This window comes from Papio anubis, chromosome 9 (genome assembly GCF_008728515.1).
Source record: "Papio anubis isolate 15944 chromosome 9, Panubis1.0, whole genome shotgun sequence".
Taxonomy (NCBI): Eukaryota; Metazoa; Chordata; class Mammalia; order Primates; family Cercopithecidae; genus Papio; species Papio anubis.
Window position 1 is genome coordinate 121710693 of NC_044984.1, and position 72089 is coordinate 121782781.

At 41.4% G+C, this 72089-nt stretch overlaps 1 long non-coding RNA gene across 2 annotated transcripts; it reads left to right on the forward strand.

Moving 5' to 3' along the window:
- The first annotated feature begins 5928 nt into the window (after positions 1-5928).
- Positions 5929-43878, forward strand: LOC103876160. Of its 2 annotated transcripts, none has more exons than XR_002515919.2 (5): positions 5929-7810; positions 8646-8726; positions 28616-28790; positions 43114-43173; positions 43523-43878. It is a non-coding gene; the product is annotated as an uncharacterized LOC103876160 (long non-coding RNA). The 2 variants fall into 2 exon arrangements; XR_002515920.2 differs by having other exon boundaries at positions 8649-8726.
- The last annotated feature ends 28211 nt before the right edge of the window (positions 43879-72089 follow it).

Here is a 72089-nt window from a genome sequence, read left to right on the forward strand (position 1 = left end):
AAGTTAGCATCACCTCACGAGAGAGAAGGAAGCAGTTCTGTAGAGTGGAAGCCCACTGTGGATCTCATGGAGCTGAAATCAAAGAGTCGTCAGGGTTTTGCTCTTTCCTGGAGGCTCCAGGGCAGACGCGTTTTCCTTTCCTTTCTCAGCTTCCAGAGGTACATGCATTCCCTGGCTGATTGCCCTCTTTTCTCTTCTAAGGGAACAGTGCTGCCTCTCCCTGTATCTTGCATCCATAGTCACAGCTTTGTCCACATTGTGATAAGTTTCTCCAGTTTTAGGGATTTATAGGATTAGATATGTCGCTCCCACAAAATCCGGGATAATCTCTCAATTTGAAGTGTTTTGTTTGTTTTTGTTTATTTGTTTGTTTGTTTTTGGAGACAGAGTCTTGCTGTCACCCAGGCTGATGTGCAGTGGCACAATCTCGGGTCACTGCAACCTCCACCTCCCAGGGTTCAAGTGATTCTCCGGCCTCAACCTCCAGAGTAGCTTGGATTACAGGTGCCCACCGCCATGCCTGGCTAATTTTTGGAACTTTTTTTTTTTTTTTTTAGTAGAGACAGGGTTTCACCGTGTTGGCCAGAGTGGTCTCAAACTCCTTACCTCAAATGGTCCACCCTCCTTGGTCTCTCAAAGTGCTGGGATTACAGATGTGAGCCACGTTCTTAACTTTAGTCACATAGACAGATTCCTTTTACTATGTAAGTTAATGTGCAACAGGTCCCAGAGATTAGGATGCGGACATCTTTGAGGAGGAGATGGGACCATTCTGCCTATGACAAGCAGTCAACACTTTTGAGGTAACTCTCAATGAAGAAGAAACACAATTCCATGGACCAATCTCCCAGACTTCTATCCTTAAGGGGAGAATGTCCAGGGAGTGCTCCACGCAGCTCCTCCGAAGCTCTGCGTCGTGACTGAGGCCAACAGTTGCTCACCATGGTGAACGGTGCACATCTCTCCTGGCTTCCCCCTTCCTGACCTCCCTCCTGATTCTATCCTCTGGGGTCAGCTCCCAATTAAACTGTATAACCCCGAGTAATTGTCTCAGGCTCTGCTTTTGAGGGAACTCAAACTAATTGTCTCAGGCTCTGCTTTTGAGGGAACTCAAACTAAGCTGGCTTGAAGCTTCCTCTTTGCTTGCTGACTAAGGAGCCCCAACATCTTCCTTACATGCAGCACTCCTGCCATTCGTCTGCTGCAATCTCCAGCTTAAAGCAGACCAAGAGCCTACAGATGCCTGGGAAGAAATCAGAATCAGAGTGAAGAATACTAACAAATTGTTATCATCTAAAAACATCTATGTGCTATTGTGATATCCCTCTAATTTGATAGGGTTTTAGAAGAAACTTTTTGAATAGCCTATCAAATTTGTTTTAGCATAAACAAAATCTCTCAAGCCTTGTTTTTCACTGGTCTACAAAATATTTTATTGTATTAAGCAATTCCAATAGCAAAAGAGTAGCTGAAACATGCTAAAGGTAAATATATCAATGAGCAGCCATTATTAAGTCCAATTTTCATGAAATGGTACTTGAATTATAAAAGAAAGGAGAAAAAAATAAAAAAAAATACACTGCAAACTAGAACAAAAAATCTGGAGATGTTTCATTTTTTTAAAAAAGTTTGCACTTGACACGTTAAACTTTGCCATGCAGGTAGAAAGTTGAATGACTGAACTCCAGGTAGAGCAAAGAGTCTAAGAAACACAGGATATACCCGAAAACGGGGGTTATTTCATAAAAAGCAAACATTCTTTGAGAATGAATTTAATGAAGATGCATAAAGGAGCTTCCCCAGAGAGATATAAACAGCTTAAAATAAATTACCAGTTGATCTTGATAGAAAACGAAGCTGTCTGGATAGTTTTTTAAAGTGAGTAATTGGGAACTTGGCTTATTATCCCGGAAAGACTGCTGAGTCAGTGTTAAATGACTCTAAACTAAAAGGACAAATAAGGAAAATTTCCCAGGGCTGTGTCTTTTATTACAAAACCCAAACCTATTGAATGGAATGAAATAACATCTCTTTTATTTCAGCTCAGACTTTCATCTAAATGTGTCCAAGTAACACTGACTGAATTTAATGCCAATTTTCAAGCCTGAAACTTTCCCATTGTCTCTAGGGCCTTACTCTTAACAAAAAATATTTGTGCTGAAAATGGACATTGTGAAAAAGTGAGCAATGAAGTCTCAACTCAGGTTCTTGTGTTTTTGTCAATTTCAACATTTTTCATTCAATTACAAGTAAGAAAAAAGTGGGTTCTACTATATGGGGAAATTTTAATAGATGTAACTAGTTTCCACTAACACAATACAATACTTTTTAAAATATGAGAATGGTTACTAACATCAAGTTCTGTAAAACAAACAAACAAACAAAAGACAAAAAATCATGAACCCGGTGATTATATTTCTTTAAGGGTTTCTCCAAAGCCTGACTACAAAATGAAACATTAAAAAAATCGCTGTTTGGGGATCTTCTGAATATTGACATAAAGTCCTATAGAGAATTGCATAGACGGAGGAAGAAAATGAGGAATTTCCCAAGAGAAGTAGGAAGACAGATCTGTGAGACAAAGTACTAGTGTTGATGAGGCACAGTAGTGCATCCCTCCAGATAATAGCAACATTGAAGAGGTAATTTTAAAGCTTCTTAAGTCCTATGTAGGTCCACTGAATTTATCCCTTCAACCCCTGCACTTTCAACAAAGGAAATCTCTTCGAATTCTTGAACCAACTGACACTTATTTTACAACGCAATTGCAATAAGTTTGGTTATTCATTCAACAACTAATGCCCTGATGCTGTACTAACAAGGTGCTAGGTCAGCAAGATGGACAAGGTCTCTTCCTTCAGGAAGCCTCCAGTCTAAAAGTTGTATGGTCTCCCAGGCAAAAGGTGTTTACAGGAAACAAGAGAGAATGTATGGCACCTGAGACGGGGAAAAAAAGAGTAGGAAGTAACATCACACGGTAGATGGGAGGAACACCATAAAATCAAAAGGGAAACTTTAAAGAGCTTGTACTTTGGGGCCATTTAACAAGGGGACACGCTGGCCAGAGTTACCAATAACTCTGGTAATGGTCACTGCAGTCCACGTTGGTCACAGAGAAATAGTCAGTGCACCTGAGGTGGGTCTCTGGCACACACCTGAAAGTTAGCCCGGAGTCTCTCTGGGTTAAGATTACAAGAAAGAGGGCTGCTTTTGGCAGACTTTCCATTAAAACATGGTGTGATCAAGTTTTTGCATTTAAAAGTATACATTTTTATCGTAGTATGGAATTATTCCATTTCAATATTGCTGGAACCCAGGTTTTCTTTTTAAATTTTAATGTATTTTTAATTGACAAATAATTATTCATATTTGTGGGTACATATGATCAGGGATGTTTTGATACATATAGTGATCAGATCAGGGTAATTAGCATATCCATCATTTATCATTTCTTTGTGTTGGGAACATTCAACATCCTCCTTCTACCTATTTGAAACTATATAAAATATCGTTAACTGTAGTCATCCTATAGTGAAATAGAACACTAGAACTTATTCTCCCTAAATCTCTGTCATTTTGTATCCTTTAACAAATCTCTTCCTATCTCCTTGTAATCATCATCTCACAAGCGTTTTCTCTTTTCCATAACAAAAAGAGCAAATTTAGAAAGAAATTTTAAAAAGAAAACCTGTGTTCCACCATCCTGTGTCGATGACTATTTTGTTAGAACTCTTTCGATTTCCTATACCACTAGGTCAGTGACTTTGGAGAAAAAAAAAAAACCAAATGGACTCACGAGGTTAAGATAATAGGATGGAGGAGACAAGGGCTGGAAAATCAGAGCCGTCCAGGAGTCCCACAATCTGAAAGCCGTTGACCTCGAGTTCTGGCGAAGGAGGCAAAAGTGGGAGTGTCCACATGGATGCCAGATGGACACGCATTGTTTCGCTCATGTTTGAGATGGCACTAAAGATCTAATGGCATTTCAGAGCAACTTTATAAATGGAAAACAAATTCTAGGAAGGGAGGGCTCTTTCCCAGGTATAGGTTTCTAACTGAAAAAGATTTGGAAATTTAAACAGGTGTGGCAGGCAGATTCCATCCAGATGTCAAATTCACTAGATTTATTTCTCACAGTAGAATAATCCATGAATTGCAACTTCAGAACAAACCTACAGCCTGAGGTGAGCTAAACACTAACTCAGTTATCCACAAAAAGTTCTGAAATTGTAAGATTGCTGTAGGCCAGACAGGGGCCTCACCATTGCAATATGTGGAACATCATTTCAACTTCTGAAACATTTACTGCTACTTCCCTAGAGCAGAAATGTGAGCAGGGCTAAAACCTATCTCTGAAATACTCTATGCTTTCATAGGAAATGTACAAATTTCAGCCCAATGTGCAGGATTGGTCTATGTTTTACCAACCCTGGGATGAGGGTGTATAAAAACCCTCATGTTTGCCATCCCAGACACACAGCTCATTGTGGTCCTCACCGCATTCTGGAGGATGGTTTGTCTCACATTTACCCACACCTCAGACTGGTGGCAAGTAGCCTTCTTTTTCTGAGATTTCATTAGCTTCTCTTTACAAACCAGCATTCCCCATTTTTTTTTTTCCTTTAGGGAAGTAGATAGCAATCACTGCAAGAATTAGTGAAAGTTTTGACTTTCCAGGGGAGGAGAAAGGTGACTCTTAGAAAAATAAATTTCAGATAATGGTTGTAGGCAAAGAATAAAGTTTCACTCCAATGTGAAACAATGTGTGACTTTGGGAAATTCAAATACTAAAACAGAAGTTAAAGATGGTGGCTGGTTTATAACACACACGGGTCAATTAACTATATAGAATAACGATTGTTCTTCCTTGGGTCTTTTCTATATCTATGCTTTTACTTGCTCCAGAAAAGAAACTAAATGCCAAAGTGTGTGTGAAGAGAGAAAAGCAGAGAAAGAGAGGGGAGGGAAGGGGAAGGAAGAAGTGGGAAATACCTCTTCTATAATGTTTTACTTTTAATCTTGTCAATGAAAAGCCTATAAACTTTACATTAAAATAATTTTGTGTCAAATTTGTAAATCTTACAAAATCAACTATTTTGCAGTAGTATTTTTTCACATTTGCAGGTATAATTTTTGATGAATTAAGTGACAACAAATACAGCAATAAAATAATAAAAGGAAAGATGCAAAGATAAATAATTATTTGAGTTGTCAAGGGAAGATGAAGTTTCTTCTCTGAACAAGTCATACAGTTATTTTTTCACTTACTTATTTATGATGTACAACAAGAGGTTTTCATGTGCATATATATAGTGATATTATTACTACAGGTAAATAATTAAACACATCTGTTACCTTTCATAGCTACCTGTTATGTGACTATATTATACTCTCTATAGACAATGCAAATATTTGTTACTTAACATGGAGTAATTAATCATTGTGTGCTGTTAGCAAGTTAATGTGTCCGGAATTTATTCCTTCCGGTGGGTTCTTGGTCTTGCTGACTTCAAGAATGAAGCTGCTGTGAGCGTTACAGCTCTTAAAGATGGTGTGTCCAGAATTTGTTCCTTCAGATATTCAGATGTGTTCAGAGTTTCTTCCTTCTGGTGGGTTCGTCATCTCGCTGAGTTCAGGAGTGAAGCCACAGACCTTTGGAGTGAGTATTACAGCTCTTAAAGGTAGTGTGGACCCAAAGAGTGAGCAGCAGCAAGATTTATTGTGAAGAGGGAAAGAACAAAGTTTTCACAGTGTCAGAAGGGACCTGGGTTGCCGCTGCTGGCACGGGTGGCCAGTTTTTATTCCCTTTTTTGGCCCTGCCCACATCCTGCTGATTGGTCCATTTTACAGAGTGCTGATTGGTGTGTTTACAATCCTTTAGCTAGACACAGAGTTCTGATTGGTGCGATTTTACAGAGTGCTGATTGGTGCTTTTAGAATCCTTTAGCTAGACACATAGTGCTGATTGGTGCATTTACAATCCTTTAGCTAGACACAAAAGTTCTCCAAGTCCCCATCTGAGCCAGAAGCTCAGCTGTCTTCACCTCTCATTACCTTGGGATTAATTATGATTATTTGTCACAGAAACTCACCCAGCAAACTTGACTTTAGATAGAAAAATACACAGCATGTTGACTCTTTGCTCTGTCGTTTAGCCTCCAGGGAGCAAAGGCTAGTGAGTGCCTTGTCTGAGGTGGATTTGCTTATTCCTTCAGCAGACCAAAGAGTACAGGGAACGCATGCCTAGAAAGTGTAGGCGGAAATTAATACGCACTTGGAGTTTATTTTGTTTGTTCTTTCTCCCACAGCCCCCCACCAACCCCCGGTTTTTTTCTGTCTCCGTATAAACCACAGCTTTCACTAAAATTGTGGTTTTGTAGATTAAAGAGAGAGAAAGAGCATGAAAATGTTTATTGTCACAGAGACCCACAACATTGACTTTTTCTGATTAGATAGCACCAAAATGTAGAGATGCTGACATGATGAAAAGAGAGTCTGATAATACCTGTGAACTGGATTAATTGTTATTTAGACATTTACATGGTGCACACTATTTTAATGTAACTTACATAATAAAATTATTCAGATGAAAATGTGAAGAATTAGTGACTCAGGATTTTTTCACTTCCTCCAAAAATGTCCCTAAAAGGAGGGAAAAGTGCATAAATTGTATTTTTCTTTTGGATCCAAATGTGTAAGAACAGAAGGATCAGAAGAAGATATGGAGAGAGATACATTTTGGAGGCTAAATCATATGTCAAAATTGAGGCAATCCAAGAAGAAAATTTAGCCCATGCCACCTCCTAAGGCTCAGGAAAAAATGGCATCAGGTACGTCTGGAAGTGAGGAAGCAGGGTGACTCCCAGAGGGGAGGTTTAGAAGGCATAACCCTTTCCTAGATGAGATGATCACTTATTCTCTGCTTAATAACCAAGTTTAACAGGGACCCTTTCAACCTCACACCACCTAACTCCTGGGCCCGCCCTGCCCTCTGCTTTCCAACAAGCCATTTGGTCCCAAAAATACATTTGGGTTTATTCACTGCCAGGCCTTATCCTAAAGAATGCACTCACAGTGAATGCCAGGTTTTATGCTCATTTTAATTGATAAACATAAGAGTCAAGTTATTATCTAAAACATTCCCAGTCCCGCGATCATCAAACACCACTCCCGTGAAGCCTGTGGAAGATTACAGCCTGGACCTCATAACATACCATTCAAATGAACAAGGACGGCACCCACATGTGGATCCCCATGTTGCTCACAGGAGGCTAGGACCGTGAGCCTGAAGACCAGCAGCACCAGACTCAAATCCTCCCACATCCAATTGCTTTAAATATAGTCCAAGTGGGCATCTGTTTGGCTGTTCGGAGATGTCCTGCCCTGCATGTCCCACAAAACTGCACTCAGTAACTGCCAACAGTAGATCAAAGAAACCCTGGCACTGTAAAAGACCCTAAGTCATTGCCGTCCTTCAGGCCTCTCTGACACAGAGGCTCCCTGTCCTGTGGCTGAGCAAGGTGTTTCAGACACATCAGCCCCCTCACTAGTCCCCTCTCCCCAGGGAGTTCCCTTGTTTTCTTCTCCTCCTGGGTGGTGGCATCCCAGGCAACCATTCCTGTAAGATGTCATGATGGAAGGCCTTGTCCCACATGCAATCTGTCACAGCACCATTCATGCAAAGCCCATTATGAGATACTGTGTCTTGTGGCCTTGTCTTTTCCATGTCAGCCTTTACATCTTCAAACACACTACACCTGTTTTCTTTCTCTGCTAAGGACAGTCCTCCAGACCCAGCTTGTTAAGCGAGGTAAGACAGTAAGCCAATGCTTACTTCATTGCTGTAGCAGTGAGATGGCTGCGTATCCCCTGGGCCAGGGAGCTCTTCAAAGCCAAATGTTTATTTACGGGACGCTTCTGTAGACTCTCAGGACTTTCTTTCTAGACCTCTCACTCAAATTCTTTTGAATCAGCCAAGGCCTTCCCTCTGCTGACTTCATCTAAACCTCCTTAGCTCTGTTTCCAGAAAAGTAGGGAGCCCCTCTTGCCCAGGCATTCTACCCCTTAGGCAGGATTTCATTCAAAAATGTCCCCAGGCCAGTATTCCCACCCCTAAGGTGGGATCTATGAAGGGTCCCAGGAGTAGCACAACTTTAGCTCACCACAGAGGGGCGCATTCTCTCCCCTCCTCTCCCAGATACAGCCCTCTGCTCAGCCACCACAGGCTGCACTGGCTTTCTCAGTGTGAGTCGGACCCTGTCCTCTGTGCCTGCCTCATTGCAAGAGACACGTGTACAGCCCTGCAATTCCTGGCACAGCTCCTCTCACCAGCTGGGGCTTTGGGGATGGATACCCTACACTTTCTGCTTAGGGTGGGGTGAAACTTGGAGGCCAACTCTATCTAAATAAACCCTCCTTCCCAGTCCTGCATTGTCCCATCATGACTTACTACTTACCTTCAGCGAGACTGAGTCCTCTCACTGGTTACCAGAAAATGCCTTTGAAATGTGCATGTGGCCTGTCTCCAGGCCAGTTGAGGAATCCGTTATCTATCACTTCTTGGTGCCGTAGTCTAAGCTCCGAATGTGTCACTCAGTTGCCCATATTTAATGGAAAATTTCTGTTGACGAATCTGCCTCTCCCAGAAGACTGGGAAACGTTGAAGCCAGAAGCAATGCTGCGTTAATGGCTGTGTTGCTAGATTCCAACACAGGGGCTATTACAAGGTAAGCTCTCAGTATTTGCTTGTTTATTTGATGCATAAGGGTTTTCCAATTGAGGAAACAATGAGGGCATGATGACAAAAGGCCTGAAATAGAAGTGTTGGAAAGGTTACCATATACAGTTGTACAGATTGTGCACTGCTCAGATAAGAAAGTGCCATTTACATACACGATAATATGAAGACGCTTCGCTTCTTAGTGTTGACCAAGGCACAACAGGAACAGCTATCCATGGCCGCCCTGCATGGGTCAGGTGATGCCATTAAAGTCTTCTTGCTCTCATAATCTCTGTCCCTTCTTGGTTCATGCAAGTGAAGCTTTACCACCACACAGATGCCTCAAAGATGAGAATGCGAATCACAAAATGGAATCCTAAAATTTGTTGATAGTTTTGTAGCCTGGACTCTAGACAACAAAATCAATTTCAAAACTATCTCAAGTAATAAGATATCAGTGTTTCATATCAAGATATAAAATTGAGAGCACGAACCTAAATTAATAATGCTGGATCTCAAAAGAATTGACGAAAAAGCCATGCACAAGCATTCCAGGATAGAGAAAATTATTCTAGGTAGGGTATTCGGATGTGGCAAAACACTTAAGAATCTTTTTGCTAAAAATTATGAGGTATAAAGATAAACAAAGTAGTGTAAACCTCCCCTGCCTTATGTCTAGAAATTGCAGAGAAGTTGTTAAAAGGGATATTTCCACAAACGGTCTGGTCTGATGTTTTCCACGACGGATTTAAAAGTAGTAAGTGGAATTGTTTGCCTCAAAGGAGGTGTCTATACTGAGGTGGGTTTTGTGGGGGTTCTTTTTGTTTTCTTTTTTTTATTACTTGTATAAATTTGTGGGGCCCAAGTATAATTTTGTTCCATGGATACATTGTATAGTGGTGAAATATGGGCTTTTAGTGTATCCATCACCAAATAAGGTCCATTGTTCCGTTAAGTAATTCCTTATCCAGTCCTTCCCACTCCTCATTCTTCAGGCTGTCTGTTGTCTACCATTCCACACTCCATATCCACATGAAAACATTATTTGCCCCCTAATTATAAGAGGAGCATACAGTATTTTTCTCATTGTTTCTGAGTTTTTTCACTTAAAATAATGGCCTCCAGTTCCATGTGTATTGCTGCAGAAGACATGATTTTACTCCTTTTTGTGGCTGCATAGTATTCCATTGTGTATATACATCACATTTTCTTTATCCAGTCCTCCACTGATAGTCACTTAGGCTGATTTCATATCTGTTGTTATGAGCAGGTATCTTTTTGATATAATAATTTCTTTTCCTTTGGGTGGACACCCAGTAGTGGGTTACAGGAACAAATGGTATGTTTATTTTTCATTCTTCAAAAAATCTCCACACTGTTTTCTAGAGTGGTTGTACTAATTTACATTCCAACCGGCAGTGTAGGAGCATTCCCTTTTCTCTATATCCTTGTCAACATCGGCTATTGTTTGTCTTTTAATAGTAGTTATTCTGACTGGGGTAAGACAACACCTCATTGTGGTGTTAATTTCATTTTTCTGATGGTTAGTGAGACCCTGGCCAGGGCTTGGAGATCCAGAATTGTGTTTGCATGTGTGTTGTTTTTTAAGTGCATCCATCAGTCCGTGGTGGTGTTGCTGAAAGTATATTGGGATCCTGCTCTGGGTTGGGCACAGCTGGCATGATCAAGAAGCAGCATGGACATAAGTGCACTTAAAAACCTTCAAAAGTTTCTCAGAAACAATGAGGGGCAAGCCCTTAGCAAAGCAGAAGCAACACATGCACACACACACATAAACATACATGAACATGCAGACACAGACACACAAACTTCAACATACATGAACATGCAGACACAGACACGCAAACTTCAACATACATGGACATGCAGACACAGACACGCAAACTTCAATGAGATTGTAATGGCTCTTACCAGAGAGATGCCAACTCATCAGTTGCATTCATGAGCCATTAGACCTAAAGTAAAATCATTGCTATTTTGTAGACTACTGAAATTCCCACAAATGACTGGGGAATACAAGGAAGAATTAAAGAAACACAACTCCAAAGAAAGAAGAAGGGAGGAAGAGAAGAGAAGAAAAATAAGCAGTGCGACAAAACTAACCCCAAACCCAGAAAATTCTATTATCTGAAACAGAAATTTCTATCATGCTCCTCTAAGGTAGAAAACTTTCCTTTCAGCAAAAAAAACCTGAACAGGAAATTTGGAGACAGCCTGAGAGTGCTGATGTTAGCAGCGGGACAAACAGCCAAACACACTGCTCAGCTGCGCTTCTTGAGTAAATGAAGCCAATGGTTTTCACATGCTCCTGAGAAAAACTGGTAGATGAGAAGGCTGAGCAGATCAGGGCAGTGGAGGAGCAGGCTGCAGCCAACACACATGGCCCCTTTCAGTGCATCTGGGAGACACCCTATTGTCCTGAATGACAGCATCAGGCCAAGACACCCAGCTCGGTCTGCCCAGCACGGCCAAGATGCCAGTCCCACTGTCCCAATCCACCCACCTTGGTGCAGTGTACAGCTGCTGCTAGAGGGCCGCAGCTTGCTATAGAGAGAGGAATCTTAACAGACAGTGGAGGTCAGGGGCCTGAGGAAGCGCCCTTAAATGGCAGAAAGACTATTTAAATAGCGTCAAGGACAGGCCTACCTCAGGCACCTGTTGAGCTGGCCCAGGGTACAATCCTCCTTTCTCTTCCAAACACCTCCCATCTCCAGTGGGAGCTGCTGTACTCACATATTCTTTCTGTGATCATTCATTTGGGAAAATTAAGGGAAAGGCTGAGCTTCATGCCTTGATTTATGTGGCCCAAACCAGAGACAGGAAACTTCAGAGCAAGAACCCAGGAGCAGCAGCAACCACTAGAACATGAGCCTCAGGAATTTGCAGACAATTTAGGAGGGCTTTCTACCAAGAGAATGTTTCAAATCAGCTTTTTTCAGATTTCAGGTTGCAGGAGACCCGGCCTGACACCTGGTTTCATGTGTAAGAAACAGGCACAAAAACGCTAGAATGAATGAGCTGACCACACCAAAACGTGAGACAAGAAAGATAGTATTTTCTTCAATATAAATTTACACACCTAAAGATACTGAGAATGATAAAATATAAAATTATATTTAGACTTGTGTTTAATTTAAAACCTTTATAAAATAATAAAACTCTATAAAATGAGGACACTTCTGAAAAATACAAATGTATCTAGACTCACGTATGATTTCATGAAGTGGGGACATGTGGATTACTTTCATTCCTCCCTTGCATTTATTTGGTTGTGATATTTTATAATCCAGGATTCTGTAAAATAATATAGACAGGAAAATAAGAAAGATTACTGGTTTTCAGTAAAAGGCTAATTGAGACTGTTAAACTGAGATTAGTTTGGGAACATTGAAAAAACATGATAAGCTTTAAATATTAATAAGGTCTAATTTTCCTACATTGTGGGCACACACACACACACAGAGAGAGAGAGAGAGAAGCATTTGAAAAACATGAGCATTAGGATTTGAACAGAGCCTTAGCACCTAAACATGTAAATATATGTTCAGACAAAAAGCAATTAATGGGCAACTCAGCTGGCTAACAGGAGACTACATGAATCATGATAGGATATTAGACTCAGACATGTTCATGATTAATCTGAATTTAAAGGCCACTGTTCCCTGACTCAGAAACACACACATACAACACATATATGCACACATAGACACACATATGCATTATTCAGAGACAGGCACACGCATACACATGCACATTCAAGGAAAGCTGTGTCTCCTAGACAACCACCATAAGCAAATTCAGCACACAGGACCAGGGGACATGTCTCAGTCATGTCATGTCGTCTCTCCCTGTGCAACAAAAAATTAAATATGAGCCCCACAGCCTGGAAACCAGAAGGACCCTTCATAATATGTCCCCAACATGCCTTCCCAGCCGTATCTCTTGATTCTCCCAGACCAGTATCAAATGCTCCATCCAAACCAGACTCCTCAACATTCAACAAACGAGCTGGGTTCTTTCCTCAACTCCAAGCTTTTCCCAAACTCCCACCTCTTCCTACAATAGAGCGTCACTAGTGCTCGATAAATATTTGTTTAAATTATTTGAATTAATTAAAATAACTTCTCCTTTGACTGGACTTTCCAATTGCATTATGTTGGTTTAAAATAAAGCCAGAAAGAAAAAAAAAATGCCAAAGAGGTAAAAACAACAGATTTACCTGGACATGTCCCTTTTTTTTTTTTTTTTTTTTTTTAGACAGAGTCTTGCTCCATCACCAGGCTGGAGTGCAGTGGCACAATCTCGGCTCACTGCAACCTCTGCCTCCCAGGTTCAAGCAATTCTCCTGCCTCAGCCTCCCGAGTAGCTGGGACTATAGGCACCTGCCACCACGCCCAGCTAATTTTTGTGTTTTTAGTAGATACAGGATTTCACCATGTTGGTCAAGATGGTCTTGATCTCTTGACCTTGTGATCTTCCCACCTCGACCTCCCAACGCGCTGGGATTACAGGCGTGAGCCACCACGCCTGGCCACGTTCTTTTTTCTCTCTTCCCTAAATTGCTGTGGCAGAAGCTATCCCCATAACTTCCTCATAAGCACAGCCCTCCTTGTAATGAGGCTCTAAATGCCAGATACTCACTCTTCCAGCCCCTTCTGTAGTTGAAAATGGGCATGTGACACACTCCTAGCCAAGGAAATCTAAGCAGATACCTGCAAGAATGATTCTGAAACATTTTCCCCCAGATAAAAAGAAGCGCCCTTAAAGAACATTCCTCCTCATCCTCCTCCTTCCTGTTTTGGACCTGGTTGGGTAAGAAAGCATTGCCTGGAGCTGCAGCAGCCTTCTTGAGACCATGAGGAGACTAATCTAAAGATCAGACTGACAGAAGCAAAGTGGGATGAAAAGATGCAAAGACCATGCATTTATTCAGTGGCATCATTGATCCATTGAACAGCTCCCGGAGATTCTCTCCCTCTACATTTCTTCTGAAATAATACATGTCTTGGTTATAAAGGAATCGCTGAGCTGCTGTTACATGCAACTCATGCAAACTCACCTGGAGAGAGGTCTTTCTCACAGTCTTCATCCCGCATAGACTTGGTCACTCTGAGTTACATCTCAACCCTGGAGATGTGTCCATGGAGATGCATCTCAACCTGGCCTCCTCTGGGAGGCCTCTGTGACATTCTCTGCCAAAGTTACTTTTGGGTACAAAATTCTGTGTACCCAATCCTAAAAGAAATTCATGCTTTCATTATAACATCTGTAATGTTGCTAGGACAATTCATTTGATATCGTGATGTTTTGAATACCTAATATCCATTCCTCCTCCTTTAAATCATGGCTTCCTAAGTATGTTTAGGGAAAGAGCCCTCGCTCCAGTTGGTGTTTCAGATGAGATGCCACTCAGGATTTAGGGCAAACTGTGTAACTCAAGAATAGCAAACGAGAGCACAGAATCTCCGTGGGGGTTCTCAGCAGCCCCCATCATTACTTCATGGATTAACATGTGACTACAGAAATCCCATAGAGGGTGGCATTGGTGGCTTGGGACTAAGGAGCCCTGGGGCATACAAACCTGAAAGCATTTCCAGTTTCTTGCAGTGAACACAGCGTACCTATCTCAGGAGAGAGCAAGTTGGAAGGTATTTGCTGAGCAGCTATTTGACTTTTCCTTTCCATTTCGAATCAGAAATAACAACATTCTGACTGTGCCAGGTGAGGTCCTGCTGGCTCTTACAAAATCCTGAGTGGGGAGGCTGGCCAAGTGGCTCATTTCACCAACCACTTACTGTAAAACTCAAATGTTATCGGTTACACATCTGGGAAAGCTGACCTTGGCCGTCCACTTGTCAGAATCTAACTCTGAAGTTCGGTTTCCATTTTTTATTACCTTTCTGTACCCTCCTGCTAAATGGCCCATGAGTGAAATATAACTATGAATTAATATCACATCATCCCAGATGATCTGCAACTAATGATAATTCCCAGACTATGGACAGACACTATCAACTAAAGACCCAAGGAGGACTGAGTCTGGCAGTCCTGATCCGTGATGCAATGAAAGTGAACCCAGAATTTGATGGATGCTACTGAAAAGAAGCTTTTTGTTTGACCGGATGTAGACCTAGAAAGAGATCAGCCTGGATTTGCAGAAGCCCACGTTGCCACTATGAAAGAAAACCCTGAATGACAATGGAACTGACAGAGCAGAGGGAAACCTGGGACACAGAGCAAGAGTAACACCATCTGATGAGCCCCTGGATACAGCTATGCCTGAAGGCCAAACTTCAACCAATGTGTCAGTGTGTGAGTTAAAAGCGTTTCATTTTGTTTAAGCTAGATGCAGTTGCTTTTATTTTGTGTTTTGTTCTTTGTTACTTGCTAAAGAAAGATAGTTACTTGATTAATTTCAAGAATCCAGGACCTTATATGTATTTATCTTAATCTCTGAAACATGAGGAGTTATTGGAATAAAATTGCTAAAGAAAGAAAGGAAGGAAAGATGGAAGGGAAGAAAGAAAAAAGAAAGGAATGGGTATCAGGAGTGATATTTAGGTTTTAATTGAACTTCAACCTAAGTAACACAAAGGATATAAGCTAACAGTGACATGTTCTGCCCCAAGAGATCCTACTTGTAAAATAAAATGCACTGTCTGTGAGCCAGATCACACAGTCCCATGGGTACTTTGCAACTATATCTCCTCCTTTAAAAATCTCATTATTTCAAAAAGTATTTTAGTTTGTGAATTATTTGGATCAGTGGGCTTTGAGAAGCAAGATTGTTCTAAACTGATACACCAAAGAAACCTCTTTCTAAAGACAATTAAAAATGGATTGCATTTTATTCACCAAGAGACCATTGGTGGAGGTTTCATATGGGATCCAGGTGGAAGATATTTATAATCCCAGCATGACGACCCACTCTTTAGTCACAGATCCCCGAATTTTGGTTCTTTATGAACACACAGAGCAAAATTACATAAAGGAAACTGTGTCCTTATCAAAGCAAAACTTCTTTCAGAAAATTGAAAATACATATATTTAGTCATCTCAGGCATTTGAAAGAAGCAATGTGAAGGAATATGGGAATGGAAAAGAGGAGAATAAAGAAGAATTTCACCAACTCTAGAAATGCTTTGACCTCTTTTATAAGTTGAGAAGAAAGAGGGACCTGAGATCATTTTTCAGATGGCTAGTTTAGAAACACTGAATGGATAGTTACTCCTTGGCATATTGGGGCAGAGGTTCCAAGCTCAAAGAGCAGGCAGGTAGCAGACATGATGAGGCTGGCCAGGGGAAGGGATAACCTGGCAACTCTGACTCACTTTAAGTCAGTACCTACACTTGCCTCCACTCAACACTTTCCAGGTAGGCACCTGGACCCCATTGTGCCCTTGCTTTCAGAATTGTTTCAGTTTTCCATTCCTGCCTGAGAAATTGCCATATATGTCATTGGTTAAAATGCTCATTTCATTATCTCACAGTTTTCACCAGGTGAACAACCTTGCCAGGCCGGGTTCTCCCTCTAGGGTCTTGCAAGGCAGAAATCAAGGTATTGGCATGGTTCCTTACTGGAGGCCCTGAGGAAGAATCTTCTTCCCAGCTTATTCAGGATGTTGGCAAAATTAATGTTGGCAAAACTCATGTTTTCCATGTGACCTCTGCATCTTCAAGCCAGCAAAGATACATTTAATCCTTCTCATGCTTCAAATCTCTCTGATTTCCTCATCCTCTCTCAGCCAAGAGAAAGCTCTGCTTTTAAGGGCTTTTGTGATTACACTGGGCCCACCTGGATAAGCCAGGGTTATCTCCCTATTCCATGATCACCTAATTAGCAATCCTAATTATACCTGCAAAGTCATTCTTGCCATTTAAGGAGACATCTTCAAAGGTGAGACATGAAGGGCAAAGATCAGAAAGAATAAAATTCTGCCAACCACAAGAAGATACTGGACATTTACACTTTATGTAACATTTCTTAATTTTTAATTATTGGCTACTAATTCAAAATTTGTTTTACCATTTTGTTATCTAGAGGGTCTACTCATTGCATCTAGACATACTTCGCAAGTACAACCTCTGCTTCAAAATAACATTGACACCAGTTGAATCCTAAACAAAAATGCCAATTTGGGTACTGAAATCACATGTCAGTGCTTGGGCTCAGGGGTTTGTATTATCTCAGGAGCATAACACAATAAAGGTGTCAGCACTTCACTGTCCAGAGCAGGGCAGTGGGGGCTGCTGCTCCATAGAGTCATTCAGGGCACCAGGCTCTTTTTTTTTCTTTTCATTTTGTGGGTCTAGTCATGTTCTCAGGCCTTATCCTTCTGTGATCAGACAATGGATGGGGCAGAGAGAGTGTGAAGACAGCAGGTCTGACCTAACTCTTCCAGCCAAGAGATGTCACTCATCATCTCTGCTTACATTCCACTGGGGAGAACTAGTTATGAGACTTCAGTGAGTGTCGGGGAAGTGTGATCTGGCCACATACTCAAGAGGAGGGAAATATAGATATCGGGGCATTAGAAGAGTCTGCACAAAGATGAGCAAGTGATCCAAAATGTGCTTGTGTTACTTTGTGTGTGTGTGTGTGTGTGTGTGTTAGATGCATGGTTTAAAATCCTCGTAAAAATACTGGACTATGGGAAATGCATCTGTGGATTTCAAAATTCACTTTGTTAGTCTTTGAATTAAGAGATATATGGGCAAATATTCTTATCCACAAAAGCTTTCTGGGTTTCTGTAAAACATAACTTGATTAACAAAATGATTGATTTAAACATAACTCCCCAAAAGCTTAACCCAGCGACTAGCTATTGACACATTCTTATTCTCCTGTTCTGTCTTTGAATGGGAAATTAAAGCTATTTGTGAGAAGGAAGATGTGTTCAGGGAATAGACTTTATTTCCCAGCCTGCCTTGCAGATATGTTTAGATATGTGGCTGAGATCTGGCCAAGGATATAGAAGTCAACTTGTTTTATGGAACTTCTGGGAAAGTTTTGTAAAATCGGTGACTCAGCTGGAAGATGCAGATATGATTATTATAGTAACTTTCCTTGATTATGTAACCATCAGATATTTGATTAATCCTCTATTCTGGTGTTTATGACGTTTCGAAATTTTTATCATTGCAGTTATAAGGAAGCACTGCACATAGCCTCTCCACACAAATATACACATATCTTTATTTTTTAAACATAATTCTAAGAAAACAAAATTATTTGGTTAAAAGCCAAGCGCTACTGTAAGTACACAAAGTTTCCAAACTCCCTGAAATTTGCATTTCCAACAGGAAGATTTGAAATGCACTTTTACATTTTGCAAAGTTATTGGCAACCTAGTTAGCGTAAGTTCATATCTAGTTTTTTGTTTGTTTGTCTGTTGAGACAGCGTCTTATTATGTCATCCAGGCTGGAGTGCAGTGGCACAATCACGACTTACTGCAGCCTCGAACTCCTGGGCTCAAGTGATCCTCCCACCTCAGTCACCCGAGTAGGTGGGACTACAGGCGTATGCCTCCATGCCTGGCTAATTTTTTGGTGTTTTTTGTAGAGATGGGATTTTGTCATTTTCCCCTAGGCTGGTCTCGAACACCTGGGCTTAAGTAATCCACCTACTTAAGCTTCCCAAACTGCTGGAATTGCAGGGATGCACCACTGCACCTGAGCAATGTCTAGTTACTGCTTTCATTTCAATCAATTACTAGGGAGTTTGAACTTTTAAAAATATGTGCTTTGGCCATTTGTGAGGTTCATGCTTTATAGATGCCTATTTGATATACTTTGTAATTTCTATTTCAATGTTTTTGAAGTTGCAGCTTGTGTTTTAAATTCTGGCGTTTATCTCTAATTGCATTCAGGGCCCCACCAACAATGCCTTGTGCATGATCATCACGACTGGTTAGCACAAGAGAGGAAACTAACGCTCAGAGAAATTAAATGTCTCACCTGACATTGTATATGAAGGAGTGAGGATTTGAACTTAAAACCCTAAATCCTGTGGTCTTTTTTTCAGAAGAATGTCTTATGTTCCTCCTGCCTCTTCCCCCTGCAATAGCCACCACAGGGAAGTGTTTTGTCAGCTGGTGAGAGGGAAGGAACAGAAAATAAAATCAATCCTTGGTCATGTCCACATGATGTAGAGGTTGGGAATGTTCAGGAAGGTCGTACAGTGGATCCACTGACTAAGGGACAGGAAACATCTTCAGTCCTTGCTGTCCTCTATGACCTGAGCAAGCTCCAGCCTCTTAGAGCCTCGCTTACCTTATTTTCAAATGGAAGTAATTATACCCTTCCTGATTATCTCCCCAAGTTCCAATCAGATAATGGAATAGGGAGAGTAGTATAAATAATAATCAAAAAACTATGATGGTGCTGTTTTACAATTAGGGGTCATTGTTAGAAAGAGGAGGGTGTCCTTAATGTTCTAGCAAATGAGATAATGCATACGAAATGGTTTTCAAATTGTGAACAGTTCAGTATAAATATACAAGATTGGGATTCAGTTATTCTGCTGGGTGACAGTGCTAAATGTCAAACTTCATGACCCCAGTGAGTCTGAAAATTTTGGCCAGGCGTGATGGCTCATGCTTGTAATCCCAGCACTTTGAGAGGCCGAGGTGGGTGCATCACCTGAGGTCAGTTGGAGAGCAGCCTGGCCAACATGATGAAACCCCATCTCTATTAATAATTTAAAAATTAGCCAGTTGTGGTGGTTTGCTTCTGTATTCCCAGCTCCTGGGGAGGCTGAGGCAGGAGAATCGCTTGAACTCAGAAGTTGCACTGAGCCGAGATCGTGCCACTGCACTCCAGCCTGGGAGACAGAGCAAGACTCCGTCTCAAAAAAAAAAAAAAAAAAAAAAAAAAGGAAGAAAGAAAAAAAAGAAGGAAAGAAAAGAAAATCTTAAATCTTAAAATCATTTACATCAAATATGCTCATCTTTAGAGACCAAATTTCTCCAAGAATTAAGTATCTGTGTGAACTGGAAACTCTTGGGAAGGGTCATTTCCGTTTGCATTAAAGGCCTTCCTCACTTCAGAGCACGTCTTTTTGAATAGCAGGAGACCCCCACAATGATGCAGGAGCTCTGCATAACCTGTTGACTCACACGGTAGAGACTTCTGAACCCCAGAAACTTCCCAAAGGGCAGGAGCAAGCCCACTGTCAAAGAGGAATCCCACAGGGTCCATCCTGTGGTTTTAAAGACAAACATCCACCAAAAAGACCATTCAATGTTGGATGTTACCTATCCAGCCTTGGGTGGGTCATGCTTCCCGAGATGTTGTAGGTGTGTTCCTCTTCTTCCAACCAGTCAGCCGTGCAGAAACACACCTGGATATGCAGCTCCAAAATCCCTAGTTGAGACGTGTTCTGTGCATTGTTCAGTAGCAGGAATGAAGTGAAACTCATATCTGCATTAGGTGGCAAAATGTGACCAAGAGGAATCTGCCCTTGGAGCTATTGTGCCTCTGACCTGCCCTGACCTTTGTACACATACAAAGTCTATGTGTAAGTCTGTCCATGGCTTATTTCAAAGATACACAAAGTATAGGGTTTCTCACCTAAAGAGAAAGCAAGAATGTTCCTTTTGCTGGCACAAAGTTAGCTCAGGGGATTCCCCAATATGTGCCGTCAGGAAGAATGTTCAGAAAATACTTTGGGGGTGGATATGCAGAAATGTTGCTGCTTTGGAGTTAAAAAGAGGGGCCAGGCTGGGCGCAGTGGCTCACACCTGTAATCCCAGCACTTTGGGAGGCCAAGGTGGATGAATCACGAGGTCAGGAGATTGAGACCATCCTGGCCAACATGGAGAAACCCTGTCTCTACTAAAAATACAAAAATTAGCTGGGTGTGGTGGTGCGTGCCACCAGTCACCAGCTGCGCAGTAGACTTACCGAATTAGAACCTCAGGACCAGGCCTCTGTGGTATTTTAAGCTCCTGCCACCCACTGAGCTTCTGACAAATACCTGGGTTTGAGCGCCTGTGGGTATACGTGCGGAGGGGCAGAGAGATGCATAATGCAGACTCTGGCTTCAGAACTGGACTGCTTGAGTTGGAATCACGCATCCATTCTGTCTGCACCGTGTAATTTGGGGTAAGCTTCCTAAACTCTATGCTTCATTTTCCTCTGCTAAAAGAAAGAGCTACAATAGTGTCCACCTATGTGGGTTTTTGTGAGGATTAAAGAGCATACATATATACTTGTAATTCCATATATAGAATACTTGTAATTCCATGTATTCCTGCTCTAGAATAAGCTCCTGTGTAGCTTTTTCTTATTTTATCTGATGAAATCCCCAGTGGCTGAACACACTGATCAGAAAGTGAAGCATCCGCCCCTCTTGCTATCTTTACTTTAACCACTGCCCCTAGACCACGGTCTGGGAATGGTAGGCATTCAATAATCAATTAATTATCTTAGTTAATGTATAATCAGTGATTAATGAAAATGCCTCATAAATTCTCTCATATTTATTGTCAAACTCTGCTTTTTTCCTTAAAGTTGCCAACCAGTCTGATTTTTCAAGAGAAGCCAAGTATCAAAGTTTTTTGAAATAAAATCCCACAATGTTAAAATAGAAGTGGCAAAATAAATGTTTATATTTATAGGTGTGTAATTTATATTTGCAATTCCTTGAGATTTCTTGTTTGTGATTTGATGCTTTTTTGTTTTATTCCAAAGCAATGGGGCTATAATACTTAATATAATTCTCTGTGCAGGAAACAAGAGTCATTCATTCACAAGATTCACTCAGTATCTGTAGGAAGGGAGTTATTAGTGAACATCAAACAGAATTGTCAGAAGTGAGGAAGGGGTTTTAATCTGAGCTTTCAAGGACAATTCTGAGAAGGATTCTGTATCCTCCAGGGAAGAGACCTTCATAGACTCATCCATACCTGGGAAGCTTCCCCAGTTAGACTCAGAAGGTTTGCCATGTTTCTACCACTCACATCAAAAAGCAAAACAAAACAAAAAAACAAACAAAAAAAAGAATGACCCAGGTGATGATGGCCATCAATTTTCTCATATATTCAGCTTCCATATTAAAAACTCTCCACACTTGCCACTCAAAATTATATGCTAATCTGTGAAGAAAGGGTAGGCACAGCAGGCCCAAGACTGCTATTGAAACTGCCATTGCAAAATTATAACTGAGCCAGTGAAAGAAATCAGACCTAACCAAGTCCATCTTGCTTCTAGCCTCCAAGCTGTCCTTGTTCATTCCTAGGCACAGGCTGAACTAACTCTGGGAGGAACTTATAGTTTATGGTATAAACCAAAGACAATAATGGCCCTTTCCCAAAACAAACCCCCTTCTTACCTGGGGACTAGACTGCCTTTTTAGGGCGAACAAATTCGCCAAAAGATGAGAAGTTACGGTTTAGGAGTCACGCAGCTGGAGGCTACAAGATTCTGACCCTACCCGAATTGCTCCTGGGGATAACATCACTATTGTAAAACCTAAGACCAGTGCTTGAGATATTTTGCAGACCCTGCACGTGAAGGATCAGCTGGCACCACTCAGGTCAATAAACAGGATCATCTGGTATTGTGACCCTGACCCAGGAACTGACTCAGCACAAGACGACAGCTTCAACTCCCTATGATTTCATCTCTGACCAAACCCATCGGCATTCCGAACTCACTGACTTCCTCCCACCCACAAAATTTTCCTTAAAAACTCTGATCCATGAATGCTCAGGGAGACTGATTTGAGTAATAAGAAAACTCCAGTCTCCCACACAGCCAGCTCTGTGTGAATTACTCTTTGTCTGTTGGAATTCCCCTGTTTTGATAAATCAGCTCTGTCTAGGCAGCGGGCAAGGTGAACCCGTTGGGTACTTACACTATCCTTAGAAACAGCTGCTCGAGATGCTTCCCCATTGTCTGGCATCTGGTAACCTGGATTTTGGGTAGATACCACCTTCTCAAAACTGGTACAAGGGGCTTATCTTGCCTAAACAACGTAGTCCTTGTGATAGAGACACTAGGCAGGGAAATTCTGGGAAGAAAAGGGCAGGTCTCTGGCAAGGGCCCCATCCTCAAGCCTGGAACTGTGGGCCACAGTCAGAAGATGCATTCCTGTTTTCCTGCTTGAATGGTGCCTTTTCCAAAGCCACCTATGGCCTACTCTACTCCCTATCCTGTTCCATAAAAACCCCGGGCTCCATCTGCAGACAGCGGAAGAGAAGAGGAGATGCAGCTGGATGTTGGAGACTACCATTTGATGATGGAGAGAAGCAGCTTGACTTCAGAGGGATTGCTTGATGGCGTTGCTTCTGAACAGAGTCTGGGGGAAGAACACCTTCCCACTCCATCCCCTTTCCAGCTCTCCTTCCTGAGAGCCACTTTCATCAGCAATAAAATCCTCCCCATTCACCACCCTTCAGTTCATTCATGCGACCTGATTTTTCCTGAACACTGAATAAGAGCTTGGGTGCCATGGGTGTGGATGCTAAAGGCTGTCACAGTGACCCTCTCGCCTTGCTGATGGAGAGCAACTACTTCATGTGAAAAGGCAGAGGGTCCACTGAGCTGTTTAACACTTAAACCATCCATGTACACCAAGGCCAAAAAGAGCACTATAACACAGGCCCTCCGGGGCTTTGAGGGTGGCGGGTATCCCCCTAGATCCTGCTGCAGGCCCTGCATGAAGTTTTGATCCTACCGGTGCCCAAAAACATTCACCCCACCTCTTGCACCCACTCACCTGCGTGCTTCCTCCGATAAGGAGTTGAAACAATGGGTTTGAGTAAGTGAAGTGTGCCCCTGCCGTCACCAAAGTGGCCAGCTAGCTCCGGGGCCCACACTCCAGTTCCCACACTCCAGTTCCCATCCATGAAGCGGTCAGGGAAAATGTTCTGCTTCACTTGCTGAATTCTTGCTTTCCTTCTAGGAGTCTGGAATTTTGCTGCCTGCTGGGCAGAGGGTTCCTATGTAAACTGGCTTCCAGTACAAGCCCTGGGCATTGAATTTCCAATGGAACGAGGGTAGATAATTTTTCAAGTGTGTAGTCATGATTTGAGGCTGGGGGAATGAAGAGTGTCTTGAGTGTCCTGTAGTCACAATTTGAGGCTGGAAGAATTAAAAGGCTGGATTTGAGGCTGGAGGAATTTACTACAAGGAGAGAAGACTCTTCAAAATTTTAGCCTGGTTTTCTCTGAACTTCACCACATGGGCCTTTTCCTCTTGCTGACTTTGCTTGTATCCATAATAAATCATAGCTAGTGGTAAAACTTGTATGCTGAGTCCTGTGATGCCTCCTAGAAAATCACTAAACCTAAGAGTAGACTCGAGGACCTCTAACACAGTATTCTTATTGCAGGAAGCCTGGGAGATGTACATTATTTGTTTTTCTATTCCATGTTGCAGCGTTGGGTTTAAATATGGGGTACTATCAATATATATAGTGAATGAGTGGCTCACATTGATATAGGTCATAAAGTCTGATTCTCTTTTGTTCTGGGTATTCAGTGAGACTGCATTTTCCATCCTCCAATGCAGTACTGTGGGCCTTGTGACTGGAGTCTGATGAATGAAGTTGGGTCGGGGGGAGTCAAGTCTATAACTCCCAGATTTGGACCATAATATCCTCCCATGTGATCAATCTGTGTTCCATCTGTACTCTTAGCCATGCACTGGCTAGATGTGTAAGTCCTAGCTGAGGTCCGCCAGCATACAGGATGGTGGAACCATGTGATGGAAGGAGCTTGGGTCTCTGAGCGACTATGTGGAGCAGAGTGATGGTTGCATCTCCCTTTCTAACCCACAGCTAATTAGATGCTACCTTAACCTTTTGGGTTAAGCCCCTGGGATCTGGGGATTTGTCTATCCCTGTATTTCACATTTTCTCAACTAATTCAGAAAAGTCCTGGGTAAAAGATAGATACTCCCTAAGTGAACAATACAAATTCCATTTAATTAAAACTTCAATCCCTGAAGAAACAGGAAAACTCCATAAACCTTTAAAAAACAATTTCCATCACTTCTAAATTCAGTCTATTATACTTCAAAACAATTTACAGTGTGTAGTCTTTATAATGACACTGTGACATTTGTGATGATGTTAATGTTTCTGAATTGGGATTCACTAAAAAAAAAAAAAAGCAGGTTCCAGAATGTAATTAGTTAGATAGTAAACAATGTTTCTAACCAAATTTTCTTCAAAAGCATTGTAAAAATCAAAAGCATATAAAAACCTATAAAGTACACCAAACTTCATTTATTACTTGCTCTATTAGGTATTGGAATGTTTGCATATTTAAAACTTTGCATGTCAGATAAAATAGTTTATTCTTTGTGGATCATTTGTTTTATTGTGTGTTAAGGTAATAAAGGGCAAAAAAATCTGACATGCACTCTAAAATGCTACTAGATACAAATATGACAAATATGTAAGAGTCTCAAATACAATGCTTCAAGGAATATAACCCATAGAACTGAGTTTCTCTCCTCTTCAGCTACCAAGGAAGGCTGTTGTAATATCATCATAATTGGTTCTTTCCTGTGAATGAAATTTCTAATTGAATTATGCTCCCAATTCTTATCTAGATTTATTATCACGTTTCAGAAACCAAAAGAAGTATCTTGAAAGATTGATAAATTCTTAAAAGAGCACCTATTAATTAAAACTGATGTCTTCAAGAATAGGATTATTTGCAATCTGGAAAATCACAAATCAGATTAGCTCTAACCTGCTTTGATTCTTTGTGGGAGTAGGGTGTAGGGAGAGGAAGCAGCATTAGGAATTTATTTTAATTCATATTCAGCCTTAGCACAGTCTAGTGGTTAAGATTTCAGCCTCTAGATTTGTAGGATTTAAGTATAAAACCTGACCTCTTACCTGCTCTGTGATCTTAGAGATTTAATTCACCTGTCTAAGACCCAGGTTTATCATCTGTAATATGCTTACCTTCAGAGGGCTATTGAATAGTTTCAGCAAAATAAAATATCTAAAGTTCTAGGCAAAGTACTTAACATATATTAAAGGTTCAATATTGTCCTTTGCATTACTTCAAAAAAGACAATCTATATTTGAGTCTAAAAGCAAAATTTAAAAGCAAGCAGCTTCTGTATCATTTGTCAGGAGAAACGGTCATGGAACATTTTAACACCTTGTAAGATAAGTTGCTTGAACACATCCTTCAACCTGGATGTGTTGAAAATTTACGGTGCTCCAGAGGGAAGTAAATCCAGTCCATCTAATACTCACCCTTTCTCTTCACAGAAGAGAAAGTTGCGGAGTTGGGGCAAGTGGGTGTCTCTGAGTGTCCCTTTATCTCCCCAGAGCATGCGTCCCTCCAAATATTGTGCTGAAACTGCTAATTATAGCTTGGAGACCATGTTGCAGATGCAGCCATTTGATTCACTCTCCTCGTTTCCCCCCACCAGAATCAGTGAAACTTGTCCTCAGCTAAATATTACAATGAAAAAGGTCTAATGCGAGCGCTAATGTATTAAGACTCGAATTAACTCCAAGAGAAGTGACAGCGCACTGTTGATGTAGGCAGCTCAGCTCATGTGGGAGTTTCAACTTGGCATGAAGGGATCCTTGTGAAAGTGCACAGATTGGTGCTCCAGAGACTACTGTATATTTCAGATGGGAAGGAAGGCCCCTAGACCACAGACCATTCTCCAAAGAAGGGTAAACTCGAATGAAGGTCTCAATCTCTCGACCTTGTCATCCACCCGCCTCGGCCTCCCAAAGTGCTGGGATAATGGATAACAGGCATGAGCCACAGGTCAACATGGTGAAACACGTCTCTACTAAAAATACAAAAAAATTAGCCGGGCATGGTGGCGGGTGCCTGTAATCCCAGCTACTCAGGAGGCTGAGGCAGGAGAATCACTTGAACTAGGGAGACAGAGGTTGCAGTGAACTGAGGTCACACCACTGCACTCCAGCCTGGGCAACAGAGCGAGCGAGACTCCATAAAAAAAAAGAAAAAAAGAAAAAAAAAAACCCCACAAAGCTTGAATAAGGGACCTTCTTTGAAACTTGGCACTTTTCTAGGAAGTGATGATGTAAAGTCTATATCTATAAGGTTAACTTTGAGAGGATTGGAGGGTCAAGCTAGAGTTTTACTTCCTGTCTGGCGAACTCCTATGCATGCTTCAAGAACCATACAGTATTTCCCCTATTGGGAAGTTTGCCTGCAGATGCTAAGCCTCCAAAGCTTGAACGAGAAGAAGAAAAAATATCAGTTGCTCCAGAGAACTGAGGAATAATAAAGGAAATGGGTCATGGCCAGATGGAAAGGCCATTCCTTCAGCAAGGCAAGCCCCTTAGGAGAGGCTGGCAGGACTGGCCCAAATCAGCTTGAGGGCTTCACTTGGCAGCAAGTATGTGCTGGGCCCCAGATGAGTGAGCAGTACTGCACAGTCGACGCCACTTGGGACAGCCCTCCGCCAGTGACAAACAGGAGCGGGAGGACTTGTGCCTTGCTTCCTCACCCCTGGGGCAACAGTTCAGAGATGTACCCTGCACCTTCTCGTGGAAGCGTTCAGTGGGATTGGGTCCCAGTTGCTCACAGCAGTAAATGGCTCATAAATATACTTCGTGTCATTTTCCTTCCCTTCCACATCTTATGTTCCCTTTCCTCTAATGGAGTTTCATGAAATTGTGTCCCAAATGGACTCTGGATGCTCAAGGTCTGGTTTCAGCATCTATTTCTGGGGGATCTCAGCCGAAGATGTTACCGTCTAAACGATTGATAAAGTTCCCAAAATCATGAAATACTTGGGGTAAAGAAGTGTTTGTGTGTGTGTCTGTGTGTCTGCCTGTGTGTGCATATGTGTGTTTGTGAATCTGTGTGTTTGTGTGTGTGTATGTGTGCATATGTGTGTTTGAGTGTATCTGTGTGTGTCCATGTGTATTTGTGTGCGTATTTGTGTGTGTCTGTGTATGTATTGTGTGTATATATATCTGTGTTTGCATATTTGTGTGTGTGTATTTGTGTGTGTCTGTGTGTGCATGTTTGTGTTTGTGTGTGTCTGTGTATGTGTGTGCATATGTGTGTTTGTGTGTGTAAGTGTGTTTGCGTGTCTGTGTGGGTATGTGTGTGCATATGTATGTGTATATGTGTGTTTGTGTATGTGTGTCTATGTCTGTGTGTCTGTGTGTATGTGTGTATATGTGTGTGTGTCTGTGTGTATATGTGTGTTTGTATGTGTCTGTGTATATGTGTGCATAAGGATGTGTTTGCAGGTCTGTGTGAGTATATGTGCTCGTGCATGTGTGTGTCTGTGTGTGTGTGAGTGTGTATATGTGTGTGTGGATGTGTGTGCCTAAGTGTGTGTGGGGCATGTGTGTCTGTGTGTCTGCCTGTGTGTGCATATGTGTGTTTGTGAATCTGTGTTTGTGTGTGTATGTGTCTGTGTATGTGTGTGCATGTGTGTTTGTGTGTGTGTGTCTGTGTGTATGTATTGTGTGTATATATGTCTCTGTGTTTGCATGTGTGTGTGTGTATTTAGTAATGTAAATGTGTGTGTGTATATGTGTGTGTGTCTGTGTATGTGTGTGCATATGTGTGTTTGTATGTGTGTTTGCATGTCTGTGTGGGTATATGTGTGCATATGTGTGTGTATATGTGTGTTTCTGTATGTGTGTCTATGTGTCTGTGTGTATGTGTGTGTTTGTGCATATCTGGGTATGTGTGTGCATAAGTGTGTTTGCAGGTCTGTGTGAGTATATGTGTGCATGTGTGTGTCTGTGTGGGTATGTGAATGTATGTCTGTGTGTCCATATGTGTGTGTGTCTGTGTGTGTGTGTGCATAAGTGTGTGTGTGTGGGTATGTGTGTTTGTGTGTCTGCATATGTGTGTTTGTGTGTAAAGTAATGAAGGTGTTTAATTTCATTTTAGGATTAAACTGGACAGAACAGGGGCAGCTCTCACCGCACAGCAGCATGTAAACCACTGGAATTGATGGGAATTGATGAGAATCATGGCCTGGGGGTACTTCCATCCCGTGCTGGGCTTGGTGTGGCCTCTTCACGTAGGCTGCCATCAGAAGGGATCCCTGGCTAAAGGCTTCTTGGTGAGATTTAGAGACATTGGGAGTCTTACTAGTAAAGATGGAGTAATTTTACAGTGAAAATAATGTCTCACACATCAGTTACGCCAGTCGTCTAAATCTCTGCACTTTCATGGTAGAGCTCAATCCATAGAGTCTTCCGGAAACTCTGAAATTAGGAACTACTGTGACATTCCTACTACAAATATAGAACTGAAGTTTGAGGAAGTTAAAAAATCTGCAGTAGGTGAGGCATGAGGGCAGAGCTGGGGTCTTACCCAGGCCTCAGAAGTCACTGTTTTCAGAAACGCCATTATGTTGAGTCTATTGATCAGGCCTCATGAGATTGAGCTGATGTCATTTTCTGACCATTTCATGCCGTCCAATCTGAGGATTTCTATCATCCCAGAGCTGAAAGTTTGTTTTTCACTCTTGCATTTTCTGAAACTAACAAAAAATATATTAGCTGTAATATTTTCTCCCCACATTGTATATAAGCATTATACCAGTCTTTTCCTCAATGATGCAGTTTGCTGCTTTAGATATGCTTAAGTTCAGACCTTGAATTATGTCCTGTGAATGCTGGCTTTCTAGTGGGGAAATGCGACCAGGTGGCAGAGGACATGAGCCTGCAAAGGGTGTCCTGGCCGTCAGAGTCACGTGTTGCTGATCTCCAGCCCCAGAGCAGGGCTCCTTGGGCCCCTTCCTGGCTCCAGGCTCTGGTTCCTCTTGGCAGATGCAGTCCCAGGCCAGAACATAGGGTTTGGTGAGTACAGCATCCCGGTTACCTATCACAGCAGAACTAAGCTGATGCTGTGGCTTGGATTAACAACAGTCACTAAAAAGTTTTATCAAACCCTGCAATCCTGTTCAACACTCAATAAAACAAAAGTGCAGTGCTTCCGGGCTGCATTGTAAAATGTTTTAACCTCAATGGAATCCCTAAAGCAGTGCTTTAAATAATAATTTAAATTGAATGATTGAGATTTGTAGCCCCACTAGGTTTTCCATTTCTTCACCAAAACTTATTCTTTGTTTGAGACAGGATGTTTTTTCCTTTCCAATGGGAGAAACCCCAAACACCACAACAATTTGAGCAACGAGTTGTGAAACAAAGCCCTGTTCTTCTCATTAGCTCAGTTATGCATCACAAGACAACATTTATATGACTTTAATGAATTTATTAGAAATTTTGCAGGAGACAAGAGAATGACTCTTCAATTATTGTGACAATGCATTTGTTGCCATTAGTATCTGCAAATAGACACCATCTGTGACATTGATAAGACTGAAATGGCACATCCTAGGAAGGGCTCAGTACTAGATATGGTACCTGAATGGCAGCCAGTTCCTTCCTCACAATGGCATTGCCTTTTCTGAAGGCTGAAAAAATACATTATGGTTGGTATAGCCTATCCACAGCAGGCTATCTCACAGACCTATCTTACACTTAGGTCTACTCTGGTCATATTTGTGATGTGAACTTGAGAATTCAAAAGTACATTCTTCTGTTTGTCACCTAGATAAAGTCTACCTCTATAGCAAGGAAGAAAAAGAAGGCAGGAAGTGCTCTCCATTGATTCTTAGGTACATCCACTCCTTGGTTCTACTTTCCATCTCTTTCTTGGAATAAATCATTCCTTTTAGCTTGAACTACTTGGAGATATTTCCTGTCCCTTGTAAACAAATAACCTGAAACAAGAATATCGCAGATCCTGGACTAAGGTAATAGGTGAAAACCAGGTAAATCTAGTCAATGAAAATAAAGCCAGAGCAATGATGATTTTGCCATTGCATAATAAAACTTCCTCCTTAAAATTCAAGAATATTTGTACGATAAAATATTTTCCCTTGGTAGCCCACAACATTTTGAAAGGAAACAACAGGTGCTGGAGAGGATGTGGAGAAATAGGAACACTTTTATACTGTTGGTGGGACTGTAAACTAGTTCAACTATTGTGGAAGACAGTGTGGCGATTCCTCAAGGATCTAAAACTAGAAATACCATTTGACCCAGCCATCCTATTACTGGGTATATACCCAGAGGATTATAAATCATGCTGCTATAAAAACACATGCACACATATGTTTATTGCGGCACTATTCACAATAGTAAAGACTTGGGACCAACCCAAATGTCCATTAGTGATAGACTGGATTAAGCAAATGTGGCACATATATACCATGGAATACTATGCAGCCATAAAAAAGGATGAATTCATGTCCTTTGTAGGGACATGGATGCAGCTGGAAACCATCAATCTCAGCAAACTATCGCAAGAACAGGAAACCAAACACCACATGTTTTCACTCATAGGTGGGAACTGAACAATGAGAACACTTGGACACAGGAAGGGGAACATCACACACTGGGGCCTGCCGTGGGGTGGGGAGAGGGGGGAGGGATAGCATTGGGAGATATACCCAATGTAAATGAGATATACCCAATGGTAATAGGTGCAGCAGACCAACATGGCACTTGTATACATATGTAACAAACCCGCACGTTGTGCACATGCACCCTAGAACTTAAAGTATAATAAAAAATAAATTAATTTTAAAAAAAAGAAAGAAGGAAGGCACTTACAAAATTATCTTGTTTCATGATCCACCCTCTTCAGCAAGTCAGCAATAGATAACATTCCTGACTTTGATGGATATTTGTTTTGCTGTCATTTTTCCAGGGACTGTCTTGCATCTAGTAAGTTGATTGCTGGAGTATGAATGTGTCTAGATGGTCCTCCCACTCGGAAAGTCACATGTGTGCCTCCTGCCTCCTGTCTCCTGCCAGTTGTTGTATAGAAAGGTGGTCTATGTGTGGTTCTTGGTTAGATGGGGTCAACATGAGTATTCAGTGGTGCCAGCACCAGTAGCCATGTCTTAGCCATATTATCCTGGTGAAGTTTATGGTCGTATTGCTAAACTACACAGGCCCTGTTGTCTCCTGCTAATTCTCTGAGCCATAGTTTACTTTGCTTTTCTGTGAATTCTAAAAGTCAATTCCATTTTGTGTTTATTTTATCTTATGCCAGTTTCTGTTAGATTAAAAATCAAGCAAACAACAGTGACAAATGAGACAACCCCTGGATGAGACATGGACAGGGAGCCTCACTCTTCCTGAATCTGCTTTCACTGGCAGAGAGCTCATTAGCTCCCAGGGCAGTCTGGTCCAGCTTTGGAAAGCTTTTGTGATATTATTATTTTAATCCTAATTTCTAGAAACCCACCAAATAAGTATTGTTTAGGTTATTTTTCTATTATTAGCTCCAAGTTTCCTAAATAGATTGAAATTACATAAATTTGAGCATGTATCTCAGGAAGAAGAGAAAGAAGGGTGGGATAAATACTTTACATAGGCAAACAATTCTGCCACCATTCTACTCAACCAACACCCATCAGTGAGCATGAAGTCAGTGAAGGCTCCTCCAATGGTAGAGATTTTTTAGTTTTATTTTTTTGCTACCACTTGGCCCTCAATGCCAGCACTCCTCTGTGTTTAGAGCTCAGCTACAGAAACAGTGATTTGCCACAACACTGGATGGGAAGAGGGTTGGGCTGGGCTTTGTCGGAGATTAGAGAGGTTTCCAAAGAAGGTCTTGACTACTTCCAATTTTTGCCTTCAATGCTGACAGGTTTTACCTTCCCCCCACTAGGATTCCCTGATTCTAATGAGGGTCTCCTCCCCAGCTCTCCCTCTCCATTTGTCCCGGGCACTGAGTGGATGCACCATACACAATCATTTCTGATGCTCAGGGTCAGCCGTCGCTAGTATCTCCCCTCAGAGCTACCCACTGCTTCCCCTAAATTAACTTAATATTGTGATTTTTAAAAATGGAAATATAACTGACGATAGTGTTGGGTTTTGGTGGATTATTTGTTGAGTGTGTGTTTTTGCGTGTGTGTGTGTTGTCAGCTGTGCTCACTGATAAGAAAAAAATAGGCCACCTGGCCATTTGTTTAGCAAAACTCCTAAAGACCCTATTTAGAGCCGATCCTTGAGCTGAGTTCAGGAATACCAGGATCCTCTTCCGATTACTGCTTTTCACACCCACCGTTTAATTGGCAGTGATGATGGGCACAGCCTATGCTAAGCACACTCACTTTACCTCATGGATTCCCCAGGTCACATCCATGAGATAGTGCTATAACTTTTCCATGTTGTAAATCAGAAGCTAAGGCTTTGAGGGGTTGGAGAACGATGCCCAGGTTACACAGCCGGAAGTTTTCAAGATCAAAAATTAATCACTTCCTCATAATCCTGGAGCCCTCTCTCAGCCTGGGAGCTCAGACTCAGGGGCCAGGTGGTGACAGGTGGGAATTCGAGGAGGAAGACAGTGTGGGAGGCCAGCGCGAGGGCTGAAGCCCCTCCTCAGCTCCTACTAATGTATTCTGTGGCCGTGAGATCCCCGTGGCCACATCTTCCTATTCTTCAAGAAAGCCCCAAAATTTAGGTTTTACTCTGGTACCTCTTAAAGTTTAAATGTTGGTACCACAATTTACCAAAGAAAAGAGAATGAAGACAAAATAAAGGAAAATAAAATAAAAAGACAATAGAAAAGATAAAATTATGTAAAGAAGACTCAGCATACTTAGAGTTGCATTTGGCCATCGGCTCCAATCTGCCAGGCCTGGGTTACTGCCCTTGTCCGAGGTCAGGGAGACACCAGGTATCCTTTATTTGCTGAGGTGTGCTCAGTACCTTGCACAGAGCCTGGCACGTGGGAGGTGCTCATTAACACATGTGGAATGCATGAGCGCAAGAAAGATGGTGAATCTGATAATGAGTAATTGCAGAGTAGAAATTCAAGCACGTTCATCAGCGGCTATCCTGGGAATTCCATGGCACGTTCTGTTCTCTAAGCGCAGCTATTCTAACTATAGATGGCCAAGATTGATCATTCTCTCAAGGGCATGGCAGAATTGTTTGGCACTAGGTCTTTTTACGTTAATTTAAATTTCTTTCACATTTTGCCTATTGCGCTAAAGCCCATTTACAAAGAAAGCAATAAACAGACGTCTCTCAGCACCAAAGAGCTTTAATCTTTCACACAACTTTAATATGTTCCTGTTTAATACTCATCAGTAAATATTGTGAAATAAAGACTTCAGTCCAAATAGTCCAATTCTACTGGAAACTTTGAAGAGTTGAGACTGAGGACACACCAGCTTGACCAAGCTAAATGAGTCACACAGCCACTGTTTAAAATGTGTTCTGTGGCCAAATGATCGTCCAAAAACTCATCCAAAGCAAATGCATTCAGAAGAGACTTTTACTGAGTTCATCCAAACATAAAAGAGCAGTAAGAACAAGACAGGCTCAGCATTGACCTTGGCATGACCTTGTGGCCACCATGTTGCTGTCTCAATGCCAGTGCTCAGGGAACATTGGGGATATCCCTGCTGTCCCTCTGGATGAGATAATACATTCAGGACCCTTGGTCCATAGATGATGGAGTCCTCTGCTGAAATTTCTACAGAGGCCAGGAAGGAATATTAATGAGTAAAGAAAGCATATTTTATTCTAATTCTTGCTCACTCATTCATCTATGTATTCATTCTAAAAATCTTTACTGACCAGAGTTGTGCAACATACACCCTGCCAAGAAGAACAAGAATGGGGCTCACATCAGTGCCCTCAAAAGCTCATATTTTGGTTAGGGACAAAGTAAGCAGATGCCTGTTGTATGGGGCAGGGACTGCTAATAGGGTGAGCACCGGGATGGGCAAGTCTACAGGGGCCAGGAAGGAAGATGACTCATTAATTGCTTACTTATGACAATACCTGGTTAAATTATTTTAAATGCACTAGTACATTGAATCCTCACAACAGTCTTGGAAGAACTATAGTATTTCCATTTTACAAATGATAACACTGAGGGAAAGTTTGAAAATGGAGCCAAGATATGGAAAGAAATGTAATAAAGTACCATTTGGCCCTAGAAATAGAGACAGTAAGATTGGCTACTAAAAATCCAACCTCCCAGTGATGTCAAGTTTTGTTCAAGAGAGTATCAATACTCAACTCCTCAGGAGGTTATGTTTTCTGTGGTAACTCCTCATTAAGCAAATGGGCCATGGTCAGGTCACCTTCTTGGCTGTTCTCCTGGCCTTCAAGAATGTTTGCTAATTTGCTAACAGTCTTCATTCTAAACCCATTAAGGGCCTGTGGCTCCTGTGAGTTGAGATTTGTTTGATACCATATTCCTTTTTTCAAGACTGTCAAGAAAAAGAAATCCTTTATTCTTCATGTCCAACTGCCACCCATAGTCCTTACCCTACCATGCCCCAGTGGATGTAAGTATAAATTTCAAGAGAGTTTTCTGGACTATCTCATTAAAGAAGGTCCAACCTAACAATATGTTTCAACCCTTCTGGCTCCAATATTTAATAGGTGTATTGTTTATGCCACAAGGGTGTTATCACCACCAACTTGCATTCTGGAAGTATTTAAAGAAACACCCTCTCAGGGGAAAAAATATATGTGGTTACCTTTGGCCTTAATTGTGATTATGTGGGGAAACCCTGTGACAGATCATCTGTTGGCAGCATTTTAGTACAACAACCCCATAAAGAAGACAGCACAGTTAATGTTAGTTTGGTGGCACAACAGTCACATTTTCCTGTTGCTTGTTGTAACAAGTGAAGCATGGTGGTATAAGAAATCATGTGAGGGGGAAATTAATATGGGCTGGATTTTGGCTTTTTACAAATTTCATGAAAGCAAACCCACAGACCAAAGAAACTCAACAAACTCTGAAAACAAGAACATATTTCACAATGAAGAACATTACCATGGATAAACAAAGTTATTTAATAAAGACTTTAATAATGATAAAGAGGAAAATTCCTCAAAAGGACAACATTTCTACAGATGCATGTGCTTGATTAAAGATCTCCAAAACACGTGAAGCAAAACTTACAAAACTACAAGGAGAAATAAATAAATACACAATTCTGGTTAATAATTTCTAGAACAAAGAGGAAGGGTATAGAAGACTTGAACAACAATATCAGTCAAGTAGACCTTAGAATGTCCCACCCAATATTATCAGAATATATAATCTTTTCAAGTGCATAAAATACATACCAAATTAAACTATATTCTCGATCATAAACAAATCTTAATAAATCTGAAACGATTCCTGTCATACAAAAAATTGTTCCCAGCAAATGGCAAAAAGATATCTTGAAAATCCACCAAATTGTCAGACCATAACTAGCACTCTTCTAAATAATGTACAGATCAAAGAAAAAACTGAAAGGGAAATTAGAAAGCATTTTGAACTAAATGAAACTGAAACTGCAATTCATCAAAATGTGTGTGATGTCACTAAAGCAGGACTTAGGTGGACACATTATAGAACCTACTCCCCAAATTAGAAAATTTGTGAAAAAAGATTCCAAGCAATAATTTTAGCTTTCCACCTTCAGAAAAATTTTTAAAAAGTGATAATTATGAAACCAAAAGCTAGTTCTTTCAGATTTTTAATATGGATAAACTTCTAGCCAAACTCATTACGAACAATAAAAAAGAAAGACAGAAAAAGAAGATACAAATTGCCAGTAGCAAGAATAAAAGAGGTTAAATGATTACATATTCCTGAAATATTCAAAAGATAATAAAAGGACATTATGAATAACTCTAACAACAAATATAACGAGTTGGATAGAATTGACATGTAACTCCTAAGGCATGTGCTGACAAAACTTACTGAAGAAAATTATATACTTGGAATCACCACACGTGTGATTATATAACTATAGATGTTACAGGTAAACATCTCACAAACAACATTCGAGGTACAGATTATTTCACTGGATAGTTCTACCAAGTAAGTAATAGAGAAATAACATAAGTCATACCCAAACATGCAAACTCTTCTAAAAAGTTGCAAAGAGAAGAATTCCAAACTCATTGTATAAGACCAGTGTTACCCTGATAACAAAATCAAAGACATTAGAGAAAAAGAAAGAATACTAGTATACTTCATGAAACAGATAGACAAATGCTAAACAAAATTTAATCAAGTATCATCCAACAACATAGATGAATATAACATCATGGCCAAGTATGTTTTCTCTGTAGAATACAAGATTTACTTAACATTTGAAAATCACCATATTAGGGTAAAAAGACATATTACCATCTCTGTAGGTTGTACAGAAAACATTTGAGAAAATTCAGTCCTCTCCCCTAACAGAAAACTCTCAAGAACTGTAATAGAAGAAAAGTTTCTTAACTTCATAAGGGGTATCTGTGAAAACATACACATAACATCATACTTAATGGTGAAAGAATTACTGTTTTTACCCTAAGATCAGAGACAACAAAAGATGTTCATTCTTACTACTTTTATTTAATATTTTACTGACTGCTCTGGCCAGTGCAATATTGCCTACATTTGTGAGTAAAAAAGTAAATAAATATATATATATATTTTTAAATAAATGCATGGATTTTAAATAGTTATATAGTTTAGAAAGACAAAACTATTTTTATTCACAGATGGCATAATTGGCTATACAGAAAATGTGATGAAATCTATAAAAACATTACTATAACTAATAATTAGGCTAAATAACATTGCAGGATACACGGTCAGTATATAGAAATCAATTATATTACTATCAACAAGAAATGACTAATCATGAAATAGACCATTTTTGAAAATACCATTTATCATACCAACAACAAAAAATATGAAATACTTAGGGCAAAATATAACAAAAGATGTGCAAAACCTGCACATTGACTGCAACAACACATTGCTCAGATGAATCAGGGAATAGCTAAATTCCTTAATTTCATGCCACCCATGGGCATGAAAAGTGCCTTTGATCCTGTCATGCAGCCACAGCTGATTGTACCGGAATTAACACCTGACCCAGGTGGGGCCAATCAACTCTCTCCTCTCCTTGAAGCGGGCAAGAACCCCTGGTCCATGAGCTGCAGGGAGCTGACATGAAAATCATACAGAGGCTTGTAATGCTCATGGGTTTCAATGTTGCTAACATGTCAGTCATGCCTAAATTGGTGTATAGATTCAGTGCAATCCAATTCAAACATCAAGTAGATGTTTTAGAGAAAATTGATAAATTGACCCCAAAATTCAAAAAGGAATTCAAAGGATTTAAAATAGTAAAAATAACATTGAAAAAGAACACATTTAGAGAAACTTATTTCAAGACTTATCACAAAGGTACAGCAATGAAAACAGTGTGGTGTCACTGTCAAGAGTGGCCAATAGATAAATGGAACACAGCAGAAACTCTAGAAATAAGCCTTCACATAAATGGATGCCTGATGTCTAACAAAGTAGCATGAACAATTTAGTGGAGAATAAAAGATGAAAGTTTCAAAAAATGATTCTATAAACATTAGATATTCATATGTAAAAAATAACTCTGATGCATATCTTTTATAAAGTAACTTAAAATGGGTCACAGACTTAACTATAAAACATAAAACAATAAAACTGATAGAATAAAACATTGGAGAAAATCTTTGTGACTTCAGATGGCAATAATTTTTTAGATACAAAACCAAAAACATGATCCAGGAAAACAAATGGATTAATTAGACTCCATCAAGATTAAAATTATCTGCTCTGTGAACTACACTGTACTGAGAAGGATGAGACAGGCCACAAACTTAAGAGAAAATATTTGTAGCTCAGATATCTGCTAAAATATTTGCATCAAAAATATATAAAGACTCAAAATGCAATAAGAGAGCAAGGAATGAAACAAAAAATGGTAAATAACTGCACAAATACTGCACCAAAGAAAAGAAATGGATGCCAAATAAATCAGATTAAGAAGATGCTTCATATCATTAGTCATTAAATAAATGTGAATTCAAGCACAATGAGTTACTATTACACAGCTATTATAATGGCTAAAAAGTTTAACAATATAAAGTGATAATGGCAGGGATGCAGATTTTCTGGGATTCTCATTTACACCTTACTGGTGGAAATTCAAAACAGTATAGCCACTCTGTAAGGGTAATATGGTTTGGCTCTGTGTCCCCACCCAAATCTCATCTAAAATTATAATCCCCACATGTCAAGAGAGGAACCTGGTGAGAGGTGATTGGATCATGGGGGCAGTTCACCCCACACTGTTTTTGTGATAGTGAGGAGGTTCTCACGAGACCTGATAGTTTATAAGTGGCAGTTTCCCTTGTGTGCTCTCTCCTGCTGGCATGTAAGTCATGTCTTGCTTCCCCTTTGCTTGTCACCAAGATTGTAAGTTTCCTGAGGCCTCTCCAGCCATGAGGAACAGTGAGTCAGTTAAATCCCTTTTCTTTATAAAGTACCCAGTCTCGGGCAGTTCTTTACAGCAGTGTTAAAATGGACTAATATAAAAGGTGGCAATGTAATCATTTATTTTAAACTTGAGCATACACTTACCATATAATCTAGCAAATTCACTCATAGGTATATACCAGTGAGAAATGGAAAATAAAGACCACAAGAAGACATGCACATAAGTGCTTACAATAATTTTATTTAAAATCACAAAAACCTGGCAACACCCTGAGAATATTCAGTCAGTGAATGACTAAAAAAATTATAACACATTCATATACTACTCAGCATACTAAAATACAAAAACTATTGATACACAAAATACCATGGATGAACACTAAATAATTTTTTTCTATGTGAAAAAAGCCACTCTCAAAGTCTATATATTGTATCATTCTATTTTTATGACTTCCTGGAAAACGAAAAAGAAAAGGAAAAGATATAGCTATAGAGGTGGAAAACATAGTGTTTTGGGATGCATGTATGGGTTGACTACAAAGTGACATCATAAGAAAGTTTTGGAGGTGATGGAGCTGTATTTAAGGAATTATGTTGGTGAATATATGACCCTATGTATTTGTCAAAATGCACATGACTATATAGCATAAAGAGTAGATTTTCATGTATGTGAATTTTAAAAAATCAAACTGTAGGAAAATGCAAGATGATATGCCAGACTGTGACACACTATACCTTTGTATTACAAATAGTTCAGTTCACCCTTCAGAAAGTGGTGGAGAAGAAAAAAGCTGATCTAAATGATTTTGGAAAACATTGTTTAACTGGATGTCTTAAAGTCACAAACAAAAGAACTGTGCTCAAACACTATTCTTGGTGCAATTTGATTCTCACAGGAGTATGTGTTAGCATTTCTCAAACTATTTTAACTGTATACAAGGTTTGAACAAATAAGTAAATATATTGTAGATATTTAGAGCCTGTTTTCTCAACTGTTAGCAAAAGAAGATAACCTTACAGAAAGGGGCTGGCTCACAATGAAACTTAATTATTGGATTAGAATCAGAGATATCAGTATAAACTCAAATATCTATCTGATCTGTCTATCTATCTATCTATCTATCTATCTATCTATCTATCTATCTATCCATCCATCCATCCATCCTATCTGTTTATCTCTTTGACTCTCCATGCATCCCTGTATCTGCATCTGTAGCTACATGGATATCCATCTGTCTATAGCTTGACATACATATACATATAACTAGATAGAGAGGGTTATTTTTGTCTTTGCACAGATTAGTAAACATGTATTTCCAAGATTTCCTCAATGAGGGTAGATTTAATGACACTGCAGCAGCAATGTGCACACATGATAGGTAGATCTTGGTTTCTAAATACCTATCTCCAATAAAAGAAAACAGGGCTGCTTGGTTGGTCTCATGGCTGAGGCAGGAAAAATACAAGATGAGCCTGAAGCATTCTGTAGTTTCAGCAAGTTAAGAAAGTTCTCAAAAAAGAGAGACATCAAAAGAGTATAGAAACTGCCCTGAAATAACTCCAAATGGCAGAAGTGGGAACAACTTGAAAAACAAAATAAATAATGATAGAATTGAGTTGTAATTCAAAGAATAAAGTATTTTTGAATCCAGATGAAATGAACAAATAATTGAATAGGAGAGAAAGGTCAGCTCTTCCTCAGAGGGGGATTCCAATTAATGCATGTAAAAAAATTAGGGAAAGAGAAAAATTACTACTTAGAGAATTAACACATTAATAATTTGCTGCATCCAACATCCATATGTAGATGATAAAACTGGTGAGCAGAAGTTTAAGGAGAAGCAGGAAATTTGCATAGACTCAAATCATATTCCTTGAATCAATTAGTTTGCTTTTTTCTTTATTTTTATTTTTATTTTTTTACTTTAAAAGGGAAAACTAGTAACTTCAGATTGGAAAGTCTAGAAGGTACCACCTCAGCCAAGTGATCAAGGTTAACATAAACAGGACAGATGCATTTCATGTAACCCCTTTGCAAAGCACTGAGAAGCGCCCATGACCTCCATGGTATTCTTCCAGTAAATGATAATCTTAAATCATAGGAAATCATCAGACAACCCAGTTTGAAAAAGAGTATAAATATAATTGACCAACACTCTTCTAAATTATCAAGGTCAAGAAAAACAAGCAACGTCTGTGGAACTGTAACAGATTAAAGAAGAATCAAAAGATACCTCAGCCAAGAAAAATGCAGACCCTGATATAGGACCCTAGTCAGAAAAAAGCTGGTGCAATTTAGATGGTCTATAGTTTAGTTAATAATATCGTAACAATATAAATTTATTCATTTTGATAACTTAGAAGGAAACAGTATGTAGCTTATATGGGAAGTCTGTGCAACTTTTGCACCTTTTCTGTAAATCTTACTTCATTTTTAACAAATTTATATTCTTCTGGAAAGGCTACAGCCAATGCCAGAAATACTGCCCAAAGCAGAGAGAGAGAGATGGAAAAAATATTCTCTCTTCTCCATTCTCCTCTCCGCTTATTGTCCATCAGTGCCTCCCACTGGCTAAATCTACCCAAAAGATAGCAGGGAGAGAGATATGCGAAGTGTCGCTGTGGGTAGCTCAGGTAATAAAGAGAAGAGAGCAGGGGAACAATGGGAGATAATTTTGACAGCAAATAGGTAAACGAGCAGCACGGATGAAATGGAATACAGGCCATCCTTTACATTTCCATAGCTGAGATGTGTGAGAGACTCAATGTCTGAGATACTGTCAGCTCTCATCACTAACTCCAATTTGTGTTGCCTGCTTCATAGGGTAGGACTTAAATACACATCCTATTCCATAAAGATGGGTGTACAGTTCCTCCATCATTCATTTCCTGGACAAGGGTTAATGTCTCTTAGTGTGCTGGAGATGATGAGATTCAGTGTAGAAAAGGCTAGAGATAGACAGGTTAAAAAAAAAAAAGGTGAGTCTGAGACCAACATAGCTAACACTCACCTTGCGCTGAATCCCATCTCTTCTCCTGGTGGGAAGAATGGAACCTAGGGCACATGGGAAAAACTCACACCTGAGCTTTGCAACTTCAGTTGCAAATTCCATGTCTTCAGATGAACACCAGGGCCAACTTCATTCCTTGAGCTTTGGTATGGACTGAATATTTTTATCCCTGCCAAATTCATATCTTGAAATTCTAACTCCCAATGTGACAATATTATGAGGTGGGGCTTTGGGGAGGTGCTTAGTCATAGAGCCCTCATGAATGGGAATTAGTGCCCTTGTAAGATGAGACATGAGAAAGTTTCATCCCTGTCTCTCCTCTCTGCCCCATGCAAACCAGGAAGAAAACCCTCACCAAACACTGGATATTCCGGTGCCTTGATTTTAGACTTACCAGACTCCAGAACTATGAAAAATAAATGTATGTTGTTGAAGTACTCCAGTCTGTGGTATTCTGTTATGGCACTCAAACTGACCAAAACAACTTTGTTAGCTCTCACCAAGTGAGCATTCTTCTGCCACTGTGGGCTTGAGTCAAGAAATAAATATCAGATGTTTAAGAGAAACATAGTTATTATCATTTGTTATAGGCTAAATTATGTCCCTCTAAAATAATTCATGTGTTCCAGTCCTAACTCCCAGTACCTCAGAATATGACTATATTTGGAGATAGAGTCCTTAAAGATGTAATTAACTAAAAATGAGGTTATTAGAGTGTGTCTTAATCCAATATGGCTGATGTCTTTTCAAGAGAAGGAAATTTACACACAGACGTAAATGTGTGTAAATTTAGAGAAAAGACCATGTAAAAACACAGGAAGAAGATGGCCATCTACAAGCCCAGAAGAGAGGACTCAGAAGACACCAACCCTGCCAACACCTGATCTTCAACTTCTAACCTTCAGAGCTGTGAGACAGTAAATGCCTATTGTGTAAGCCACCAGGTCTGGGTCACTTTGCTATGCGAGTCTTAGAAAACTAACACTAAATGACACTTATCTCCTCGATAAGAGAGATCATAAGTATGTTGGTCTTAAAATTCAGCAGAATTTTCATTTTCCCCAGGTGCCCAGGGAGACAAACCGGTAAATGTGAGAAGAAGAAATACTTCTGATGTTTTCCCAGGTAAATCTAGAAAACTGTGACCCTCCTTTTCACCATTAAAGTAACACCTTGTATTGCTCAAGAAAATACTCTTGATCTTTGCATCCATCCTGAATATGGCCAGCTTCCCAGAGCAGCATTTGCTGAAAAGATCATCAAATCTTGGTGATTTAGAAAGTCAAATTCTGATCCCTCATGGGCATATTTTTTTGAGGGAATGAGGAGCTAACTTATGGTAGAAATCAAATTTTGTTATATCTGATTTTGTTAATTTGAAAAACTTAAAAAGAAAATAATTAAGTCTATGTGTGTCTGTATCAGACTACTGTGGTTCAACATTTATGTAACAAAGTTGTGACTTGTTTTTCAGCTCCATGGAACCCATGTTGAAGGCCATGTAGCCCGAGCATGCTCAGATGTGCCAAGCAGGCAACCATGTGGGGAACCTAAGTGCTCTGATGGAGGAGTGGGGGCTGAATTAAGAAGAGGACACAGCATGGCAGGGTCCAGGATCCAATCAGATAGAGCCCTGATTGTCACTCCATGGCAGGATCCAGTCAGACCATGCTTCCTGGCATCACCTCATCACAACATCCAATCAGACCACACATCATTACCTCATGTTTATAAAACTTGACCCAATCTCCAGCTCCAGAAGACAGATTTGAGTGTTTCCTTCTGTCTCCTTCCCAGTCAACTTGCAATAAAGCTTCTCTTTTGCCCAAAGCTGGTGCCATGTTACTGCCTCTATGTGCATTGGGCAGTGGGCCTTTTGAGTGTTTGGTAGCATAAGGGTAAATTTCCAATTTCATGTCTCTTTTTTATTGTGTTAAAATATGCACAGCATATTGATATATTTAAGTAGGCTTCCTGTGACCGTTTACCTATTTTTTTTCAACTTACAAGGCCTAACACATTCTTTGCACCTCACAGAAATAGGATATGCTATCTTAGCCAATGCCTTGTGAGCATTTTCTTCTTCAGCTTTCTCTTAGGCAAAAATCAGATTTAAATTCAATTTGTAGTTATCTGTTCATGTCTGATAGCCAAATTGGGGCCATCACATTAGAGTGAATGTGATTAGACAGATGTGAGACATCTCAGTGTCAGCTGTCTCCTTTAATTGCTTTTGTGGATGAGACAGGAAACATTATTGGTAGTATCGTAATGCTCACCAAATGTCCTCAAAATGGCCCTCGGGAGCACATATCGATTTAGCAATTGGCTCTACAACCCTAAAGAGTAAGTGACTAAAGATCTCTGTTAACATTGGTTATAAATTAACTACGGAACTTTGGACATATCCCACTTTCTGTGAGCAGGAGATATCAATCTATTTCAATTTGTTGATATCCCTAGGAGTCTTACATATTTAAAACTTAAACCCAGAAGCTCCGGATCTGAATCATCAATCTCTTTTACTGCATTTCAGCTGTTTCATGTGCTTTTGTTTTGTGCATCTCACACAGGTGGAATTTTTCTTTTTCTGAGTTAAATACATTTAACTTGATATATAGAGTTATTGTGTGAGGCCAGAATATTTTCAGTTCATATCTTCACTTTTGTTTTGTTGTTAGTGTGTTACTCATTTCTAGCTTTGAGTGGCAGAATCTCTCCTGAACTCTAAGGAAATTAAAGAAATAAAGGAAATGTCTGCAGGCATCCCTTGGCATGTCTTTTTATTTTGCCTGTCACACCATAGCAGCCAAACAAACATAGCAGTTTTATAAATGATCCATTGAATGACAAAAACCTTCCCATTCTCAATGATTTTCACATGGGATTTATTTTTTCTGTATGTTTCTCTCCAATCTTTGCATCTTGGATTTGTTAAAATAAACGAATTAGATTAAAAAATTTAAAAAGGAAACTTTAAGAACCTCAAATTCATCAGAATCTATCCTTTGATTATAGCATGAGAACTGCCCTCTTCTATGACAATTTAATCCAAACCCAATATAGACCTTCACTTCTGGGGTCACCAAATAAAAATAGTAAAGCTGTCAGAGTAATGTTTTAAAAGCTGTTCAACATCTGTATTTACTTTCTTTCCTTGACACCTGGATAAATGTTCAAATCTTGTTGCTGCTTTTCAAATTGGAATGTGTGGAAAAACTGCTTCCCTCTACCATAGTCTAATCTAGAACTAAAACCTAGCCGGACTAAGCATTTAGTCTTGACAGTGACCATTTAAGCTTGGGACATGGACTCTTCCAGTGTGGCCAGTGTGCTAACTTGCTGTGCTCATTAGCAGTGGAAACTGACACTCTAAAAGAAAGAAAAAAATTAAGTCTAAGGACAAATTTCCAATTTCATTTCCTTTTTTAATCGTGCTAAAATATATATAACATATTGACAAATTTAACTATTTAAAAGAGACAATTTAGTGGCATTATGTACATTCACAATTTTGTGCAATCATTATCACTGTCTAGTTTCAGAACTTTTTATTACTCTAAATATCTCTATACTTACTAGCAGTCATTCCTTTTTCCCCCCACTCCTAACCCCTGTCAACCATCAATCTGTTTTCTGTTTCTATGGATTTTCCTATTCTCGACCTTTCATATAAATGGAATGGTGCAATAAGTGCTATTTGGTGACTGGCTTTATTTTGCACAATTTTCAACATTCCTCCATGTTGTAGTAGCATGTATCAGTAGTTCATTTTTTGTCAAATAACATTTCATTGTGTGAATTTGCCACATTTTGTTTATTCATTCATTTGTTGCTGAATGTTTGCATTATTTTCCACCTTTTATTCTATTTTGTTTTATTTTTCATACAAGCAGGGTTTCCCTATGTTGCTTAGTCTGGTCTCAAACTCTTGTACTCAAGTGATCCGCTCACCTCGGCCTCCCAAAGTGCTGGGATTATGCCATGCCTGTCCCAGCCTCCAACCTCTTTAAACCACAAACACCAGTGGATTGTTTACTACCATGCAACTCCTAACACACTAGTGGGCCATTCTTAAGTTTACAAATAAACCAACGCCAAAAAAAAATCTCATATCTAGGAAGGAAACAAAAGCTCATGCGTTGAACCAACAGGAACAAAGGAAGCGTTGTAGTTTTTTGTCTTCATACTTGCTACTCCTTCTGTCCCCTGAAAGCCAGAACTCAGCCTGAGGTCTGACAACATTCTGCATTTCCACAGTGAAAAACATGTTTTCTGAGCAGCAGAATATCAAAAAGTCAATGCCTTGAAGAGTTTCATGGTGCAATGACAACAGAAAACATGAGCAGTCATGATAATTATAATCCCAACAACAATTAGGCTTCTGTTGCCTAGTTCACTATTGCATACTGAGCAAGTAGTAGATGCTTATTAAATATTTAATGAACTAATGAATAAGACAAACGTACTTTGAAATTTACTTTGCATTCCTTCATCTCTTGGTCTACACAGATGCTACAGTATTTTGTTACTCTTGTCTTGTTTTTGTCTATTCTTTTTTTTTTAAAACCAGAGTGAATTCCAAGAATATTCAAGTCCATGAAAAACTCCCCAAGCTAATGATTCTTAGACTTATACTTTGAGCAGATTCTAAATAGGTGGTTGATATAAGCCTAGGAAAAAGATTGAATCTTGTAGCGGATAGAAAATGAATAAAAGCTAAAGGTTTGGAATACCCAAGACTTAAGCAGGAAAAGGTAAAGCAGCATTATCAGTAATGAATGCGGTTGGCTACAATAACAGAAAATTTAGCTAATGGTCCCTTAAAGGATGAGGACTTTCTTGTTATTTATTGTCATCAGTTTGGGCTACACTCAGTGATAGTTGGTCCTGAAGAACCCCACATATTTAACATATTTATCTTTTTATCTGCAGTATGGTTATTTTATAATTGGGAGATGGCCCTCATAGTGTTACATACCACATTGTCACTGGACAGCCCCCAGAGCAGGATGAGAAGAAAGGGACAAAAAGAGGCCATTCTGGCTTAATATTATTTGTATGAAGGAGGAAAGCGTTTCCCTTAAATCCCCATAAGATGTAGTCTTAGGTCTCAATGGCCAGAGGCAGGCTGCATGACCCAGACCAAACCAATCACAGGCTTATGTGAAATGGGCATATCCTCACAGCATTTCTGTGACTGACCTGAACCAATCAGGATCTGTGCCTTGAGTCTGGACAGGGGACAATATGCTGCCCATCAGATGTCAGAACAAAATAATGAATGGCTGGGGGTGGCCTTCCAAGAGATTCAGCAACAAAGCAGCCCTCTCAGGGAGGAAATGAGATCATTTTCCATGATGAGACAGATGGCTCAGTGTTATGTAAAGGAAATCAAAGAAATCAAATAAATTTAAATACCATAGTGACTAACTCGTTTCCTTTCCAATTGTTTTTGAGCTCTTCAGATGGCATCACAGAGAAAAATCTATTTGTTTTTAGAGCCTGTAATGTCTAACACTTTCAGCCTTTCTAAGAGAAAGGAGGCCCACGTAAGCGCAAGGCTTTATACAGGTAACAGCATGGAATTGCAATGTTCCATTTCACTACACTTATTTTCATAATTGTCCTCTATTGATGGTAAGTTTACCATGATAATATTATTTCCTTCTTGAATATTCTTATTACTCACAGAGGTTAACTTAAATAATATATCACATAAATAATAATACAAATATATTGACAACATGAAATTAATAAAATATTTTTTTTAAATGACTGAAAATTAAGAACTCCTGAATATAAAATAGTGAGCAAGAAGATTTCCAAGACACTCTGGGACCTAAGGGAAAACTGAGGTTGAATCAAGATTAATTTTTAGGGCAAAATTAATGGAAAACTTTAAAATACTATATTGGTATTTCCCATTCTTTCATGCGTCAAACACTATTGTTTCTGAAAAGAAGCTAATGTATTCAAAGCCATAATTCAAAATAGTTTTATCTCTTGCCTTTCAATTTAGACTAAATAGCAGAATAAGTCATGAACTCATGAACTGAGATAGACAGATAACTGATAAATAGGCCAATTGATGTAGATACCGATATCTCTCTTCTGGTATAACGTGTCTACGTTGGCGATTACTGGATTAGGCCTCCATTAAAAAATGAAAGTCATGGTGTGTAATTGCAATGTTTCTGTCAATGAAAACCATTTCTGCTTGAGCCTACCTATCTGAAATGTTTTTAGTGGCATAAAATTGATTTTATACTCAATATATTAGAACAGTGTTATTGGAGGTGTACAGGGAGGCCCTGGAGATGTGTAATTTGATTTTAGGTGGTTGCCAAACAGAGCATTACACAACATAGGCTCACATAGTGAGAAATGTTTCAGTCATGTTTCAGAGATATTTTGGGTTTGGTTCTGAACCACTGCAATAAAGCTGATATTGCAATAAAGAGAATAATGGAAATGTTTTATTTCCCAGTTGTATTAGTCCATTCTCACACTTCGATAAAGAAATACCCAAGACTGGGTAATTCAATAAGGAAAGAGGTTTAATTGACTCACAGTTCTGCAAGGCTGGGGAAGCCTCAGGAAACTTACAACCATGGTGGAAGGGGAAGCAAATAGTTCTTCCTCACATGGCAGCAGCAAGAAGTGTGAAGCAAAAGGGGAAAGGCCCCTTATAAAACCATCAGATCTCTTGAGAATTCACTCACTATCACGAGAATGGAATGGAGGTAACTGTTCCCATGATCCAATTACCTCCCACTGGGTCCCTCCGACGACACGTGGGGGCTATGGGAATTACAGTTCAAGATGAGATTTGGGTGGGGACACAGCCAAACCATATCACCAGTGCTTGCAAAAGTTATGTTGACATTATACTTTGATCTATTAAGTGTGCAATGGCATTATGTATTAAAAAGTACATACCTTAACTAACAATATTTTATTGCCAGAAACTGCTAATTAATTGAGAATATACTGTTGGAGAAATGGAACCCATTGCTTGACGCGGGGCTGCCACTTCCTCTATTTGTAAAAAACACAGTATCTGCAAGTGCCGTAAAGTGACGCACAGTAAAATGAAGTATGCCTGGATTTTCCTTTTGAGTTTTCTTTCAATTATTTTTGTTACTTCAGAGAACAAGACATACATCTTGATCATCTTTAGCAGTTTAAAACTTTCTTTTAATTTTTTTTGAGACGGAGTCTCACAGCTGGGAGGCAGTGGTCCCAAGGCCTTGCTCCCTTATCTTTATTCTGGTGGGATGCTATTCCTTTGGTCTTCTTCAGAGGCACCAGATGCCCATTTCCTGGTGCTGTAGCTTGGGAGCCTATGATTTATTTTTTATTTTTATTTATTTATTTTTTTTGAGACAAAGTCTCACTCTTTCACCCAGGCTGGAATGCAGTGGCATGATCTTGGCTCACTGCAGCCTCCACCTCCTGGGTTCAAGTGATCCTCCTGCCTCAGCCTCCTGAGTAGCTGGGACTATGGGCATGCATCACTATGCCCAGCTAATTTTTGTGTTTTTAGTAGAGACATGCTGGCCAGGCATGTTGAACTCTTGATCTTAAGTGACCCACTCACTTCGACCTGCCATAGTGCTGGGATTACAGGTGTGAGCCACCATGCCCGGTCCTGAAAACTTTCTACTATATCCTTTCAACAAAGCGAGCAGGAGCAGAGCCCTTAGTGGATTCCAGGTGGCCTCTCTGGGGCTGGCTCCATAACTCCAAGATCTCAGGGATGTGGGTGTGAACAAGTGAGTCTCTTGGACATTCTTGTGTGATCACAAGGTTGCTTTCCCACCATCATGCCTCACATCTTCATACATTTAGCCTACAAACAAGAAGAGTGATGGGCAGATCCCAAAAATGTTGTGTTTTGCTTTGTTTTTGTCTTAAAAGCCGTAACTTTCTGGGAATTTATTTTCTCAAACGCTCCATTTCTAAATTCCTCTGAGGTGTGAAGGCCAGAACTGGGTTTCATGATTACACATAGACCCCAAACTAGCAGAGATGTGGGACTGCCTTTGACTAATTCCTCTTCATCTCTTGAGGCCTCAGCACAAATCTAGGATTGGCATGAAACGAGAAGGCATCTAGATGGCCAGCAGAAAAATTCTGCCACACTTTTAAAAAATTGTAGTATGTATTTCTGTTTAACTTCCACTTATGGCAGTGATGAAAAGCAGTAAAGAAGCAACTTCTATTAAAGAAAAAAATGTTAAATGCATTTAAAATAGTATGTAATCATACGTAGGGTAAGTGGATATGACAAATGCAAAGGAATGGTGAAGATGCTGTCTCGATGTCGGGGTGACCGGCTCATCCTGCTTTGCTCAGCAACATGCTGGTTTTACAAGTGAAGCCTCATGTTCTGCAAACTCCCCCAGAGAGCAGCAAACTGGGATGGCTGGGAACCACCACATTAGCCACATTCCACAACAGACTCTAAAAGGAGGGGTTTCCATTTTCCCAGACTTCTTTGTCTGTCTGGGAAGGAAGAATAGTGATATGGGAGTGGAGTCTGAATGCACCCTCCTCAGGGTCCCTCAGTCTGAAAGGTAGACACTGCCTACATTGCTTAGGCGTGACCTTAACCTCAGCACAACCACTCCTCCTTCACCAGTGCAGTTTCCAAACACTTCACCTCGTCTGCGCAAGTTTTTGCACATGTCGTTGTATGTTCTCATGACACTAACTCAGGAGAGGGAGTAGGTGTATTCCAAGCTCTATTCATAGTTCAGTGATCTGACCCAGAATTATGGGGTAGATACATTCAATAAAGAATGTGAAACGTAGCTAAAACTACAGAGACGTCGACTTGGATTACAGAGAAGAGGGAGTCGTGCTAATTTATTTCCATCTCCTATGAGAGGAGCAATTACCCCAACCCACAATCTGTTGGAAAACCTCACATGGAAAATACAAAAGTTACAGGACTTTTTGTCAGCCCGAAGAATGACCATGCAAAAACTCCCAAGTCCCCTCAGCAGACTGCAGATGTGCATAATTCTTTTCCAGCTCAGAGCTCTCCAGTTTTTCTCAACCCCAGACTGAATCAAAGCGTGCAGATGTTTTCTGAGTTAGATCCCCCGTGCCACTGTAGGGTCTGGTCCTGCACTTTTGATGGCCTCAGTATTCCCTACAAGATGCACCTGCCTTGATTTCACTGCCTGATAACAATTAAAGATTCCATTAAACAATCACTGCATAAAAGGTTTAGAGGATATAATGTAGAGAAATTAAATGAGCCGGAATGTAGACGCCTATAGGGTTTACAACAATGCTCAATGTCAAACTAGGTAGAAAATGATGCTTTGCAGATGCTGCGTTATTTTTTCAGGTGAACAGCTGGTAATCAACCCACAATACTCCCAGCGTGTGTTTTTCCTCTAATAATGGGGAGTCAGCTGACAGCCCCAGTAGCACCAGGCATTCCACAGGAGGGAACCTTGTTGGTCATCATCTGGAAGTTTGACAGTGACATTAAAAAACATGTTCATACGATTTAATAAAACCTTAATTAATCAAGAACTGGTTCCATTCCTTTCCCCGTTGGCTTATTATAATGACCTCATTGGGCTTTCCTTTTTCACAAATTCTGGGTCATACTGAAGATGCCGCAAATGAAAATATGGCTGGGAAGAAATGGTACTAGCATTGGAGTGTCAGTATCTTCCCTTATGGTTTCAAAACTTGATGACATATTTTAATTTCCCAAGTCCCTTTCCTTGCTGCAAGGCCTCTTTTTCCAAATCCCTTTCTGGGGGTAAAATAATGGCATTCACATATGCTTTATCAGGTGAATGCGGTGTTTCAAACTAATGGGATTGACTTTGAGGATTTATTTAATTTGCACGCTTGAAACGACTGCGGTCCTTCCCCAACCATTGCATCTCATGGATGGAACAAAGAGTGAGGTTGGAATTCTTGGTTGCTCTTAATTTCACAGCCATGGTGGACTCATTCTCCACATGCCAAGGGCAGCAATGGGACATCAATTTGGAATCACTGACATGATCAGTGACCTTGGAGTCTTAAAAGAGACCCAAGTCCGGGCCCCAGATTTGTTCCCAACTTATGGGACTGCTTAAGTTCTACCTGCTCAGGTTCCATACCTATAAATTAAAAAGATGAAGCTTATTCTATCTGACGTTGGGAGTCACAAAAAGAGCCAATGAACTCAGGTGTGTGATACACTGTCAAAAATAAGCACCTGCTAACGTCAATCCTCTCCTACTTGAACCCAAGGTATCCTCCCGGGCTTGTGGTTCCTGGGATTATGAGGTCTACAGAGAAGACAGAACTCAGTCTCAGCACTGCTGCAACCTCACTGGGATAGGAAGCCCCATGGGTGGGATGCACCAGCCAAGAAAACATGCAGAACGATTACATAACTGACATTTTCCATTGTGCAATGTCACCTCCAATCTTTCCATTCTGCCTGCACCTAACACGTTGAACTTGTAGCTATGGGGAAGGCCAATCATCCGTGCGTCAATCATCCTGAGTGCCCCTGTGCATTCTTCCCGCGCATTCTGAGAATGCAAGGCCCAAATGCTTTCTGTTCAAGCCATCTCTCAGGCTTGTGTTTTCAGTGAGTCACCTTGAGAGATGAGGCAATTTTTTCTTCTACAGAAGAAGTAGACTTCTTTACTGCTCACTGTAAAAGTAGTTGGTTTCCCAAGTCCATGTTCCTCAGCTGGGACACAAACCACTGCATGAGCATCACCTGCCTGGGAACTGACCTCTGTGTGGTCCCAGGTAGCCCTGGAGGCATTGGAAACTGACAGAACTTTATGAAGGTCAAAGCTGCCTTTTGTACTGTGAATAACAAAATCCTTTGCCTCTCACTCTGGAGTCACACGTCTTCTGCTGGAATCCATGACTCCATTAATAGCTTATTTTATTAGCTTACAAGTGGTGTAAAATTCCAGACGCCTCATGGTTCTTCATAGTGTCTTGTTACGAAAACATAATTTAAGTTTTGTCTCCCAATATTAACCACTGACTGACTGACTGACTGAGACAGGGCCTTGCTGAGTTGCCCAGTCTGGAGTGTAGTGGTGTGATCATGGCTCAGTGCGGCTTCAACCTCCAGGACCCAAGCAATCATCCCAATCCTCAACCTTCTAAGTAGCTGGAACTGTGTCCAGAATTGGTGGGTTCTTCATCTCGCTGACTTTAAGAATGAAGCCCCAGACCCTAGTGGTGAAGTGTTACCATTCTTAAAGACAGTACTCCAGAGGTTGTTCCTTCAGATGTTCAGATGTATTTGGAGCTTTTTCCTTCTGGTGGGTTCGTGGTCTCACTGACTTCAGGAATGACGCTGCAGACCTTCATCGTGAGTATTACAGCTCGTAAACGTGGCGTGGACCCAAGCCGCAGCAAGATTTATTATAATCAGGAAAAGAACAAATCTTCCACCTTGTGAAAGCTGCCCCAAACTGGCTCGGGCAGCCTGCTTTTATTCGTTTATCTGGCCCCACCCACATCCTGCTGATTGGTCCATTTTACAGAGAGCTGATTGGTCTATTTTACAGAGAGCTGATTGGTCCATTTTACAGAGAACTGATTGGTCCGTTTTGACAGAGTGTTGATTCAGCTAGACACAGAGTGTTGATTGGTGCATTTACAATCCTATAGCTAGACATAGATGTTCTCCAAGTCCCCACTAGATTAGCTAGACAAACCTTGAGCTAGACACAGAGTGCTGTTTGATGTGTTTGCAAACCTTGAGCTAGACACAGAGTGCTGATTGGTGCATTTACAATCCTGTAGCTAGACACAGAGTTCTAGACAGAAACGTTCTCCAGGTCTCCACTAGGTTAGCTAGATAGAGAGTACTGATTGGTGTATTTACAAACCTTGAGCTAAACACAGAATGCTAATTGGTGCATTTACAATCCTTTAGCTAGAGGCAAAGTGCTAGACAGAAAAGTTCTCCAAGTCCCCACTAAGTCAGCTAGATACAGAGTCCTGATTGGTGTATTTACAAACCTTGAGCTAGACACAGGGTGCTCACTGGTGTATTTACAAACCCTGAGCTAGACACAGAGCGCTGATTGGTGTATTTACGATCCCTTAGCTAGACATAAAAGTTCTCCAAGTCCCTACTAGACCCAGGAGCTCAGCTGGCTTCACCTAGTGGATCCCGCACAGGGGCTGCAGGCGGAGCTGCCCTGCCATGAATCCCGTGCCAAAGCGCCCCCACTCCTCAGCCCTTGGGCAGTCAATGGGACCCCGTGCTGTGGGGCAGGGGGTGGCACTCCTCGGGGAGGCTTGGGCCACCCAGGGGGCCACACAGGAGCCCACGGCAGCGGGGAGGCTTGGGCATGGCGGGCTGCAAGTCCTGAGCCCTGCCTCGTGGGGAGGCAGCTGAGGCCTGGCGAGAATTCAAGCGCAACACTGGTGGGCCAGCACTGCTGGGGGACCCGGTGCACCCTCTGCAGCTGCTGGCCAGGATACTAAGCCCTTCACTGCTTGGGGCTGGTGGTGCCGAAAAGCCATTCCTAGTGTGGGGCCCGCAGAGCCCACACCCACCTAGAACTCGCGCTGGCCTGGGAGATCTGCACGCAACCCTGGTTCCCATCCATGCCTCTCCCTCCACACCTTCCCGCAAGCAGAGGGAGCTGACTGTGGCCTTGGCCAGCCCAGACAGGGGCTCCCACAGTGCTGTGGCAGGCTGAAGGGCTCCTCAAGCGCCACCAGAGTAGACGCCGAGGCTGAGGGCTGGTAGCATGTTGTCACCTCTCAGAACTACAGGTGTTTGCCACCATATCTGGCTATTTTTTTGTAGTGATAGGTTTCACCATGTTGCTCAGACTGGTCTCAAACTACCGAGCTCAAACAATCCTCCTGCCTCAGCCTCCCAAAGTGCTGAGATTACAGGCATGAGCTACCACGTGTGGCCCCAGTATTCCTTTTAAATGTATTAACTATTGGTTAGTTTTCCCTGCCCTGGATAAACACTCCAGCAGACCTCCTGATTTTTTACTCCCTACTCATTACAGAGCTATCCCTTCATCAGCTGAGGTCATGCACTGTCCCTATCCACACTTAAAATATCTGGTCCAACAAATGTCAACTCTGTTTTTGATTTAAATGCAGTCCTTTCCCCTCTCCTAGCTCACGGCTGCTCCAGGCCTCTCTCTGTCTCTGGAACACACCAAGCTCATTTCCTGCTCAGAGCCTTGGCTCACCATGCTCCTTGCCCTCCATGCTCCACAGTGAAGCTGCCTTGACTCATCCAGATCAAAGCCTTCACCCCAATACCTCACTCTCTACCTCACAGTCCTGCTTTATTTTAGGCTTAGCAGCCATCAGCCTTTGAAATCATATTATGCTATTATTTTTTGTATATGCTTTTGATCTTTTTTGCCCCACTAGGGTGTGACTTCTGAAGACAATAATTTTGCCTCTCTGTTTAACTGCTCTATTCCTGATACCTAAAACAGTGCTTGGCTTACAATAGATGCTCAATAACTATCTGTTAAATGAATGAAGACCTTAACATACAAACTTCACACACCAAAACCAACGTCGTTTTATTTTTTCTAAATATAAATGACTAATTGCACTCTCTTTCAATCTCTGTCTCTATTAAATATATGGATACATACACAAACATGTTTTAGAAAAACTCTCAAATCATGTTTTTCCTCTGCTACCACACTTCAGTCAACACGGGAGGCTTCTGTAACCAAATGTGTTGTTTTTTTTTTTCCCACCAACAAGCAGTGGACACCAGCTAGGTACCTCCCAACGTCTCTGTTTCATCCTAGAATAGTGCCTGACCCATAGTAGATACGCACAAATGTTGGAATTGAATAAATTCATGCTTATTGTTTGGTTGGGCTCCAAATGGGACACTTCCAGACAGCGGTCATTAAATTCCAACTCTGTCTACCTGGAGATAGTGTCAGATTCCACAGGTCGAGGACTCAGTCCCACAAGACCACTGCTCCTTCCCACGAGTCACAAGTCTGGGCCTCCGGAGCTTCTGACACACCAGCTTCAAGCTGGGAGCCCTATGAGTCACTCTTTGGGTTTCATTGATTTGCTGGAGCCGCTCAGAAGACTCAAGAGAAATACTATGTCTACCAGTGTATTATAAAGGACACTGCAAAGGATGAAGATGAAGAGATGCTAGGTCATGGTATGGGGGAAGGGATAGAGAGCTTCCATGTCCTCCTCGGGCGCCACCCTCCAGGAACCTCCGTGTGTTCAGCTATCAGGAAGCTCCCTGAGTCCAGTCCTCTTGGGTTTTGATGAAAGCCTGGTGAGGTTAGTACTCCTTCCCTTAGGGTACAATGTGGGACCTTCTCTGGAGACAGTCGTTATGAACCACAATAGGGAAAGAAGAGGACAATTAGAATTTTGCCTTGGGACAGGTGAAAAGAGGGCAGGAAAAGGTTGGAGAGAGTCTGTTTACTGAGGTCTTCTCATGAGGCCTGACATATCCAACATCATAAGAAAAGACTAATAAGGGCTATGGGAGTTAGGAGCCAGGAACCTTGAAGGTAAACACACGTGCGTATATGTATTGTGGTGATGTTTTATATCTCTCTATATAATATATAATAATGCAATAATATATAATATACATTAATATATTAGATATCATTTATATATTAATATAGACACGTATAGCTAGTAATATTAATATATGATATATATCATATATCATGTTATCTATATTATATATAAATAATATATAATGACACCATAATATATATACACATATATGCAATTATGTGAAATTGGGTATCATATGATGCCATTGCCATGGAAATTCTAGAGTGAGCTTGTCCAAACCATAGCCTGTGGCCTGCATGAGACCCAGGATGGCTTTGAATGTGCCCTGGCACAAATCTTTAAACTTTCTTAAGGCATTATGAGATTTTTTGGAATTTTTCTTTTTAGCTCATCAGCTATTGTTAGTGTTAGTGTATTTTATGTGTTGCCCAAGACAGTTCTTCTAATGTGGCCCTGGGAAGCCAAAAGATTGGACCCTTCTGCTCTACAGGATCCAGCTCTGAGTGCTATAACCCTGATCTATAATTTAAGACCTTTCAGGTGGCATCTACAAGAGGTTAATATATATTAATATGTAGAATATATTTAGTATTAATATATATTTATAAAGATATATTTCTATATTTCTATATCAATGATACATAATATTTTATATGTAATGTATATCATGTGTTAATATATACTAGATATATCATGTATATTTATTATCTGTATAATAATGCCACAATACATAATTACATATATGCAGTTGTGTGAAATGAAATATCATGTGATGCCATTTCCATGGAAACTCTGCAGGATTCATCTGTGAGTGCTATGACCCTGACCTACAACTTGTGACCTTTGAGGTGGCATCTAGCAGAGATAGCCAACAGGAATTTCTGTAAAAAGCTCAGTGAAACCACTTGTTCTCTCACAGGTACAAAGTCATTCAGCCAGCTATTGGGCTGAAATTATCTTCATTTTATTTAATATTCTAGCATTTTTGCCGTCTCAGCTAAATGTCTTCTTAACATCAGTTACATAACTAGGAAGATAGAAGGGTCCTCAATTCCATCAAACAATATGCACAAATTACTGTGATTCTCACATTCTTGTGTACCTGCTATGGGTCAGTCACTGTTTTAGGATAAAGTCGAAAACAAAACAGATAAAGCATTTCTGCCCACATGGAGCTGACATTCAGATGGTGAACACATAAGTGTGTTAAGCATGTAACTGATCAGATAGTGATGCGTGCTATGGTCAACTCAGCATCCAGGAAGCGAAGTAGGAATTCTTTGTGGAGGGATGAAATGATAGAGTGGATAGGGCAAGACTCACTGAGAAAGTAGAATACACTAAAAAAAAAAAAAAAAAAAAAAAAAATCCCAAAACTAGATCCGGATGTAAGTCCTGCAGTTTCTCAGGGAGTTGGGGGGCATCTCAGGAAGAGGAAAGAGCTCATGCGGAAGCCCTGGGCAGGGAGGCCGTGGGGCGTGTTCAAGGAACAGCACTCAGAGCAGCATTGCTGGAGCGCAGCGAATGAATAGAGGGAAGGAAGGAAAGAAAGAAAACAGGAGAGAGCGAGCCAGATGGTGTAAAGATTTTGTTTTTTATTCTGAATGAGGTGGGAACTAATTAGAGGGCTTTGAAGAGAGTGGCATCATCTAGATTGTAATTTGAAATGCTTATTTCAGCTTCTGTAGGTGGCACAAGCGGAAGCAGGGATTCCAGAGGGGAAGCTGATGTAATGAACTAAGAGAGAGGATGGGGACCTGGATCAGGGTGGCGGTCATGAAACAACGAAGAGTGGTCTGTGTTCAGATACATTCTCATTGTAGAGCCTATGAATGTCCCTAATGGATTGGGATAGCGGGAGAGAGAAAGCAGCACCAAGGATGACCTCAAGATTGAAGACCTGAATACGTGGAGAAGGCTGTTGGCAGAACAGACGAGGGTGGTGGTGGAATTGGCAGCTATAATTGCAGGAACGGTGATGTAACGTTTGAGGTGAGTTTAGGATGGAGAATCTAGCTGGGCATGTATGCTCAGGACTCTTCAGAGAACGGGTGACATGTAAAGTCATGGAATACTACAAGCCACCAAAAGGATAAATATGGGACTGGAAGACAAGTCTAAGGACTGAGCATTGACCCAGTCCACAAGCCAGGGACACCAAGAGCAGTCAGTCACGTCGAGTGAATGAGAGAGGGCAATCAGTGGGGCAGATGGAAAGCCAGAAACCTGTGACTGTCTAGAAGCCAGGTGTTTCAAGGAAGGTGGAGGGTTCCACCACATGCAATGCATGTTAGAGGAAGATGAGAACTGAGAATCCACTCTGGGATTAGAGAACTAATGAGAATAATTTTGTAGAGTGGTCCAAACACACCAGCACATGCACATCAAAACTCAGGGAAGAATTGCAACCTGCCTGAGCTCACACAGTAAGTTAGCAGCACAGGTCCGGGTCAGATACTGGCCCCCAATTTATAGTTTTCTCGTCACCACAAGGAAAATAAGTTACCATTACGAAGTCCAGAGTCGACCGCACATGGTTGCTCATGCCTGTAATCCTAGCACATTGGGAGACTAAGGCGGATGGATCCAAAAAATACAAAAATTCGCCAAGCATGGTGGTACATGCCTGTATTCCCAGCTACTCGGGAGGCCAAGGTATGAGAATCTCTTGGACCCGGGAGGCAGAGGTTGCAGTGAGCCAAGATCCTCCAGCCTGAATAACAGAGCAAGACACTGTCTCAAACAACAACGACAACAAAAAGACGCCCAAAGTAAAAGAGTATAAAGCAAATTCATGTCATAGTTGACTGAGTCCTACCGAAATAAATTATCTTTACTATGTTTCTGGCAATACTAGCAGTCATGCCAGTCAAGGAAAAATACTGGAATTGATATCGTACTTATCACCAAATGTCAACATGAATAGCAGTGCCCCCAGAATCCCATTCTATGTGCTAAATATGGGTTTGTAAATGGGAATTAAGTAATAGGAAGTGAGTTTTTATCATGGTCAGACTGCAAGTCCAAATATTAGATGAACACATTTCCTCCTCAGTAAATGCTGATCACATACCAGCTGCTAAATGCAATTTGTCTGCTGACATATGGTGGGAAATTCTCATGCTCATTAACAGAGAGCATATCATCATCATTATCATCATTGATTTCCAGTGACCATGGCTCATTAAGGTTCTCCTGGGAACCCTGAACTGTAGTCCCATGGTCAAGGTGCCTGATGAATGGTTTATCTCCCCATTGCCCAACCACGTGAGTGCCCATCTGCAGTGGCATCTGCCCCATGGGCTGAGGGAAAACAAAGCAAGGATTAGATCTGTTTCTGCATAAAGTGTGGATCTTCCTGAGAGGGCCTCTGCTGTACTGAATAACATGAAAAAGATGCTTGTAGAACAAACATATTCTTCGGGAGGTGAGGAATTGCAAGAGTGAATCCCAAGAGCACTAAGCTTTCAGAGGATGAGATTCAGCAGGTGGTCTGACAGATATCACCAATGACAGTATCCAGTGGGAAAGTGTCTGACACCAAGGTCATCCAGAGGCTCCCTCACCCTCTGCCCTGGTGTGCCTCACATCTGGGAAGAAACCTATTTGCCCAAAAAGCAGCCCACGCCCATAGATTATCTGTCACTCAAGCGGAGACCCAGAATTAGGGTGCATATTCAAGAAGGAGATTACTTTCAGGAGTAGACTTATATTTCCTGAAAGGATCATGTACCAAGGGCATACCTTATATTCAAAAACAGCACATCCAAGAGCTTCTTATTGGGCTTAATTATCCCAGGAATAGCATAGGCCAAGGGATATATCGTGCTCGAGAAGTAGCAAGTATCTAGGGAGTATTTATGCCTATGAGCCTGGAAGTGAACTCTCCCAGTGAATTTTTAATACTCTGGAAGTAGCATACTAAATTATACATGCACATGTCCAGCAACGGAAGCATACTAGAATGTCTCACGACCTGAAAACCACACAAAGGTTCATTAAGCATATAATGGACAGATAAGTGGTGGCATTTTCTCACAGTGAAATAAAACAGCAATGCAAATGAGTGAAATGCAAATATATGCAACATTATGGATGCCTATTGCAGAAGTCATGTTGAGTAGCAGAAACCAACACAAAAGGCTGTATGCTGTGTGGCTCCATTTGCATGAGTTCTAAAATAACCAAAACTAACCAATGTTTTTATGTGTCAAATTAGTAGTTACTTGCAGAGGGGGTTAGTGAATGAAAAGGGGTACAAGGGGGTTTCAGAGGTGCGTTGGTTTCTTTTCTTGCTTTCGGTGCTAATGGAATCAAAGTGTCTCCTTGTTGAAAATTAAGCATGTCATACACTTACTGTATGTGTACTCTTCTGTATTTATATTATACATGAGTTTAAAAATAAAAGGGTAAAATAAACCTTCAAGAAAACCACACACACACACACACACACGCACACACGCATGCACACACGCATCACAAACAGCAACAAAGGTAGCCCATGCTCAGGGAACATCTGCTGCTGAAGGAGTAGCAAACTTCTAGGAAATATGATTATTTATACACTCAGAAATAAACTATTTTCAATAATGTTTTATGTATGTATATATACACATGTACATATGTAAATATATATATACACACACACATTTTCTTTTTTTTCTCCTGATGAGTAGCTTGGACATTGGGAAGACACCTGTGTGACCAGGAAGGAGATTATCTCTAGAGAACACCTAATACTGGAGAAACAGCACCTGTCAGGAAGTATTTTATGCTGATGCTACCAGGTTGAAATTCATACATGGGGAATAATTTATACTCAGGCATAATCCAAGGAGTGTCTTACACCTTCAGACCCAGGACAGCATATAGCCACAGAGTTTTCTATGACAGTAAAGTAGGTTGGCATGCCCAGGAGGAAGCACAAACCTCAAAGAATTTGATTCTCAAGAGTGGTTTCTAACTGGGAGCAGCTTCATGCCCCATAGAGGCCAAGCTCACTGCTTGCAGTAATCAGCTTCCTGGTAGCAAATCCCTCACCCCGTACGCACGCTTCTCTGCCATGCTGATATGACTTTGATGCTGCTCCATCCAGGGGTGGAGTCTATTCCCTAACTCTTGAGTCTGAGGTGTCCTCTGAGTTGCAACAGAGGTGATATTGTGCAACCTCCAGAGTCTGAGCCTCAAGACCTTGCAGTTTCCACCTTCATCCTGTTAGGACACAGCCCCAAGAACAAGAAAGAACAAGAACGAGAATTAAGAACAAGAACACCGTGCCTGGAAGCTGGTCCAGCCCACTAGAAGATGAGTGGCCGCATGAAGGAGGCTTGGGGCAGTCCTACCAGCAGCACTAAAAGTTTGACATGTGAGTAAGAAGGTCTTGGATATCCCAGATTGCCAACCCTCCACTAGCTGCTTGAGTGGCACAGCTGCACCCAGTATAAGAATGATCCATTCAATCTAAGCACTTTAATCAGCCACTCTTTAAAGAATTGTTGTAAGCCACAGCATTTTGCATTGCATTTTTAGCAAAATGTAAACTGAAGCACTCCTGATCAGATTGATGGATCATGTAAATGGATTATGTAGCCGGTGGGAAGAGCTACTTACAGTTTCCTTTAAAGTTGGAGAAGTGGCCTTTAAAATTAGGTCTTGACAAAGATATTAACCATTGACCTTGTATGGCTGCAGGGATGCTCTTTTTTCATCATGCCCCTGCAGCCCGAGGCATGGTGATGGCCTCCCTCTATTGTTAGGCTCTGAGTGTCTCGCCAGCTCTCGGGTGTTCCTTCAGTTCTACCTGCATCTTTCTAAGTCATGCCCATTTCAATGTCTTTTTATTTGAACCACCCTAGGAGAGTTGTGTCCAGCTTGGATTGTGACTGGAATTTCCAATGTTTCCATTTACAATTCTACCCACAGGGGTAAGAGTCTTTGTAGTATCACAACCCTTCCAGAGTGTGGGATGTATAATACCACAATATCTGGAAGCCAGTATGTGTATAAATATATGAATGACTGTATTTATACTACATATATGGTGTGTGTATATATATAGAACATGTGTGTATAGTATATATAACTGTATTATATATACAGTATAGTATAATAGTATATATATACACACACACACTATGTGTGTGTATATATATATTATTAGTGCGTGCATATATATACTATACCATATATCTACATAGTGCTATATATACATTATTATACTAAAAATATATATATATATATTTAGTAAACCAAACAGGATTGTTGCTCTAACAGCAATAGACAGTTTTTCCCCCCAGATGGCACAGGCTTCTGTTCAGTGCTAGTTAACATTTGAATTAATAATTAGCAAAACATGAATAATCATTTCATTCATGAGGACAGAGTCTCGTCCCATGATGGGAATGTCAGGCTGTGCATCACCACCTCATTAACTCCAGGGCGACCAGCCCACACCTCAGAAAGCAAGATGCATCCGTCACGAGTCACACCCCCATGGAAGGCGTGTTGCTCATGTGAACTGTGCAGATCGTGGGGTCCCATTAATCACTGGGCCAGAGTCATGGCACAGCAGGTTCAATGCCCCACAGCTATTCCTCAGTCACAGTCTAAGGAGCTCTGCACATGAGGGAGCACAATGGCAATGACAGAGCATTGCTGCCTGCTTCCCTCAACACTGCCTACCGCAGTGCTTTATCTCTGCACGTGGCCCTCAATCCTGCTCTGGGCTGGGGCCTCTTTTCTAAAATGAACAGCGAAGGTTTCTCACCTCCTGGAGAAGAGGAGAGTGAGAGATTCATAAAGCCTATGTGAGGACACAGAGTGTGGGCTCCTTCCCTGCATCACACTGCCCTCGATGACCAACAAAAAAGGTGCTATGACTCTCAGGGCAAAGAAGTGCAAAGTTCTAATGAACGATTTGGGAAGAAAAAATGTCTCCAAACCATGGTTCTTAATCCGGGGCAATCTTCTCCCCTCAGCGGGCATTTGACAATTTCAGATATATTTTTCTTTGTCCCAGCTGGAGGCAGGACATCTAGTGGGTTGAAGCCAGCGTGATGCTAAACATGCTACATTGCACAGAGCAGCCCTCACAACAAAGAATCATCCACTCCAAGTGTCAACTGGAGTTGAGAAACCTTCTCTGAAGAAGAATAGAGATAAACCAGGGAAGAGCCACTTAATTGGGAGCATCACACCTGTCCACTCCTCACCATGGACTCTCCTGGGACTCCAGCAAGTGCTGTGAATCTCTCCCCTAGAATTCACCACCATCATCCCATTCATTGACTTGGTGGGTCTACTCATATTCCTAAACGGAACATTTGTACTTTTACTCTCCGGCTCAATGTCGCAATGACCCTCACCCCTGCTGTCTGAAGGGCTCAGCCATGGAGTGAGACATCTCCTGTTGCCTCAAAGCTTGTTTCTCGTTGCTTCCCTGCAATAGTCATTGGTTTGTGGCTTGTACTGTTATCTGACCATGCTCACTCAAGCGTCAGTGCCGTGCTCATGCTCTTCTTCTGCCAAGATTAGAGTCTTTCCTCTCCTATGACTGACTGTGATAGCCCTGCTTAGTCCTCAACTTCTGCATGAGGCCTTTTCTGACTACTTCAACCCATGATCAATTCACTTCTCTCTCTCCTCAATCCTATGAAGTCATGCATGCCACAACCAAGCTGGAGTCTAGGATTTGTAAGTCTAATGCCTCCCAGGTGCGCTGCACACCCACGGCAATGGGGATGAGCACATAGGAAGTTGAAGAGGTGAGGCTGCATTGGGGAATGAGGGACTGTGATGTCTACTGTTTTATGATGACCAGTGGAGACACACAATGGGCCCCTGGCAAGGGTACTTGGTGCCAACGTCTTCTGCAGACTGGCTTCAAGGGGAAATCATGTCACAAAGAGTAAGCCATGGGGGAAAATAAGGTGGCTTCTTTGTATTGGCTATTCCCCATTGGTTGAGTTTACCCACAAGGTGTCACCCCTGCACAGTTTCTCGTTGCAACAACCCACTTCCTTTTCTGCTTCTGGGGATGCCTGATTATACTCCAGACTCTCTAGGTGGTGTGAAGTTGTATCCAAGTCCAGTAATGTCAGCAGGCACCTGGCGATGTGACTGGTTGGTCTGCATGTGCAGTGACAGTCCAGGACAATGATCATATTAGCTTTTAGAAGCCACTGTCCAGAAAGCATGTGATGCCCCAGTGATCTGAAGGCATCTACAAATTTGTACCAGATACTGTAGAAATGAGAGGGAAACACGTTCACCTCTGCATGGGGTTTATCTTAGTAAGGAGGTGCTCTGGCTCACCATATCCATCAGTTTACTCATAAAATGTACTGAACCTGTGCAAAACCTAGGAGTTGGTAATATGGTTTTCTCTATTTTATTGATGAGATTACAGAGACTCAGATATAGGGTTTTTACATGGTGAGTCAGCTAACCTCTACTCAGACGAGGATTTAGACTGAGGTGTTTATGAATCCTGAGCACTCTCTCCTAACTGTCTCTCATGCATGCATCTTTGTGCTGTTCTGCTTTAGTAGTTCAGGATGAATTCATCAGAATGGAATTACTGAGTTTTTGTGCCTGTGTACGTAACATTTTCTTTTCTTTTCTTTTTTCTTTGAGACAGAGTCTCACTCTGTCACCACGCTGGAGTGCAGTGGTGTGATCTCAGCTCACTGCAACCTTCGCCTCCCGGGTTCAAGCAATTCTTCTGCCTCAGTCTCCAAGTAGCTGGGACTACAGGCGCACGCCACCACACCCAGCTAATTTTTTGTGTTGTAATGGAGACGGGGTTTCACCATGTTGGCCAGGATTGTCTTGATCACTTGACCTTGTGATCTGCCCACCTTGGCCTCTCAAAGTGTTGGGATTACAGGTGTGAGCCACCGTGTCCGGCCACATAACATTTTTATAGGTACCACTGCACACACTGATAGGACAGTTTACATCATCTAACAATGTTGTGTTTGCTTTCTGTGTGTGTGTGTGCGCGCATGTGTGTTTTCTTGTTTGTTTTACATGACAACTAATTTTCTTTGCTCTGGCAGATGTCTCCACTCTGGGATATAAGGTGAAGGTCCAGGGGGACCAGTGAGGCCATCCTAACCCAGGTGGTGATGCATTTGCTCCAGTAAGGTAGGGTCCCCATCTGACACATTCTCCCCTCCTTCCTTTGCAATTTTCCAGTTCCTGGCACACAAATAAAATTCAATAAATATTTTCAGAATAAAACAGCTGATTCTAACAAATAATCTTGGGAGTAACTTCTGTGGGCAAAATGCTTTTTTTTTTTTTTCCTGGAAGCATTTCCAGAAAAATCCTATGCATCAAGCCAAACCCCTCCTTTGGAACTACATAAGTCAGTCCAGTGGGGCACGATTCTTATAAAGCGATGGTTTCACATTTATCATTCTGAACATTACAGGGAAGTGAATTTAACTAGAAAGTTGCACATTACCCTGAAGCCTAAGTGAGGACATCAAACCCAGAGAAATGATCTAATTGCAATACAGGATCCAAATCTTTCGGAGACATCAAATTAATGCCCAAGCCTTCTCAAAGCTCTTACAAACATAACTTTACACTTTTTGAAAAAGTCAAACGGAATTATATGTAGTCAAAACTTTAGTTATATATTTGAAAACTCTATTCCTACTATGAAATTAGTAACTTGTTAAGAAGACCAGAGTAGTTGTTAAGGAGTTGGCTAGCAATCATTTTATAAGATGATTAAACTCTACTGCCTTGTCACACTTGCTTCTGGGCAAATGCAGTAGACAGGTATGAAATAACAAGACTAAAATCCTTTAGTTGAGTATTCCAGATATCAATGAAAAAAATTAATTAAAAACCAACTTACAATGTAGCTCAAATGGATTTGCATACCAACCCAAGGAGAAAACCCTAGTTGTAAATGGCATGCTTAACCACATGTAAAGAAATGCACAATTAGAAAAGTAATTAAGGATAAAAAAATCCAACTTCTGTATCAATGCACAGATATGGATAAATGACAAAGTTTTCTTCAAAACAGAGTCTTATTTTTGCTCATTGTTCTGCGCAGTTCTCAGAGAAGGAGAGGCAGATTCTCTGATATTTTTCTGGAACCACTCACCTAGCAGAGAAAACATTGTTTGCTGGAGTAATGTTCATCAGCGGCTACTCTTTGAAAACCCAGTGCTGATGCTGCAGCTGCCACAGAAAACCAGGCAGATGCAGTCTCAGTCCTCAGGGCTTGATACTCTGCATAAGATGCAGAAGTAAATAGGAAGTCATTAAACTGAGCAAAAAACCATACGATGGCAAGAGCAAGGTGTGTAGGAAGACAGGTAGCTCTGAATCATGAACTCTGCCCTGCTATTGGTGGGCATCAGAACCTCAGGCAGGTGCCTTCACTTCTCCATGACTCAGTTTCTCTGCCATAAAATGAGAGGCACCATATTTTCTAATTCATAGGCAGGGTATGAAATTTAAGTGAATCAATTATTTGAAATGTGCTTAAAATAGCAGGAAAGATAATCTATTGTATTAGTCAGGGAATCTAAACCTTATTATTCACAACCTCAAGATGGCAAAAGCTCGATACAATAAAATTTGTTTTGGTTTGTTTGTGTCTTATTCACCCCTTAGTCCACTGTTACTATTCCTAGCCTAAGGGTTTTGGGGGGTGCTGCTTTATTCCTGGTTCCGGGGAGGTAAGAAAGCTCCTTTCACCCACTAGCCATAGATAAGAGAAAAGGGCAATGAGGCAGTAAAGCATGGGGTGGGGGTGGCCCCATGGAAAGTTTTAGGACCCAAGTCTAGAAATAGCAGGCATCACTCACACCATTGTCCACTGGCCAGAACACAGTCACATGACAACACCTAGTCACAAGTGAGGCTGGGAAATGAAGTTCACCTGTGTGGACAGAAGAACGAAATGGGGTTGTGAACATACAGCATCCCTGCAAAGGCTCTCCACAGATAAGAGCTATTGATGCTTTATATCGAATATCATATCTGTTGTTGTTATTATAGAATATATGTATCACATAAGTACATATGAATATATACATACTCATATATACATATATATATTCACAGGCCTATATATATACACACATCTGAAATACACACACACATATATAATATATATTTTATATATATACACACACACACACAGACACACACAACTGACCATTGAACTACATGGGTCTGAACTGCATGGGTCCTCTCAGACATGGATTTTCTTCTGTCTCTGCAACCCCTGAACAGTAAGACCAACTCCTCCTCTTCCTCCTCCCCCTCAGTCTACTCAATATGAAGTTGATAAAGATGAAAACCTTTCTGATGACCCACTTCCCCTTACTGTATAGAAAACATCTTTTCAGCCAGGTGCGGTGGCTCACACCTGTAATCCCAGCACTATGAGAGGCCCAGGTGGGTGGATCACGAAGTCAGGAGATCAAGACCATCCTGGCCAAAAAGGTGAAATCCCATCTCTACTAAGAATACAAAACTTAGGTGGGCATGGTGGCTCATGCCTGTAGTCCCAGCTACTCAGGAGGGTGAGGCAGGAGAATCGCTTAACCGGGGAGTAGGAGGTTGTAGTGAGCAGAGATCGCATCACTGCACTCCAGCCTGGATGATAAGAGTGAGACAAGAAAGAAGGAAGGAAGGAAGGAAGGAAGGAAGGAAGGAAGGAAGGAAGGAAGGAAGGAAGGAAGGAAGAAGGAAAGAAAGAAAGAAAGAAAGAAAGAAAGAAAGAAAGAAAGAGAGAGAGAGAGAGAGAGAAGGAAGGAAGGAAGGAAGGAAGGAAGGAAGGAAGGAAGGAAGGAAGGAAAGAAGGAAAGAAGGAAAGAAAGAAAGAAAGAAAGAAAGAAAGAAAGAAAGAAAGAAAGAAAGAAAAGAAAGAAAGAACATATTTTCTCCTTCTTATGATTTCTTAATAACTCTTTCTTTTCTCTAGATTACTTTAAGAATGCAATTTATCAAGGCCAGGCACAGTGGCTCATGCCTGAAATCCCAGCAGTTTGGGAGGCTGAGGTAGGCAGATCATTTGAGGCCAGGAGTTCAAAAGCAGCCGAGTCAACATGGCAAAACCCTCTACTAAACATACAAAAATTAGCCAGTGGTGATGGTGCACGCTTGTAATCTCAGCTACTCAGGCGACTGAGGTGGGAGAACTGTGTGAACCCAGGAAGCGGAGGTTGCAGTGAGCTAAGATCATGCCACTGCACTCCAGCCTGGGCAACAGAGCAAGACCCCATCTCAAAAATATATCGAGATATATATAAAAAATATATGTATATATCATACATATAACATACAAAGTATGTGTTGACAGACTTTTGATGTTATCCTTAAGGCTTCTGGTGAACAGTAGGCTATCAGTAGTTAAGTCTAGAGGAAGTCCAAAGTTTTATACAAATTTTTGACTGGGTAGGGTCAGTCCCCTAACCTTCACGTTGGTCAAGGGTCAACTGTGTGTGTGTGTGTGTCAACACATCACATGACTCGAGCATGGATAGCAGGAAGGGTTTCCAGGACAGATGGATTTGTCTAAGAGGAGACATGATTAATGAAAAGGTCTTAGGAGTGGGGGTGTGGGGAGCATGGCTTCTTGTTAAAGGGACGTCTGTGAGAAGACCCAGAGGAAAGAAGAAAAAGTCACGTGTGGGAAGGACTGAGAAAACTTCAGTCTTGGTGGCAAGAAAAGTCGGGGAGCAAGAAGGAGATAATAGAGACGGGTCGTGAAAAGATTTCCCCTTAAACTCTTGGAGATGGGTGAGGTGGCTGCAGGGAAGATACAGGGAGATACATGATTGGATTGAGCTCTGAGTTGCCCTGCATGGCCCCCGGTGGAGAGTGGGACAGCAGTGGTGGGACCAAGGGAGAAAATCCCAGAGTCAGGAGGCTCCTGGAGTTCAAGTGAGGGAGGTTGGAGGCCATTGTGGAGATGTGGCAGTGGAGATGGGCAGGAAGGGGTGGGCTTGGTGTAGGTCTGAGATACAGACTCAGTGGCACTTGGGCATTGGACATGGGTAGTGACTGAGAGTGAGGAGGGACCCTGGGTGTGTGGTGTAGTCCACTGGGTGGATGGGGCTCAGGAGGCACAGCAGGTCTGGGAGGGAAGGTGATGCAATCTTGATCTTCAGGTACGGCAGGATATGCAAGGGGAACACGATGCTGGCTGCTGGGCACGGGGGCCTGGGCTCCAGCTGCAGGGTTGCGTCCTGTGGGGAGGACGAGAGTAGAGAACACAGATGCGTGACCTGGATCTCGAAAGGAAGCCAGGTCAGGGGAGCCGCAAAGCCACAGGAAGTCAGGCTTCCAGGGGAGGAGTGGAGACTGGCAGGGATGCTGTGGAGGAACCAGGTGAGATGCATATTGGACTTGGGGACCAGTCGGTCCTTGGCTGCCTGTTAACACCAGCTGGCCTCAGCAACTGATGGGGTCAGAGAATGTGGTAGAGGAGGAATGAGAGGGGTGAGGACATGAAAAGGGCAGGTACAGAGGCTCTTTTTTGAGCCTGAGATATTAGTGGGGAGGTAGGGGAACTGGCTTCAGGGGGAAAGTCCTAAATGGGGGCTTGATCTCCTGCAGGCACGACCTGGAGAAGTTGGCACTGTCCAAGCAGGGGAGCCCCATCCTTGGTCCTTGGCCCTTGGCCCTGACTGCTGAGGTGGAAATCTATGTGACTGATTCCACAGGTCTGACTGTGCCCACCCAGCAGGGTCATGCCAGTAGACTGAGTTTCCTCCGTGATACTTGCCTGCCAGAGCTCAGAGTGGAGCATGGCTTAGGTCGCAGGACTAGGAGCACCCTCAGCACTGGGCTAAGGACACCGTGTTTAGACAGATATGGGAAGATCACAGTGAACATTAAGGAACTGTTCTCCTGGCACCTGGTCCTCCCTGGATTCTTAGTGGCTCATTTGTTCTCTGTGATTTTTATCAATTGGAGAAGTAAGAGGGAAACACAAATGAAGGGAAAAAGAAATCAGCCCATAAGGGAATGGGCTAGGTTTCAGCAACTGACTCGGGAGATGGCTGGCTCACCATTCCCCGACTCCCGCCTCATTCCCTCTGCTCCTGCATCCACTTTAATGCATAATTTATGGAGGCAATTAATAGAAACCAATCAAGCAAGGTATGCATGCAGTGCTGTGCTTAACAACGGATGTTTCCAGGGGTGATTATGTTAGAACAATAATACACACACACACACACACACACAGAGTGCCTGGTCATCAGTACTATGTTATGATGCTAACAAGACTGATGGCTTCACCAATAAAACTTCCAGAGCAGGAGACTTGGAGAAAGGAGCTTAGTGGCTACTGTTGGTGCCAATTTTCTTCTTCCTGTAGAATAAGACATTCTCGCACTTTGTGCCTCAGTTTTTGTTTGCTCCCAAGATGCTGACATCTTAGGAAATTGTTCTGGGAGAAGAGAGGCACTTTTCAGGCCATTGGAAGAGGCTTCAGGTTCCGCTCGGCTCTAGGATGGGGATTCATCCCCTGCCTGAATCTCCAGCTGCTCAGACTTTGCATTGCGGCTCAGTGAGCTGCTGTGTTCTTCCAGTCCTCCTGCAGAGTCGCAGGGTCACTCCCGGGTAAGAGAGGTGGGTCTGAGTCCTCCCACACCACAGCCTATGCAATAGGATGCTGTGCATATGTCTATGTCGCCCAGCCCTTTGGCTTCCTCATCAATAACAGCAACTCTTGCTAGAGACTGTTGTGAAAGGTACAGGGATTCATGCAGCTGACGCATTAGGCAGAGCACCCAGACTGAAGCAAAGTCAGCTGTGTCACTGTCATCATTTTTGGGAAGCTTCTTATAACCACCCCCTGGTGAGTTCAAGCAATTCTTCTAACTCAGCCTCCTGAGTAGCTAGGATTACAGGCACCCACCACCACACTTGGCTAATTTTTCTATTTTTAGTAGAGATGATGTTTTGCAATATTGGCCAGGCTGGTCTCGAACTCCTGACCTCAGGTGATCCACCCACCTCAGCCTGCCAAAGTGCTGGGATTACTCCCAGCCATCACCTTTTCTTTATCCATTCATTTATCAGTGGACGCTGAGGCTGTTCCCACATCTGGGCTATTGTGGATAATGCTGCAGCGAACATGGGAGTGCAAAGGACATTATGTTAATTCAACGAGCCGGTCCCAGAAGGACAAATACTGCAGGAGTCAACCTATGAGAGATCTCTGACATAGGGGAACTCCTAGAAGCAGAGTGAAGAATGGTAATTGCCAAGGGCTGAGGGAGGGGGAGTGGGGAGTTGCTGTTCCATGGGTGTAGAGTTTCAGTTATTTAAGATGAATACATTCTAGAGATCTGCTAAAAACACTGTGCCTATAGTTAACAACACTGTATTATACACTTAAAAATGTAGTAAGTGGATAGGTCTTGTGTTAAATGTCCTTAACAATTTAAACCAACAAACATTTAAACAAAAGATGGGGTGGAGATGGAAACACT